This window comes from Stenella coeruleoalba (genome assembly GCF_951394435.1).
Source record: "Stenella coeruleoalba genome assembly, chromosome: 14".
Taxonomy (NCBI): domain Eukaryota; kingdom Metazoa; phylum Chordata; class Mammalia; order Artiodactyla; family Delphinidae; genus Stenella; species Stenella coeruleoalba.
In genome coordinates, this window is record NC_137160.1 from 26,506,878 (window position 1) to 26,567,825 (window position 60,948).

At 40.2% G+C, this 60,948-nt stretch overlaps 2 protein-coding genes across 2 annotated transcripts; both read left to right on the forward strand.

Annotated features, from left to right (window-relative positions):
• The first annotated feature begins 2,575 nt into the window (after nt 1–2,575).
• Nucleotides 2,576–17,541, forward strand: IER3IP1 (immediate early response 3 interacting protein 1). The gene is made up of 3 exons (XM_079942693.1): nt 2,576–2,740; nt 13,824–13,925; nt 14,799–17,541. Exons 1-3 carry the CDS (start codon nt 2,650–2,652, stop codon nt 14,852–14,854), a joined length of 249 nt encoding a protein of 82 aa, XP_079798819.1. The 5' UTR covers nt 2,576–2,649; the 3' UTR covers nt 14,855–17,541.
• A 2,625-nt stretch (nt 17,542–20,166) lies between these two features.
• On the forward strand, nt 20,167–60,725 carry HDHD2 (haloacid dehalogenase like hydrolase domain containing 2). The gene is made up of 7 exons (XM_079942244.1): nt 20,167–20,309; nt 32,493–32,603; nt 35,068–35,276; nt 40,499–40,583; nt 51,056–51,272; nt 52,671–52,734; nt 57,428–60,725. Exons 2-7 carry the CDS (start codon nt 32,503–32,505, stop codon nt 57,529–57,531), a joined length of 780 nt encoding a protein of 259 aa, XP_079798370.1. The 5' UTR covers nt 20,167–20,309; nt 32,493–32,502; the 3' UTR covers nt 57,532–60,725.
• The last annotated feature ends 223 nt before the right edge of the window (nt 60,726–60,948 follow it).

A 60,948-nucleotide genomic window follows, 5' to 3' on the forward strand; every position in this document is an offset into this window, starting at 1 on the left:
CTTTTTAAGGATATAATCTGCTGCTACTAGCTTAGGCTACAAGTCTGGATTTTTGAAAAGTAATGAATCAGATAACATGGTAGAAGTACTTGTACACTATTTATATTTTAAGCTGCTTTTGCTAGATCTAGAGATTTTGGGGGCTGAAGGAGCCCTAGAGATCATAATTGCCTAATTTTATAGATGATGTAACAGAGGCCCACAGAGGTTAACCTGATTCTTTTGACAATAAAAGAATCAGATCATGTGAGCTGTAACCCAGTGGCTGGTGACAGAAAGGGGTGACTATGGGATGCTTTTCTCTCACCTCCGCTCCATCCATCCCCATAATCTCCAGTCATCCCTCTTTATCCCCTCTTCAGTAAGCATAAATCTAGTAAAAACTGTAAGTCACTGCTCAACCAAAGCTTCCAAACAAGGCCCCCAGGTACCCCCTCCTGCCACCCAGCCCAGTGTAGAAATCCTGGAATTGTCACTGTCCACTTACAAGAACAGCCTTCCTTCTCTGTCTTTAGTATCTAGGGTTTTGTGCGCCTTGAAAAGCCGGAGGATTTGTTGGCATCCTGTTGTTTCTTTTATTCCCTTTACTTTGTCTTCCTGTGTTTCTCCCTACCTGATTTGCACTTAGGGCCAATTTTGGAGATAGTGTTTATGTATATCTGTGGGAAGCGATACGTCTCTTCTTCCCTGTAGGCACTAACTAGTTGGCCTATTTAAGCTTAATTTCTTCTTGGGAGTTTAACTAATTATTCTTTTTTTTTGGCTAGTGTCTCTTCCAGCAGCTGCAACACACAGGCTTCCAAAGTCCTTTCTGGGTCTAATGTGCGGCTTTTCCCCTTTTTTTAGGGGAAACTGAGAAGTTCAGGAGATGATTACTTTGTATATTCGCTCTCAAAAAATATCTAAAATTTAACATGATTGGACTCAGCCTCTTAGTGCTGCTGTCAAAGATAAATAAAGCTGGACATCAGTTAGAGTGGTAAGACAGATTTTAATCAGTAATATACTCTTGCAATTTCGATTTGTACAGAAGTGACTGGGCATTTTAAAGGGAGAATGAGGGAGTAGAAAGGGAGGTGAGCAGGGGCTCAGTAGAGTTGGGAAAGCAGAAAAATTACCAAGGGGTGGTCAGTGTAAATGCTGTGTCTATTAGCTGCAATTATCAAATTTAGGATTCTTCCTTCATACAGAGACTGGGAGACAGAGGCCCTATCCTTCCTGGTGATTACATTTTAAAGGAATGGCTTTCAGGTCCTTGAGAAAGACACCCGTGAACTGTAAGAGCTACATATATATCTCAAAGGGACAGAGGAAAGATTCACAATTGTAAATATATTTTAATAAATGCTCTAAGAAAGGATGGTTGGGGCCTATTTTCAGGAGTTGGGTAGAACAAACAGTACATTCTTTGGGGAGCCTTGAGCTTTTTAGGCAGGCACTTTAAGGGGGTCTAGGGTCATCCTAGGGATGACTTGAGCTGTTAGAAACTATGTTAAATTCTTTTAACATGGGGGTAGGGGAGTGGATGAAATCATTTGTGTTGAGAATCTGTAGTTTTTACAAGACAAGTTTGAAGTATGGTCGAGATGAGGGCTCAGAGGGCCTGCTAGAGTTTGATCAAGGAGAGAATGTTTCTCACTGAGTAATTTTAAGACATGTTGTATGGTCAGGCCACTCAAGATGGCTGTTCTCTTGCTCTCTGTACATCCCCTACTTGACCAGTACCTGCTTCACCTATACCCTGCTTACATGACTGACCTTGATCTTCCTACATACTTGCCCCTTCCCCAGCTAGTGACTGTGCTTCACTGCCCCCCTATAACTGGTAATCTTCATGCTCCCCCACCCCGACCCCAAGAGCAAAAACTGCCACCATGTCCTGCCTGCCATGGGGTGTCGCTCCAGGACCTTGCTTCCGACATGTAGATCCTCCCCCCATACACACCCGCCATCCATTAAATCATGTCTCTGTTGCTGACTCCGGGCTCTTCCTTTGGTCTTGAACCTGGACAACTACAGCCTTACAGGACTGTGGGGTACAGCCCAACACATGTTATTTTAGTTTAATTTTTAAAAAAACTTTATTTGCCAAAGCCTTCCTTTTTTCCATCTGTAAAATAGGAATTACTTATTAACATCTCATACAGCTCTTAGGAGCATCTAATGCATCGCTGTCCAATAGAAGTATTGGACAAGACTCACATGCTATTATCAATAACCTCATAGACACAGTTTTTTAAAAGTATATAGAAATAAACAGTAAAAATTAATGTTAGCAATTATTTTATTTACCTAATATATTCAAAATATTTCAACTTGTAATCAACATTTTAAAATTATTGGGAGATTTTACGTTCTTGTTTTCGTCCTATGTATTTTACATTTACAACACCTCAGTTCGGGCCAGCCACAATTCAAGGGTTCGGTACTTCTGGCTGCTGCATTGGACAGCGCAGCTCTACAGGCCTTGCTGATGTGAGCGTGGGGCGGGTCTTAGTCAGAAGGAGGCGGGTCTTAGTCAGATGCGAGCGGAGCTTCTCAGAACGCGTTTTGGGCCTCGTCGGCTGCCGTAAGAAGTGCCGGCCGTGGCGGCGCCACGTTCCCTGTCGCGGAGGGAAGCGGATCGGTTGGGCCTCGGGGCGGTTGGCCATGGCCTTTACGCTGTACTCGCTGCTGCAGGCGGCCCTGCTGTGCGTCAATGCCATCGCCGTGCTGCACGAGGAGCGATTCCTCAAGAACAGTGAGTGGGGCCGCGGGGGCGGGCCGAGGGGGCGGCAGCGAGCTCCGGGGGCGCGGACCCGAGTCGGGCCGCGTGAGTGGACCATTTGGGCCGGGACAGACGGGCGGCCGAGGGCTCGCCTCTTGGGTGGGGAAGCCGAGCCACTTTTGTCTCACCAGTGGAGTGAAGATTGTTCAGTGGGGTGAAGATTGTTCAACAGACGCCCATTGTGTGTCGGACCCTGCGTTTCGGGATGGGGGGAGGCGGGGATGAGCCAGGAAACGCCCCTGCCTGCGTCCAGTTTAGGTTAGGAATTTAGTACCCTTCTCTGTGACCGCTTTTAATTGTCAAAAACCTGGGGTGTGAGTTTTCAGTGAACGAGGGAGGGGCGTGGCTCATTTTGGAGCGTAGGTAGTCAGAAGAATGAACTGATGGAAGGCCGTAGGGGTTCCTGGGCTTTGGGGATAAGAGGAAAGGGGACGTGTTGGGGTTATCACGACATACAGTCATCCATGTTCCAAGAAAAGTTTATTCAGCACAGTTTATTGGGTGCCTAGGATGTGCCCGGCTAGAATCTGAGAATACAGAGAAGACAGAAGTTACGCCTACCGGGATCTCACAATCCAGCGACCTCTATGCCACCTGGGCAGACTGCTTTTTTCTGCATGAGGCACAATTACGGCAGGATACTGCGTGATGTGCATCACTTGTCACAGCGTACCAAATATGTCTGTGTAGATCACTGAAACTCAAACCCATGAGCAAGATTTATTGGTTTCATTTTTTCCTTCAGGAGAGATTTATTGAGCACATATTATGTGCCAGCTGAAACTGAGGTTAAAACAGTTGCCCTGCCCTCCTAATGAAAGTTAATCTAAATAAAAACTGAACAAGTACCAATAACAAGTATGCAGAATGTTACCAAACAGAAGTGCTGGGAGATACTAGCTTGTGAATCTTTGAGAGTTTGGAGGAAGTGTGTCTAACCCGAAATCAGATAAGTCAGTAAACATTAACTAGGTGAAGGGTCGGGAGGTGATGAGTAAGAGCTGGTGTGAAAATTGGTGTGGAAAGTTCGTAAGCAGGGCAGTAACATGACTTGATTTGTGTTATTTGCTGGTTACTGTGTGGAGAACAAACAGATCAGAAGTGTAGAAGAGTGGATGTGGAAAGCACCATTCCAAATAGGGCAAGTAGAGATGGTGGGTATAATATAAGTTGAATGGGTATAATAACAATAATGATACCTAACACTTAACACTTACCATGTGCCAGGATCTGTATCTAGTGCTTTCTACATATTAACTTGTGTGACCCTCACAACAACCCTATGAGACAAATACTGTTTTCATTCCTGCTTTACAGATGGGGACCAGAAACACAAAAGAGTTGGTAGCTTTCCAAAGATCACACAGCTAGAGAGCAGCAGAGTTAGGGTTCAGTTCAGGCAGTCTGACTCACGTTCATCTCTTCACCACTGTGCTATCCAGAAAAGTAGAAGGAATCACATTGTGGGTTGAATTGTATGCCCCTAAAAGATATATTAAAGTCCTAACCCTTGTTTCCTTTTTTGGAAATAACGTCTTTGCAGGTGAAATTAAGTTAAGATGAGGTCACACTGGAAAAGGATAGACCCTACGTGCAATGAGGTGTCCCTATGGGGAGAGAGAGATACAGAGACACACAGACACAGGGGGAAGAAGGCCATGTGACAACAGAGGCAGAGATGAGTGGTGCATCTGCAATCCAGAGAATGCCAAGGATTGCCAATAACTACCAGAAGCTAGGAGAGAGGCATAGACATTATCCCAAGAGCCCCGAAAAGGAACCAACTCTGCCAACCGCTTGGTTTTGGACTTCTGGCCTCCAGAACTGTGAAAAAATAAACTTTCATTGTGTTAAGCCACATAGTTTGTGGCACTTTGATATAATAGCCCTAGGAAACTAGTACAAATCAGAAGATATTTTAAACGTAGAAAAGATAGAATTTACTGTTTGGACATTGGGAATGAGGAGAGAGGAAAAAGTCAAAGATCTCTCTTGGTTTTCTGGTTTAAGCAACTGAGTGAAGGGTAGTAGCTTTACTGAGTTGGCACTGGTGGAAAATTGTGGGGGGTGGTGCAGGTAACAAGGTGAAGAGATAAAGAAGTTTCGCACATGCTGAGATTGAGATTTCTGTGAGATACGCCAAGTGGAAATATAGAATAGTCAGTTGGACTTAAGTCCATAGACCAGAAGCAAGAGCCAGAGTGGAGACTGAGATTTGAGTCTGTCAACCACAGATGATAAATTAAGCCATGTGAAGAGATGAAATTGTTCAGGGAAGGAATAGACTACAAAGGAGAATTTTGACCAGGACAGTCCTAAAATCTCTTCCAGTGTTTAATGTTCTGGTAATGATAGAAGAGCTGACAGGAGAAATTGATGAGTGAGCAAAACAGAGAGATAGGGAAATCTAGACAGTGGGATTTCACAGAGGCCAAGGAGTGTTTGAAGCAGGAGAGAGAATACAACAGTGGAATGTTCTGAGAAGCCAAGCAAGATAAGGACTGAAAAGTGTCCTGAGGATTCAGGGTAGTAGAGGTCATTGGTGATTCTGTAAGAGCAGTTACAACAGTGGGTAAAATCCACATTGGAATGGGGTGGAGCGAGTGGAAAGTCATAGAATGGAGACAGCACAATTATCCAAATGTATCACTGAGTTGGAGGAAATGAAATGGTAGGTGGAAGGGGATGCAGATATATGTTTTTTGTTTTTTTGGTTTTTTTTGCGGTACGTGGGCCTCTCACTGTTGTGGCCTCTCCCCCTGCGGAGCACAGGCTCCGGACGTGCAGGCTCAGCGGCCATGGCTCACGGGCCCAGCTGCTCCGCGGCACGTGGGATCCTCCCTGACTGGGGCACGAACCCGTGTCTCCTGCATCGGCAGGCAGACTCTCAACCACTGCGCCACCAGGGAAGCCCCAAAGATATGTTTTATGATTGTTTTGTTTTTTAGGTCTCAGCAGCGACAATGAGAACTGGTCAGGTCTCTTCAATAAGTCAATGCCATGAAATAAGTGGGGAGGAAGTGACCACTGAGGCAAATATACAAAATATAAAAAAGACAAAAAGAGAGAGATGTAGGGAGATATTCATATGCAGCATGTGGACCTTGATTGAATTCTAGTTCAAACATATCAGCTGTAAAAAATATTTTGGGGGGCTTCCCTGGTGGCGCAGTGGTTGAGAATCTGCCTGCCAATGCAGGGGACCCGGGTTCGAGCCCTGGTCTGGGAAGATCCCACATGTCGCGGAGCAACTAGCCCCGTGAGCCACAATTACTGAGCCTGAGTGTCTGGAGCCTGTGCTCCACAACAAGAGAGGCCGAGACAGTGAGAGGCCCGTGCACCGCGATGAGTGGCCCCCACTTGCCCCAACTAGAGAAAGCCCTCGCGTAGAAACGAAGAGCCAACACAGCCATAAATAAATAAATTAATTAATTAAAAAAAATATTTTGGTAACATTTGAAGAAATTTGAGTATGGAGTAGATACTAGATGATATTAAGGAATCACTGTACATCTTGTTAGTGTGATAAAAATGCATACTGAAATATTTCAGTACCAGTAATTTATTTTTAAAGTAATCAAGCAGAAAGAAAGATGAAGCATGTAGGCAAAAAATCAATAATTATTAAATCTGAGTGATAAGTATGTTTTAAAACTTTCATAATTAAAGGTTAGAAAAGGAATTGCTAAGGGAAAAGATCTAGTAATGCGAGAAAAATAAAAGGTACCGGAGAGAAAAGAGGTAATTGATAACTCAAGGATTCTGAGAAGGTGGATAGGGATGGGTCCAAAGGCACAGATGGAGGAGATGGCATTAAGTGGGAGGTGGGATACTTTCTTCATTGAAAAAGGAGGAAGGATTAGCTGGAGAAGGAGGAGGTTCCCAAATTTGGTGGCAGGAAGTTTTTCTTCATTCCTTATAACAAATAGGCCAGCCACCGTGAGCTAGGTGGAAAAGATGTAGCAGTGAGCATAACACAGTATCTTTGTTCTCATATCTTAGAGTCTAATTATACAGATACTTGAGTCTAAGATAAATGCTTTGAAGGAAGAGAACTGGGTGAGACCATGGGAATATAACCTCCTGGTTGAATCAGAACAGCATCACTTCTTAAGGAAATAGCATTTAAAGCTAAGTCCTGGAATAGGAATAGGAATTAGCCTATTTTTAGGTACCTTTAAGGCTTCAAAGTAGAGATATCATGTAGGCATTTGCATATACAGGTCTGGTGCCCAGAAGGGAGGAGGTCTGGGAAGGATTTACACGTGGGGATTTTTGGTGTTGGCTGGTAATTTGAAACCATTGGAATGAAGTCTATTTCTCAGAGGGAGAAGAGGTTCAAGGATTGAGTCCTGAGATTACTCATTCCTGTCAGGGTTCTTGGTTGCAAGCAATAGAAGCTGACTCTGCCTGATTAAACAGAAAGAAATTTACTAAAAGGTTGTTGGACAATAGAACAATGGAGCAGAGTGGAGAATCCAAATACAGACACATATTTATATGGACACTTAATTTATGATAAAGTTAACAGTAGAGTGTGATAGAAAGGATGGTCCTTCAATAAATGATTCTAGGTTAACTGGATATTCAAAAAGAAATAAGTGAATCTTGACCGTCTGTCTCTGGCTAAACACATAAGCCAATTGCAAGAGCATTGTAGATCTAAATGAGAAAGGTAAAACAAAGCTAGAAGGAAACAAACTTTTTCTGAAAGGGCCATATTATAAAAATAGTAGGCTTGGGCTTCCCTGGTGGCGCAGTGGTTGAGAGTCTGCCTGCCATTGCAGGGGACACGGGTTCGTGCCCCGGTCTGGGAAGATCCCACATGGCACGGAGCGGCTGGGCCCGTGAGCCATGGCCACTGAGCCTGCACATCCGGAGCCTGTGCTCCGCAACGGGAGAGGCCACAACAGTGAGAGGCCCGCATACCGAAAAATAAAAAAGTAGGCTTTTGCAGGCCAGGTGACAGAACTGAGGCTATTAAGCGGGTATCTATATAACCATTTATAAATGTGAGACATCATTCTTTTCTCTCCCAGCTTTGAGATCTAATTGACAAATAACATTGTCTAAGTTTAAGATGTACATGTGATGATTTGATACACGTATATATTGCAAAATGCTTACCACAGTAAGGCTGGTTAGCATATCCTTCACCTCACATAATTATCATTTTGTTGTTAATGTTGTTGTGGTGAGAACATTTAAGATTTACTCTCAGAGCAACTTACAAGTAAACAGTGTTGGATCACCATGCTGTACAGTAGATCCCCAGAGCTTATTCATCTAATAACTGAAAATTAGTGCCTTTTGACCAACATCTCCCCATTTCCCCTACCACTCCACTCCTGGCAACCACCATACTACTCTCACTTTCTATGAGTTTGATGGTTTTAGATCCCACGTATAAGTGAGATAAATACGGTACTTGTCTTCCTCTGAGTTATTTCACTTAGCATAATGTCCTCAAGGTCCATCTGTGTTGTCACATATGGCAGGTTTTCCTTGTTTATGGCTGAATAATATTTCATTATATATGTACACAACATTTTCTTTATCCATTCATCTGTCACTGGACACTTAGATTGTTTCCATGTCTTGGATATTGTGAATAGTGCTGAAGTGAACATGGGAGTGCAAATATCTCCTCGAGATAATGACTTCATCTCTTTTGGAAAAGTACCCAGAAATGGGATTGCTGGATCATATAGCAGTTCTATTATATTTTAAATTTTTTGAGGAACCTCCATACTGCTTTCCATAGTGGCTGTACTAATTTACATTCCTGTCAACAGTGCACAAAGGTTCCCTTTTTTCACATCCTTGCCAGCATTTATTGTCTCTTGTCTTTTTGGTAATAGTCATTCTAACAAGTGTGACGTGATATTTCATTGTGGCTTTGATTTACATTTTTCTGATGAATAGTGATGTTGAGCACCTTTTCGTGTACTTGTTGGCCATTTTTATTTCTTCTTTGGAAAAATACCTAATCAAGTTCTCTGCCCAGTTTTAATCAAATTATTTGGAAATGCAATTATTAATGGAAAGCACCTCCACAATGGTAGTGTGAGAACCTCCACTGGACCCTCTTTCCAATAAAACAACTATAACTAGTGAAAATTATTTTAAAAACGAACATTTGAAGTCTCTGGGAACTGTCATAAGAGTGTACAACAAATGAAGAAACTTTTTTTTTTCCCCCAAGAAAATCTATTAAAGCTCAGTAAGAGCAGTGAGAATCTCTGGCATTTGGGCCACAACCAGCTCTTCCTTCTCTCCAACACACACACACACACACGAAGCAAATGATAAAGATTACAGTGAAAATTAATGGAATACAGAGTAGAAAAACAATAGAATTAACAAAACTAAAAGCTAGTTCTTTCAGAAGATCAACAGAATCGGCAAACATTTAGCTAGACCAAGAAAAAAGGAAAGGAGACTCAAATTACTAAAATAATGCCTGTGATGACCTTGATTTACTTCATTTCTTTGACTGGCTAACTCTTCAGCCTATCCTTTAAGGCCTACTTCTGGCATTTGCCTTTCCCAGAAACCATCTCTGACCCATTTTGTGGGTAATATACCACTGCAGTTTCTTTTCTGTCTCCTCCAGTAGACTGACAACAAGGGTCCTTTCATCTTTACAATTCATTCCATCAGTCAATGAATGTTTTCTAAATAACTTTATGTTCCCATTGTCATATTCTTGTGATTCTTGACCTGAGAGCTATTATATTTATACACATAGGTTAGCCATTATCTTGGCAGTAGTGCAGAGAACGTGTTGTTTCTTTTAGTGCTCCACAATGATGCTTTATGTACAAGAAAAAAATCATATAGTGGATTTATCTATTTATTTATCTATTTATTTATTTTTGGCTGCGTTGGGTCTTTGTTGCTCTGCGTGGGCTTTCTCTAGTTGCGGCGAGCGGGGGCTTCTCATTGTGGTGGCTTCTCTTGTTGTAAAGCATGGGCTCTAGGTGTGGTGTGGGCTTCAGTAGTTGTGGCATGCAGGCTCAGTACTTATGGCTCGCGGGCTTAGTAGTTGTGGCTCACGGGCTCTAGAGCGCAGGCTCAGTAGTCGTGGCACACGGGCTTAGTTGCTCCGCGGCATGTGGGATCTTCCCAGACCAGGGCTCGAACCCGTGTCCCCTGCATTGGCAGGTGGATTTGTAACCACTGCACCACCAGGGAAGTCCCACTCCTTTTTTATGTCCCCTTTTTTTATGGCATCTTGTTCTCTGGGGTTTATAGCTACAGTAGTTGTTCTCTCTCTAAGGATGTTTGTTTTTTTAAAAAATGAACTCCTACTTCTTGCATTGTCTCTTCCTCAAAGTCTTCTTTTCTGGTTTTGTTCTGTCTTTCCACGTTAAGAATTGTTCCCTCTTGACTGTCAGTTCATTCTAAAGAGTAAAGCACTGAGAGGCTCTTAGGAAGCTCTGTGTATGTGGTTGGGATTTGCTCACCAGTGGGCCTCTCTGTAAGTTCGCTGTCTCATTAAAGCCCTGAGTATGTCAGTATCTGAAGTCTTCTTGGGCAGCTGGTCAATTTCCAGAGTAATTTTACAACTTCCTGTCTGCAGAATATAAGTGTTCTTATTTCCAGGCTTATGTGAGACACAAGCAAGGAAAGTGGGCAGGAGTTTGACACTTGGTTTGCAGACTTTAATTCAATCCACCCTCCCTAGATGTCCCCAGGTCCAGAGCTTCCATGCTTCAGTCTCTGCTGAGAGTAAACCTCCTGTCTTCTGAGGGTGTAAGAGAGGGAAATTCTTCCTATCAGTTCAGTTTAGGGAAGGGGATGGGATGGGAGGGGAAGGAGGAGCGGCGCTAACTGCTCTTGTGGAGACTTTTCAATTAGTCCTCCAGTGTCTCAGCTTTGTTGCCCTCACTGGCATTTTGAAGTTTCTTTCAAGTTTCCAGGGTTCTCAGCACGATTCACCTCAGTTTTTTATTGTGTGCTCCCTGGATGTTTAGGTTTCACCCTTCTCTGTTAAGTCAGTTATTCTTCCCTTTATTTTTTATTTATTTATTTATTTATTTTTGTGGTACACGGGCCTCTCACTGTTGTGGCCTCTCCCATTGCAGAGCACAGGCTCCGGACACGCAGGCCCAGCGGCCATGGCTCACGGGCCCAGCCGCTCCGCGGCATGTGGGATCTTCCCGGACCGGGGCACATACCCGCATCCCCTGCATCGGCAGGCGGACTCCCAACCACTGCACCACCAGGGAAGCCCTAATGTCATTTTTAGTAGGGTTTCAGGAGAAAGCTAAGATAAAAGTGTGTATCCATTGATGGGGTTCAGGACGTGCTACCCCCAAATAAGGCACCGTGGCATGTTGAATATCTTAAGCTGAAGGAGTTAGAGAAAACACCAGAATCAGAGAGGTCACTCCGCCTTCCTCCCTCCCTGGCCCTTCTTTCTTGAAAGCAGGAGATAAATCTCCCGTGTGAAAGGTATCCTTCCTGTACCAGGAGGAAAGGAGACACTCTTATCACCAGAGACAGGGAATTTAGGGCCAGGAAGACTGTATAAACAGACATTATTGCATTTCCTACCTATAGGCCAAACCCCTTTGTTTTGTTAATTCTTCACAAATTTGTTCTTTTGTCTAAAAGGTAGAAAAACTTCCTGCTTTTTCCTGTTTGAAAAACTTCAGTTTTTCAGATCTTCATTTTCTTGTGAAGACTCCCGGGTACATGTAAAAACTTAATAAAATTTGTGTGCTTTTCTCCTGTGAATCTGTCTTTGTCAGTTTAATTTTCAGACATAGCCAGGGACCCTAAGAGGGTCAAGGAAAACTTTCTCCTTCGTTACAGTAACCAATATGTTTAACCAAAACCAGGCTGCTTTCTTATTGTGCAGAGTTGTTAAGTAGGTTTATATGAGTAAGACTAAACTGGTTTGGAAAATGATACGCCAGGTGGTGGTGGTCATTTTGTGTTTTATGTCCTTCTAGAGACACTATTATGAAATAGTTTTTACCACATTATAAGTAGTTAAAGGCTGGTACTACACCTTTGAACTTAGATTACAAAAAGAGGACTGCCATGTAGTGGAGAATGCTGATTGAGCTCCCTGGAAGAGTGAGACAGGTATGTGGGAGAAAGAACTTACAGTAGAACTTGTGATATGGTAAAAGTCAGCGTTGGAGAAACAGCGTAAGTGTATTTGCTTGTCGGAGACAGAAGTAGATGCAGAAGTAGGAAGCAAGATGCAGGTGTATCTTCTGAGATTGTTTTTATCTTGGAGAGATGTGTACATTTAATATTGGAGGATTTCTTCCTCCCTCCCGCAAAGCTACAATTGAATGATTGGTTACACTTCGTGTGCCTTTAAAATAAAGAAACATGTTTCTTTGGAAGTTTTATCTGCGATTCTAGGATTTACCTTATCTTTCTTTATTCCAAAATTAACTTGGTCTGCTATAAATTCAGTTTAATTCCACAAACATTTACTAAGTACTTGCTCTGGGTGGGGGAGAGGGGAAAGGTAAAGACAGACTAAATTAAGTTCCTGTCTTCCAGGAATTTATAATGTAACTTACAATCAGTAGTTACTGTTTGGGGAGCAAAGAGTAAGGTTTATTTTGACATAGGAGGGAATTAGAAAAGTCCCTGACATTGAAGTCAGATAAACCTAGATTCAGAAGCTGCCTTTAACATGTATAGCAATTAGTGGGTAATTGAGTAACCACTAGTTACTCGGAGAGTTGTAGTATGATACAAGGCTAGCATGTCAATTTAAGGAGTTTCTAACTTCACTCAGTAGGCAATGGGAATCATCACACATTGTGAGCTAGAAAGATCTGACACTTTAAGGGAGAAAGAAGTCGAGAGGAAATTGCAGAGGCATCTGTTGAGAGTCTGGCAAGAGATAGTAGAGGCTGTGGTATTAACCACTGTGATAGAAGTTGTGCTGCGGGAGCTCAAAAAAGAGTGACAGCCCTGTGGATGGGGAAGGCTGTAAGCACAAGTGAGCTAGGCCTTGAAGGGTGAGTGGGAGTGAAAACACATCAGCTCTGCTGTGAACTTGAATTTTACATTAGTTTTATACCACAACATATCTCAGTGTTGATGTGACCAAAAAATTTAAAAAAAACAAGCAACCGTTATTTAACCTTTATTTCAACCAAGTAAAAGTTGATTAAACAAAGTGAAATCTTGTTACCTGATACATGGTTCTTTCATGTATAAAATAAAAACTTGTTCTGTCTTCAAGTTTAAGGGTTAACATGTCAGGAATTAATTAAGCCCTGTAGTTATATGAGAGTAAAAAAATACAGTCATGTGAGATATGAAAAGTGGACCTGAAATGAGGACAAGAGAAGGACGTTGCAGAAATGAGGACATGTAAGCCTCTAGAAGAATGCGTAAGGCAATAAAAAAAGAATTAGCAGATAAAGGTAAAGAAATAATGATTTATATTATCAGGAAAATGATAGAAGGTAAAAGACTCATTTACTGAAAATAAGTGGGGATAGGGTTAGATAATAGGCTAAATTCCTTACCTCAAAATTGAGAAATGAAGAGGAATGATCAAGTTAAAAAGATGTGCCTCTGTTGTCGGGTTAGAGCATGCTATGAAGGCGTAACCAAGCTGCGACCACGTTTACATTAACATTTCCCCAGGTGAACAGATAGTGAAGATCAGCTGCAACACTTTTATACTGATAATTACTTCGGGTTTTATGAATTCTGAATTGAGCTAATTATTCAACTTGACAATATGCTTTGGTTTTCAATTCTGACCTGAAAAATATTGTTTGTTAGTTTAGAAAAAGAGAAAGAAAACAATCAGGGTGTCACAACAGTCATCTTTACTGAATACAGTGCCATGGAAGAATTTATTAGACTGGTTTATTTTATAAAATCAAAATCGAAATTAAATGAGTTTGTGCTGCTTATCAAAAGTAAAAAATATACTCAAGTTTTTAAGTCATATAATTTATGTCTAACAAGGCTCAAAATCATCTTTAGAAGGTGACTAATGAGGGAGCAAGGTGAGTGCATAATAAATTTTATCACAGCTAATCATCTTTATATTATGCAGTTGGCTGGGCAACAGACCAGGGAATTGGTGGATTTGGAGAAGAGCCAGGAATTAAATCTCAGCTAATGAACCTTATTCGATCTGTGAGAACTGTGATGAGAGGTAAGAAGAAAAACTAGTGGAACGCTCTTAATTTTGTGGTTTGATTTAAGTAGCAAAACTTCCAAGTGTGAATGCCATTTTTGTAGTGGGAACTTTTTTCTATAATATTTAACTTGGCTTTACTGCTTAAAAGTTACTAGTTTCTTTCCTAGCTTGCCTCTTATTTTTATCTAAGCCACTTGATGTAATGGAATGCTCAGTGATGTAATATTTGTATGCTACCTGTATGTCACCTCTCAGAGTTGAAAGACAACGGTGTTCTTACCTTTTAGAAATTCTTTTGCTTCTAAGTAGAGAAGTCATCTGAGTCCTGTAAGACTTTCAAGAGAAAAATACAGGTCCCATTATCTGCTATTTTTATTAGAAAATATTTTAGAGCAACTGAAGAATTCAAAACCTTTTATTTAAAACCATTAAAATTAGGGTCTCTCTCTCTCTGTCTCTGTTAGCTGATTTCATCACAGCTTTGGGTAGAATGATAAGTTTCATTCTTAATTTAGTGATGAAGCAACAGAATCTTCTTTGCACTGTATCTCTACTGTCAGTTGTCACTGGCAGCCATGTGGGTCTACTTCTGCCTGGGTCCAGTATGCTTTTGTGTTCCCAGAGCTGCACCAGCACTATCCACAGATGACTTTATATTGATCTTGTACCAGTGTGACCCTTATCCCCAGTCACACAAGCCCACTTTACAATAAGTTTTGGATTTTATGATCTAATGCATGTTTGAATGTTACTTTGTTATAAGGATTTGCAATGTGATTCTGATGACATACTGTATTTCCATCCTTCCTGGATGCTAGTAAAACTATGTCTTCATTTTTTTCTGATTTTTTTTAGTAATAAAAAACTTTTGTTTTTTTTTCTTTGCAGTGCCATTGATAATAGTAAACTCAATTGCGATTATATTACTTTTACTATTTGGGTGAAGATCAATGGGGGAAATGGAGACTCAGGAGAAGAGCTGCCAGCAGAAGTTATTACTTCAGTCTTTATTGGAACATACGTATCTTAGCTGGCTGACCTTGGACTTGACAAAAATGTAAACCTGCCAATAAAACCAGAGTCCCTATTTATCTGATTTTTTTAAATGTTGCACTTATAGTTTTATTGCAAAAAGATCAGATCATCAGAGGCCAGATTGAAATACATTTGATTGCTGACTGCTGATAAAAGTTCATGCTATGGTAAAGATTGTTAAAAGGGTGCAGGACTGTCACTTCTGTGTTTTTAGAGGTTTCTTTCTTTGACTTCTCAGGGATGAATTTTTTTTTCAAAGTTCCTTGTGACTTAGCTATGATGTAAGAATGATTATCCTCCTAGATAAAATTTAAAGGATTTTTAAAATATAAAATGTTAGATAGGAAATTTGGATTATTTTATTTTGAACTCTTTGGTTAAATATTTTGTCTGTATACTGTCTCAGCTATGAAAAATTCAAATTCATAGTAACTATTGAAGAGCAATACTCTGATTTCTGGGAGAATTCTAACTTTGTAAGTCAGTTAGTCACATGATGATTGTGTTTTTAAGTTTTAAGTTCTTTTCATGCGTTTGTATTTTATTAATTGGCCTGAATGATGAGACCAGGTCAGTATCTACATATTTCCATAGGTAAAAAAAAAATCTGTATAGAAAAGTCTATGCCCTTTTTAACAATGACTTATTTTTTTAAATCAGCATAAATAGCAGCCTGCAGGAGCAATCCTAAACAATCACCACTAAACCATACTACGTAAGAAGACTATTGTGAAGCATTTACCTCCCCAAATTAGCACGTTTCCGTTTCTCGGAGTAGCACATTAAGGGGTGTGATTTGTAATTCTTCATTCTGTCAGTCAGTAGAGCATTCATGGTGGATAAATTGTCTTTTGTTTTTTTATGTCTTAGACCATCCCATATTTGCTTATCCCATAATACTGTTTTACGCAGAAAGATTAAAACAATGTAAATGATTTTTCTGGGAAGTATTAGTTATAATATTTTAAAGGGGGTGGAATGGAATCTTTGTCTATAGGAGAACATTTGTAAATAAAGTTCAATTTCCAAGTCAAACACTTGTTTTTGTTCTTCAGTATATAACCTGTCTGTTAATTAATTTCATTTTGTGTGCAACACATATATGTTCTTTGCTGTAAAATCATTGAGCACAGATTTAATGAAAGTAAACATTCACATTCCTTTTTTTTTTTCTTCAATGAATTAACAGAATTGCTGACATATATCAGGAAGACTCGCGAGCAATTTTGATTCTATGACTTAAGTTACTTCTAAAACTTTGGAGCAGGTATTGGATTCCTATTGGCCACGCCTGAGCTGGAGATGGAAGAGCGGAAGATCTCTGAGCAGGGGGGCCTTGCAGCTGAACCAAAGAAATGTACCAGGGATCCTAAGTTGATTACTTGGCTCATGGGAGTAACTAATGTATTTGGCACTTAAAGGCAATGTTCTTTTGGCCTTAGAAGGATCTGATGCACAAGTTCAAGTTTAAGCTGCTGAACAGATTGAAAAGTAGCAGTTAGTTGAGGGCACTCCTGTTTCTCCACAGGCAGTGAGCCATATAGAATTTTAAAAAGAAAGAAAAGAGAGACCTTGGCCTGATACCATTTTCATTAAGACATTACAACACACCTTTATATTCATTAATTGTCGGAATACTGTCCAAGTTCACACTCCAATTGAGAGCAGTCATATTAGGGCAGGAACAGAGTTTTCTGTAGCAAAGTGGTTCTGAGGAAAGTGCAGCATGGACATCAAAATATTTCATCTCTAAAGGACTCTTACACAGTTCTAGCTTTACTGTGCCTGAAGACAGGTCCGTAAGCTTTCACAGGTTAACCCTGGTTTATCCAGAGAAGTTGCAATTCAGTAACGATAGCATCTTGTTTTAGTAGATAGTAACTTAAGTGCCTGCCTGCCTGCCAACATCTTTCCCCTTAGCCATTATCAGGATTAACAATTTGTGATTATTCTGGACTCCAAATATCTGTGGTGTTAATGGTCCTGTGTATTCTGACCCTGTGTCTATATGCCTATGACCTGTGGTGAAGGCTCTTGGCTGTAGTGTGTACATACTCAAATTCATACCCTAGTCCTTAATCAAGTACAGTGGTTTTCAAACTTTGATTGTTAACAGAACTGGATTTTCAAAAGAATAGTAACATAGAAGTGTAATCATCCGATATCTAAAATAGATGGGAGCAGGTCCATATATCAGTTGAAGCGGGAATGGGACCCATAGGCCCACTGTTCAGCCTCCACCTCACTCTTAACAAGCTTCCTAAGGCACTTCCACGAAACCCTAAGCTTTCAAAAACATGGTTATGAAGTATCTTTTTTTAAAAAAATCCTTGCTTTAGGTAGAGTAGGCACGGTGATCTGTGCTCTATAGATATTTGCAATCACTTGTGTGTATATGTGTGTGTACTCATGAAATGACCTGAGACAAAGCAATACATCTGAGTAAAATAGGCAGGATATTGCTAGTATGCTAGCCAGAACCTTTTATCATATGACTTAAATAAACTTCTTAAGACCTCAGTTGTTTTTGGTTCCTTCCTCTGTAAAATTAGTCAATGACTGTTTTAGAACAGAAGTCTGCTCCAGATTATACATATATATATATATATATATATATATATATATATATATAATTTCCAGGTCACTGACCTTTGATCCTAGATCAAAGAGATGTTCTTCTGAAGTAAAATGTTTTTGGTGAAATAAATTACTTTCTTACTGACAGCTTCAAAGTTATTACCAATAATAAAATTTTGATACCAACCAAAATGGAAATCTTTTTTGCTAAAATTTTCCTTGGCCCCTGATTGGTCATTAGATGTCAGATATAGTGAAAACATCTGTGCAAGGACCTGGGACACACAGTGGGCAGTGTCCACCGATACTAATGATCAAGGTAAGTTATGGAATTCTACTCTTTTTGTTTTAGTTCTGATACTGTTTTCTTTACACCTCCGCTCCTCCTCTGGGTTCTTTTATTTATTTATTTACTTATTTATTTATTTATCCTCTGGGTTCTTTAACCCATCTTTTTCTTTCTAAAGTTCTCCTTCTGAGGTCCCATCCCATCTTTACTCATTTTGCCCTTTGGCAGGCAAAGCCATTTGAGTCTTTTGGTAAGGAGGAAGCCATTAGTCATGTTCCATCATTCCACATCACAGTGAATGACACCATACTACCCAATTGCCCAAACCTGGAACCTAATAATTATCTTGATGCCTTCTTCTCCCTTACCCTTAATCTAATTTACCACCAATTTCTCTTACCTCCTAAAGATTTCTTAAATTTGTTTTGTTTGCTTTGTTTCCACACTTTTTAGTTTAAGCATCTCTCTGTGGCCCTCCAATAGATTCTTATCTGGTCTCACACAGAGATTTAGTTACTCACATTTTGGCATCTCTCCCATCTGTTCTCCATATTGCAGCCAGAGTAAACATTTAGAAAAATGCATGTCTTAATATTACCCACCTTGGGTGGTGTTTTAATCTGGTCAAAGACAGCTCCTAATTCTGAAGGGGAAACTAGGATCAGTTTCGGTTTCCTTCAACCAAGTAGGCCCTCAAACAGAAAACTTAGACTTAGTAAATATAAGACGAAAACAACCTCCAGACCCAGTGAGGAGGAAAAGCAAAGGGTCCCTAGTCCAGGGACCAGGAAGTGTTATAGCTTACAACATGGCTGACTGCAGCAGCGGGCAGAGGGGATGTTGGTAAATGAGTCCCCAGTCAAGGGCAGATCAGCAGTTTTGTCAAGGGGTTCCATAGGTGTAAACTAGAGCCTGTATTCTATTATGTCAGACTGCTCCTGAAAGCTTTTCATTTCGTCATTTTCATATAGAGTGCATAGGATGACCGTCTCTGCACTCAAGGGGTTTAATTTATTTGGATCAAAGGGAGACAAGTGGAGACTCCCAACATGAGTGTGGGAAGGGAGCAGTGAGGGAGGTGGTTCTATGTATCCCAAGATATTGCTCCCCTAGGGATAACAGGCAAGACCTGTGGTAGCTGTCCGTCAGGGTAGGAAACTTGACAGCGTAAAGTTTTGGAATAGCTGATGCAAGAAAAGACGGACACTGCTGCCAGTGGTAGTGGTTAATAAAAGACAGCAATAAGTGCCAGATGCTGTTCAAGTAGGAAAGCAGGAAATGACTTCAGAGATTGGGTGTTTCAAGGGAAGTATCAAGGAGATGACTTCTGAGATAGCCCTCGAGAATGGGTGAGACGTGTAAGGGAGAACAAACCTGACTCCATATTGGATCTGTTCCTTTAATCTTTAATCTGTGTGCTCTGTTGTCTGTTCTTAGTTATGGTGACTCTGCACCTTTGTAAAGGAATGTTGCCCATAGCCTGAAATACAGCCCATTCTCAAGGCTCTGCCTCCCAGGCTCATCCTTTAAAGCAGGGGTCCTGGTCCTTGGCCTGTCAGGGAGCGGGCTGCACAGCAGGAGGTGAGCGGTGGGCGAACGAGCGAAGCTTCATGTGCCTCTCCCCATCGCGTGCACCAGTCCCCCGCCACCCTGTCGGTGGAAAAACTGTCTTCCACGAAACTGGGTCCCTGGTGCCAAAAAGGTTGGAGACCAGTGCTTTAAAGGTGTCATACTTTTCATTCCTGTAAAGATAAAAAGTTGCAGAACAGAGGATAACATCTGTCTTCTTGAAGGTTGACAGGAACATGGTGACCTGACTTAAGTGGACAGCTAAAAGAACAAAGGATTATCACATCCCCTCTGGGGTCTGGCTGGCACCAAGAAGTCTGCAACAACCAGCCACACCACCCTCCTTTCAGTGTAAAATAAGCCTTCAATTACAACTCAGGCGGGTCTTTGGGACACCAGTCTGCCACCTTCTCAGTCTGCTGGCTTTCCAAATAAAGTCACCGTTCCTTGCCCCAATACCTCTTTTTGCCCTGTTGTGAGGACTGGAAAACAGAAGTGGTGGAGTGCGCAAGGGTGGCGGCAAAGAAAAGTAATAATACTCGGTCTGACAACACTGCAGTGGAATGAGAAACTGCTACTGAGCAAAGGCAAAAGTTTTTGTTTTTCCTGCTGCAACCAGGCCCAGTAGGCCCCGCCCTTGAGGGAGCAGGTCTCGATAATAACTTACCGTTCTGTTACACGGTGAGGAAGGAGCAGTACTAGACCCCGTAATTGGTCTTCGAAACCGGAAAGTAGCCCTGGACGGATGGGGCGGAGACATGTGCGGAGAGGCGGGACTTCCGGCACGGCTCTGGGGCCAGTTTCCGGCGTTCTCAGGCAGCCGCCCCGGCGCCTTTTTCCCCGCCAAGGATACTGCGGAGCGGAGCTTCTCTGCTGGCTTCTCTGCTAGCAGGGCGTTTGCCTTTGCCGAGGACGGCGTGCGGAGCCCGGTGAGGAGCCGCACTGGGACAGGCGAGCGCCCGCCTGTCTGGAGGCTACATTACTTTGTGAGCTGGCTGGGGACACACCGGTTGGGTTTCTAGGCCACCACCCTCCTGGGGCCCGGACCAACCGGGCGCTCGCTCTGTGAGGATTGCCCACCCCTCGCGGCCTTCGGCGCGGCGCCACCACGCGTGCGCGGCGCGGGGCGAGCCGCACTTCCGCCAGGTCTCGCGTGCGCGGGGCGGATGGTGGCTGTGGGGTGTTAGTCCTTCCCCCTAACGTGCCCCTGAGCTGTATTTCGAAGCCAGCGTCCCTTCGGGTCAGTCTGGCGTTTGCCAGGTGCTGGAACTTGGATGGGGAAGGGTGCGTGACCAGTCTTGAGGCCCTTTCCCACTCGGGAGAAGGAGGGGATTGCAGTTGAGTTAGTGCTGAAAGAGCCTTGTTCGTGGAATCCTTCCAGTTATGGAGGCCGGGATTCATGAGTTTAGCTAATTAAAAACTCTTTATTCAGCGATCAGTAGTAGTACAGGGGGAAAGGCAACAGCCCTTTGACTCACAGGGCTCCACGGATGGAACAGAGTGAGGAGTGTACTAATGGAGCACGCTGGGGGGTCCTGGCCCAGCCTTGGGAGAAAAGGAGTTGGACTCAGGAAAAACAGGAAGTGATATTTGTCTGAGACCCAGGGACTGAAGGAATTGGTCAGGGAAGGGAGGATGTAAGCGACAGGGGTGGTAGAATTCAGGGAGCAAAAAGGTTTCGGACAAAAGTGCAGCGATGAGGGAGGTAACGTATAGGACTGGTGGGCGACTGCAGTGCCATTGAACTTTGGTGCAGGAGTAGACACAAACGAGTTGGAGAGGTAAACCAGGGCTCTGGACACCAGTCTACATTGTTCATATTTTATCCTGGGCGCAGTGGGGAGTGACTGCATAATAACATTTGTTGAGTGAGTGCATGCAGTGTGGTTCCCGACTTTTTCACTGGAAGCATATGGGGAAGAAAAAAGAATTTGTACTCTCCAGGGGGTGAGTATAAATATGTCCAGCGACATATTGAGAAGAGCCCCAGCCTCCCAGGAGAAAATTTATATTGAAATCTGTTTTAAATATTTATGTACGTTCTTAATGATAGGCCACAGTATACCTTATTTTGGTATAAAATGTTTTCCCATATCCTCAGATTATACTAATGCTTTAGGACTGTATCATATTTATCCTGTGATTTTTGTAGCCCTAGACACATCCATCATGTCCCCCCTGCCAGCACACACACACCCACCCCCAATACGCATATATGACCTACAACCCAGCCTTTCTATTTGTGGAACACTGTTCACAATATATGTATTACTTCCTTTAATCTTCCAATCAACCATTAGAGGTGTTATTCTTTCTACTTTAGAAATGAAGAAACTCAGGCTGAGATGTTAAGAAAATTGCCCACGTGCACACAGCTAGTGAGTACAAATCCAGGCATGTACAACTCCTTAGTTCTTGTACTTAACCACTGCACTGTTGCATTTCAAAAAATGGATTTGGAGCTAGAAATAGGGAGAAGAGTCGAAGCAGAGAGGACATTTAGGAAGTTGTTGAAATAGGCTAGATGAGAGATGATGATTTCAAAACTAAGATAGTTTTAGTAACAGTGAAGAGAAGTGAGTGGATTCAGGACTGTACAGGAGGTAGCACTGACATGATTTGATTTGACCCTTGACTGGTTGGGAAGAAGACTTGGGAGAGTGGTGGGTACATCTACATTGATGGTGCTGCCATTCGCTCAATAAGGATTGCAGGATGAAGAGCAGCTTAGAGGGTAACAAGGACTTGGATTGAGATGCCCCTGGAATATTCAAGGGGAGATGTCCTCTGAAGTATCTTGAAGAGTTCCTTTTGGGATGAGAGAGAATTTACTTTTCTTCTTTGCATTGAATATGTACCAATATCAATTGTTTATGACTTTCTAAAGTATATCCCACATAACTTGTTCAAGCCATGCGAGATGGTGGGACGTGGACTCAATATAAACAAACATGGACCAGCTTTGAAGCCTTTTCAGTTTTCTGGGGTGGTACTAATAGTTTACAATTACAGTTTATCAAGTACTGACTTGTAGTTCCGGTAACAAGTATTGTAAAGATTTAGACAAGAAAAGAGATCATGGCAGAAGTGGTAGAGGCCTGTAGTGGGGCTAACTGAAGAAGTATATTTTGAGCTTTGAGTGGTACACCTCAGTTATGTTCTTATAGGCCTCAATCACTCTCAGATAAGCTCTATAAGAGCATTTTAGAGTTTAAAAGGTATGTTCTATGGAACTGATGAAAGTGCTTTGGTAACATTAAGTCTATGTGGACCCTTCAATAAAGATGAGAATTATCAATATTTTTATGACCGTTTAGTGGTTCTGGTTGGACAGTTTTTTCTTTTTTTGAACAATACAATTCTTTTGTTGTTTTTCTAGTCTTGTTTATATTTTATTCTTTAATCACCTTTGGAGTTAACGTTTTTCTGGCCGGGCCGCACGGCTTTCGGGATCTTAGTTCCCGGACCAGGGATCGAACCCAGGCCCCAGCAGTGAAAGCACCGAGTCCCAACAACTGGACCACTAGGGAATTCCGAACGGAGTTAACATTTTTTTATTGAATATTAGGTGCCTCTCATAAAACTTGGGTTTTGAGAGAAGAAATTTTAGGTTCTTCTGTATGTAAAAAGAGAATGCTTTGTCTACATTTTGCATAGCCTTACCTTTTGTGGTGCAGTGTATTTTAAATTAAAGAATCCTTTGTCACACATCCAAATAGAGTCGCTAGCAACAGTCTAGTCTTTTGAATAACAAACTGTTTCCCCTCTCAGGCAGGTAATAGTGATGCTATTGTTGATGTAATCCTCCATTTCAAGGTCATAGTAAAGATCAGAAATCGAATAACATATGAGGACTGTTATAAAAGAAAAGATTTTGCAGTGGAATCTTGATTAACCAGAGCTCTTAATATCTTTTTTTTTTGCCTCTGCACTCTCCCCCCATCCCCCGGCAGATTCATTATAAAAGGCAAACAGAACCAGGGATTTATTTTAAAATCAAAATACTTGATGAGGGTTATACTGATGCATAATGATTGGACTAATTTAGTTTTTTATAAAATTAAATATATGAGAAATGACTGACTAAAACATAACAAGACTAATTTTTATTGTGAAATATGTAATCCACACAAGAGTATGCAAAACATATGTAAGTTTTAAATAATTATAATAAAAAACACCTGTGCACCCACTGTCTAGGTCAAGAAGACCTTAGAGGCATCCTTGTGCTCCTCCTGGCTTGTATCTCCTCCCCATCGCCTGGAGGAATCACTATCCTCACTCTTGTGTTAATCATTCCCTTTCTTCTCTTTCCAGTTTTATCACCTATGTGTGCTATAATATGGAACCATATGGTATGTAGTCTTTTGTGACTTGATTCTTTCACTCTGTAGAAGAACATTACCTAGGATGATGTAACTGTAGATCATTCATTTCCACTGCCTTTCACATGTTGTGTATGAGTATACCACAATTTATTTGTCCATTCTTCTGCTGATAGACATTTGTATTGTTTCCAGTTCTGGCTTCTACAAACAGTGCTGCTTTAGACATTTTCGTTTGTATTTAATGGTAGAGTATGAAAGACTCTCTCAAGGATATAATACCTGGGAGTGGAACTGCTGGGTTATAGAGCCTAGTGATTCCAAACCAGTTTCCAAAATGATTGTACTGTTTTATTGTCTCACTAGCAGTATAAGGGAGTTGCCTTTTTTTTTAACATCTTTATTGGAGTATAATTGCTTTATAATGTTGTATTAGTTTCTGCTGTATAACAAAGTGAATCAGCTATACGTATACATATATCCCCACATCCCCTCCCTCTTGCGTCTCCTTCCCACCCTCCCTATCCCACCCCTCTAGGTGGTCACAAAACAGAGAGCTGATCTCCCTGTGCTATGTGGCTGCTTCCCACTAGCTATCTATTTCATATTTTGTAGTGTATATATGTCCATGCCACTCTCTCACTTCGTCCCAGCTTCCCTTTCCCCGTATCCTCAAGTCCATTCTCTACGTCTGTGTCTTTATTCCTGTCCTGTCCGTAGGTTCTTCAGAACCTTTTTTTTTTTTAATTTTTATTTATTTATTTTTGGCTGCATTGGGTCTTCGTTGCTGCATGGGGGCTTTCTCTAGTTGTGGTGAGCGGGGGCTACTCTTCATTGCGGTGCTCGGGCTTCTTATTGCGGTGGCTTCTCATTGCAGAGCACAGGCTCTAGGTGCGCGGGCTGAGTAGTTGTGGTGCACGGGCTTAGTTCCTCCACGGCATGTGGGATCTTCCCGGACCAGGGCTTGAACCCATGTCCCCTGCAGTAGCAGGTGGATTCTTAACCAGTGCGCCACCAGGGAAGCCCCAGAACCATTTTTTCTTTTTTAGATTCCATATATATGTGTTAGCATATGGTATTTATTTTTCTCTTTCTGACTTACTTCACTCTGTATGACAGACTCTGGGTCCATCCACCTCACTACAAATAACTCAATTTCGTTTCTGTTTATGGCTGAGTAATATTCCATTGTATATATGTGCCACATCCTCTTTATCCGTTCATCTGTCGATGGACACTTAGGCTGCTTCCTGGCTATTGTAAATAGAGCTGCAATGAATATTGTGGTACATGACTCTTTTTGAATTATGGTTTTCTCAGGGTATATGACCAGTAGTGGGATTGCTGGGTCATATGGCAGTTCTATTTTTAGTTTTTTAAGGAACCTCCATACTGTTCTCCATAGTGGCTGTACCAATTTACATTCCCACCAGCAGTGCAAGAGGATTCCCTTTTCTCCCCACCCTCTCCAGCATTTATTGTTTGTAGATTTTTTGATGATGGCCATTCTGACCGGTGTGAGGTGATACCTCATTGTAGTTTTGATTTGCATTTCTCTAATGATTAATGATGTTGAGCAATCTTTTCATGTGTTTGTTGGCAATCTGTATATCTTCTTTGGAGAAATGTCTATTTAGGTCTTCTGCCCATTTTTGGATTGGGTTGTTTGTTTTTTTGATATTGAGCTTCAGGAGCTGCTTATATATTTTGGAGATTAAACCTTTGTCAGTTGCTTCATTTGCAAAAATATTCTCCCATTCTGAGGTTTGTCTTTTCGTCTTGTTTATGGTTTCCTTTGCTGTGCAGAAGCTTTTAAGTTTCATTAGGTCCAATTTGTTAGTTTTTATTTCCATTTCTCTAGGAGGTGGATCAAAAAGGATCTTGCTGTGATTGATGTCATGGAGTGTTCTGCCTATGTTTTCCTCTAAGAGTTTTATAGTGTCTGGCCTTACATTTAGGTCTCTAATCCATTTTGAGTTTATTTTTGTGTATGGTGTTAGGGAATGTTCTAATTTCATTCTTTTCCATGTAGCTGTCGAGCTTTCCCAGCACCACTTATTCAAGAGGCTAGGGAGTTGCTTTTGAAAACCTTTGATATTTTCTGACTTTTAAATTCTGCCAGTCTTTTTTGTTGTAGTGATCTCATTCTGCTTTAAATTTGCATATCCTTGATTTCCAGTGAGTTTTGAACATCTTCATTTGTTTATGTGCTCTTTTGTAAAGGATATGTTGATGGTTATTCATTTGTTTCAGATTTGTTCCTTTTTAAAGGATATATTGAGCTCCTGTGCCATTTTTCTATTAGGTTGTTTGTCTTTTTCTTAATATTTACAGTTTATATTTCCTGGATTCTGATCCTTTCTCACATGTGTTGCAGATTTGTTTTTCACTCTGTATATTTCTACTCTTTCTCTCTTTACAGTACTTTTGAAATATCTGTCTTTTCCTTTATTCCTTTATGCTTTTTATATCATAAGAAAGCCATTCCTACCCTCAAATCATGAAGATACTCTCCTATCTAAAAGTTTTGCCTTAAACGTGTGGTTGTTTAATCTTCCTGGGGAAAAAATGTGTATGAGGTATGATATGGGAATCCAATTCCATTTTTTTCTCCTATGGATAGTCAGTTGTTCTAACACCATTTTTCTTTCTTCACTGATCTCAAACACTATCTCTGTCATATATCAAGTTTCCACACACTGGTTGGGGTAGGGGGTGGGGGGGTCCTTTTTTGGGTTCCCTATTCTGTTCTATTGACTTTGTCTCTTTATGTGCTAATACCGTAACATCTTAGTTAATTACAAGACCTGATTAATTGTCTGGATATTAGGGAAAGCAAGGCTCCCATTTTCTTTCTCTTCAATCTTGGCTGAAGTGTCTTGGCTATTTGCACTGGTGTGTAAGTTTTAGAATCAGCTTATCAAGTTCCACAAAACCCTTTTTGGGATATTGATTGGAATTGCTTTGAATCTGTTGATCATTAAAAGGGAAAACTGATAGCTTTGTAGTATTGGGTCCATTAATAGATCTATCTATATATTTGTCTTCTATGTGTCTTTCATTATAGTTTTATAATTTTCCATAAAAGTGTTGACTTCTTTTGTTAGACTTTCCTGGTAACTGTATGCTACTATAAGTGATATCTTTTTTAAAATTAGTTTTCTAATTATTTGTTTGTGACATAGTGATTTTTTTAATTGCTATACTTTTTTACTTTGTTAATCTGTTTTAGATTCTTGAATTTTTTGTATATACAGTCAAATCATCTATGAATAACGATAGTTTTGTGTCTTCTTTCCAATCCTTATACCTTCTTTTTCTTGCCTTACTGCACTAGCTAAGGTATCATTTGCAATGTTAAATAGAAGTGGTGAAAGTAACATCCTTGTGTTATTCCCTATCTCAGTGCTTTCAGTATATTACGGAAAAGTGATATCATAGTATAAAGTATAAGTTACACACTGATAAATATCAGTATATTACTGATAAATCTAATGTTGGCTATATATAGGCTTTTTGTAGATACTCTTTTATCAACTTAAAGAAGTTCCATGGCTCAATATAGTAATGATCTCAATCCCCCAATATTGCTCTATAGATGCAGTGCAGTTCTAGTCAGAATCCCAGAAGGGGGGTTTTGGTGTTTGTTTTGATGGAAAATAACAGTCATCAGCATGGATGAATCTCAGAAATACAACGTTGAGCAGAACATGAAAGTTGCAAGATTATGACTTCATTCTTATAAAGTTAAAAGACATTAAAGCTGTGTGACAGGTAAAAATATAAAGAAAAGCAAGAAAATGATTATCACAGAGTTCATTATGTTAATTACTTCTGGGAGGTGGGACAGGAATGTAATTGAAGGGGCTCATATAGGACCCTCAGCAGTATTGGCAGTGTTCTAATCTTAAACTAGGGACTGGCTAAACACACGTTTCATTTTTTATATTACTATTATTATTAGGTATGAAAACGTCTTTCTTTTGCCTTCAACCCATTTTTAAGAGAGATCTTTATAAAATTTGTTTTCCTCCAAGAGTTGAAAATTTGTAAAAATATTGCGATGAAAACCATATACCTTTCACCAAAATTCACTAATTGTTAATATTTTGCTATATTTGTTTTATGTTTCTCTCATGCATTGCACTTATTTGTCATGTCTTTTCACATTCCTTTAATTTAAAACAGTTCCCCAGCCCCTTCTTTGTCTTTTATGACATTGATATTTTTGAAAAGTTCAAGCTAGTTGTTTTATACAATTTGGAATTGTCTCATGTTTTCCTCATGATTGATTTGTGTTAAACATTTTTGGCAGAAATTCTACAAAGGCAGGACGACTACAATGGTCTTCTCAGGAAGCACATAACGTCAGTTTCTCGCATTATTAATGGTGTTACTTTGATCATTTGGTTAAGGGGGTACCTGGCTGTTTTCTCCACTGTAAGAGTATCTTTTCTCCTTTGTAGTTAGTGGAGAATCTTAATTTGTGGGTGATTATTTGAGCCTGAGTGATTAAACAGTTGACCCTTGAATAGTGTGGGTTTGAACTGCATGGGTCCACTTATACTTGGATATTTTTCAGTAGTAGATACTATGGTGCTACACAGTTGCTGGTTGGTTGAATCCAAGGATGCAGATGAACCCTGGATGTGGAGTGTGGACTCTAAGTTATGCGTGAATTAACCCCTGCATTGTTCAAGGGTCAACTGTACTGTTCCCCAACAATTTTTCATCAAATGGTTTTATCATGTGTTATGCATTTCTGTTATTTTTTCTTTTTGGTGCCCCAGATTTTGCTAGTTGGAACCCCTGGTTCATGTGTCCTTTTGTCCACCTGTGATCTGGTAAACCAATATGTTGGCTCACCTTGTATTTTGGCTGACCCAGTCCAGGTTTTGTTTAGTGCACTTTAGCTGTGCTCATAGCTATTGGAGTCTTGTTGCTTCTTGTTCGTTTTGGTTTTATCATGTGTTATGCATTTCTGTTATTTTTTCTTTTTGGTGCCCCAGATTTGGCTAGTTGGAACCCCTGGTTCATGTGTCCTTTTGTCCACCTGTGATCTGGTAAACCAATATGTTGGCTCACCTTGTATTTTGGCTGACCCAGTCCAGGTTTTGTTTAGTGCACTTTAGCTGTGCTCATAGCTATTGGAGTCTTGTTGCTTCTTGTTCGAAATATATGTGTATTTAAATTGCAAATTCATAATGACACCTCTGATTCCAAACCAACACAGGGTTCTTCCTGTCCTCCCATTCCATGTTTATAGCTCTTTTCTTCCATTTAAGAACCCTAATTTTTTTAAACATCAGCAATATAATTATACTGATTTGCTCAGTCCTGTAACATGCACAGAATTATTTTGGAACTCATACCATTACCAACAACAAACCTACTAAGTAAAGTTCAAGATTTCCTTGCACTTCTTTTGTCCTTTGCATATATCCTATGGCAGGGCTAGAGTCAGCACTCTGCAGAAGTTGTCTTAGATTAGTTTGTGTTTGTATTCCATTTTAGGGCTGGTTTTGTTTAAGTTTGAATATATAAACCATTAACATGGTTCAAAGTCAAAACTAAGCTTGGGCAAGTTAGTAACTTCTCAGTGTCTCAATTTCCTCCTATGTAGGATTGCTGAGAAGTTTCAATGATGTAATAAAGACTACAGAGTGTTTAGCACAGTGCAGAACACCTACAGCATCCAGTAAATATGAGCTGTTCTTATTTCCCTTCTTTCTTTATGAATTCCTCCCAGTCGCTTCTCTTGCTTTTTACTTTTCCTGGTCTGTGACCCCAGGCTATGCATGGGGTGGGGTAGGTGGGCAGGTGGAGGAAGGTACTTGTTACACAGTGATGAGTGGGAAGGAAGAGGGCACATCCTTTATGTTCCTACTATGTGCTTATCACTGCCAGGCATTCTCCTTAACTCAGCGAACCCTCACATCCCTGCAGGGTCTTTACAAGTATTCTTCCTCTTATACAGACGAAGAAATGGAGGCTTAGGATGATAAATGCTGTTGCCCAAGGTTACTCAGCTAATCCTGGACCCTGGACCTACCTCACCCTCACCACCTGGCTCTGCTTCCCCCACCTTCTGCATCTCCTTCACTTAGGACCCAAGTTCTAGCTCACTGAAGGGAAACCCCGCTCAGATTTGGGGAGCACATATAAGGAACAGAGCAGGCCTGGATCCAGCCGGAGCACCGTCTCTATGCCTTCCTCCCTCTGTATCCCTCCCCAGTCTGGACCATGCTGACAGCTGGCCCTGTGGGAAAATGCAGTTCTCTCCAATATGCCCAGTGGCAAGTCCTCTATGCATGCTAATCAGCAGCTAGCACTTGCCAGCAATTGGCTACAGTTCTGGGTTTAGTCTGGGTTTATTTTTTATATTTATACCTTGTGTGCAGAGATAGCTGACTTGGAGTAGGAGCGGGGTCTGGAAAATGAGAGAAGCAAAGGAGCTAAAAGCTAGAAGCTGAGAGGGAATTCAGGGGTCATCTTTGCTATCCCTCTGCCTCCTGACAGGACTACACCTACGGGAGAGCAACGTTTAAAAGGGTAACACTGGGCAGTCTGGAGTACTACTGGCAGCTTTGGGAGATGGACCCAGCAGGGACTAGCAGGCCGATGTTGAAGAAGAGAAAATCGGGGCGGCGGGTGGGGAGGGGTGTAGTGGTATGTGATACACTGATTCTTTCATCCCAGATTGCCCAACTGTAGGCAGTGAAGTTTGAGGATTCGGGATTTCCCTGGTGGTCCAGTGGTTAAGACTTCGCCTTCTAATGCAGGGATGCAGGTTCAATCCCTGGTTGGGAAGTTAAGATGTCTCGCGGCCAAAAAAACAAACAAACAAAAAAAGATTGAGGCCTCATCTTGCCTCCCTGCCCCACATATTGAAGATAAACTTAAAACCAGAGAAGGCACTAGACCAAGGTCACACAGTGAATTTGAGGCAGAACCAGGACCAACACTTGGGCCTGGTGACTGCCAGTCCTGAGCTCTCACAATGACATCTCAGAGGGAGCTAGCTAGGAGAGAGAGGTCTTCCCCTCCATCTACCATGTGTCCCATGGATGTCATAAACCACCTGAGAACTCTTCTGGTAGAATTCTCCACAAATTCTTGTTCATTGACTACTTATATCTCCCCTGGTTCTTTCCCCCTTTTCTTTCTGCTTCTCACTTTAAAGAAGATGGCTCTTCCATCTCTGCTGTCACATCAGGGCTTGACATAGTAAGTGCTCAGTACACATTTGCCCTATGAAGATACAATGAATGGGGCAACTTGGCAACATCCTGTAAGGGTGAAGATTAGCACATGCCCTCAGACTGAGGAAGACCCCAGAGAAATGTTCACACACACGGCCACCAGGAGACATGCAGAAGGATGTTTATAGAGGTGCTCTTCACTATAATAAAATGTGCAAAACTACCTAAGTCTTCATGATCAGGAGAACAGGAAAATTAAATTGTGTTTTCACACAATGGAATACCACACAGCAGTGAAAAATGAATGACCTATATCTACATGTGTTAACATGGCTACATCTCACTAACAGTGTGGAGTGGTAAAGCAAGTCATGAAGTGTCTGTAGAAGAACAGTAATACAAAGCTTTCAGCACATCAAAATCAGGAAAGTAGTAACCTTGGGGAGGGGGAGAAGTGGAATCAGATCAGAGAGGGTACACAGAGGGCTCCAAATCCTTCAATGATGTTTTATTTTTGAAGCTGAATGATGGGTAAAGGGGGTTGTATTATCCTTGATACCTTTTGTATGTCTGAAATATTTTATTCTAAAAATTTTTTTAAATGGAAAAAAGAATAAGTTAAAAAAAACTAAAAATGAAGTCCCATCCTATTCTCTTTAGCTTCCACACTATTCTTACCCACTCCCGTATTATCTTTAAACCACAGATATACCTTATACTCCACTGTATATATGATATAGCTCATGATAAACATATTTTAAAGGGAAAATATGCAAAAGGAAAGTCAGACATTGTAAGGTAAGGAAAACATCTCCTGACTAAAGTTGCTGTGTAACTTGAAATTTCCTCCTCACTGACCAGTATAAATACTGGTAGCTCTTTGGCCATATATGCTGCTTCAGGATATAACAATGGAGATGGGCGATTAGAAGATTTCATTGTATATAACCAAAGAGGAAGAAGATTTTGCCAGTGATTTAGGGCTTCCTTCCATCTACCCATTCTTCAGAGTACATTTTCTCATATTTAAAAATAAATGCATGGGGCTTCCCTGGTGGCGCAGTGGTTGAGAGTCTGCCTGCCGATGCAGGGGCCACGGGTTCGTGTCCCGGTCCGGGAGGATCCCACATGCCGCGGAGCGGCTGGGCCCGTGAGCCATGACCGCTGAGCCTGCGCGTCCGGAACCTGTGTTCCGCAACGGTAGAGGCCACAACAGTGAGAGGCCCGTGTACTGCAAAAAAAAAAAATAATAATAAATAAATAAATAAATAAATCTGGTTGTCTATAATAAAAAATAAATGCATGAATTGTTCCACGAAGAGTTATTTTAAGAAACCTGAAGTAAATAGTAACCTTCTTTTTTGAACATTTTCCTTCCTATGGTTTTAAGACTGAAAAAGCCCCTATTATAAAAGTTTTATGGATCAAATTTGGATTTTTGATTTTTAAAAAACTTTTTTCTAAAAGGGAGGCAGCTTAACACTAAGTATCTGTCTAGGTATGAATGATATTTTGAAGACTTACCAGTTTTTAATAGTCCATTGTTTCCTAAACTGTATTTTTAGTTTCATTTGCTCTCTCTTAGGGAATGAAGGATGGCAGCACGCCGTGCATTAAAAGCTGTTTTGGTGGATCTCAGTGGCACACTTCACATTGAAGATACAGCTGTGCCAGGCGCACAGGAAGCTCTTCAAAGGCAAGCTATCCTCCATGTTCAGCTGACAAATATGTTTGTAGGTGCCGTTTTACCAAGGCAGATCATTAGCTGAATGGATGGCCTTAAGGTGGCATTTCACCAGTTTACCATATATACAGGAACTGCCTTCGGCTTAGCTAGAAGATGTATGCATTGTAATAATCTTCCAGACATTGTTCTCTAAGCCTTTTGTTAGGTTTGGCCTTTTGATTTAGTCTTTTTGTTCTTTATGTGTATCTTTTTCTAAGTCGGTAGTGTAAATTTGGGAATGAAAACTCGAGACTCTGAAATGTGGAATAAGTAGTATTGGAAAAATCACAAATGAATCCTGGAATCACAAAACGAAACACACACATATACAAAGCCATAGTTCCGCTCACTCTTCTTCAGCTAAGATCTAACACTGAGTGTGCAGCTGCTCAAATAAAATTTAATTAAGGAACTTGAAACTTTAGAATTATTTCCATTAACTAAACTTAATACTTTTGAAGGTTAGAGGTTGTCTTACATTTCTGATGCGTCACCACAAGTCTAGATACAAAATACATAATGAAAGCTTGGTAAAGTGAACTGAATGTGAATGTTTGTTCCTCAAAAAGGTACTCCTCAGTACAACAGAACTAGTAATGTTATTAAGCATCTCATCTTCAAATAATTTAGAGGAGTTTTCAAAATCAACAATAGCATGTGGTGCTTTATCATTTTCAAACCTTACAATGTTCACATAGTATGCTGTTGTTCAGGAAATCTAGTGACTAGTATCACAGTGCCAGGTATTACAGCAAGAGATCAACACTGACTTGGCACTCTCTCAAGGAGCTTACTCTCCATTTGGGGCTTCAGTGAGTGTGAAGAGATTTTAGATCTGGTAGGTGTCATTTGGAAGCTGTTGACTTAGCCAGCAGTCATGACATTCATTTTACAGGTGGACAACAATATGTTTAAAGCCTGAAGTAAATCAGTTGGAGATGGGGACTTTCTCTTGACTCCTTGCCATGGTCTCTCTCAGACTTTCTAGGGAAAAGGATGTCTGTCGGTCAGTCTCCTCTCCTGTTGGATAAGAGCTTTTACTGCTTCAAAGATGAGCTTTCTGCTCTGGATGGAAAGAAAAATCTTATTTCTGGTGAACAATGAATGACATGTCTAAGTACCTCTGTAAACTATGAGCCGGCCATTCTGGAGGGGCAGGAGCCTACAGATTGTTCTCTCACTGACACTGGCAGGTTTCCATCCCAGAGAGATTGCTATACTGTCACTGCCAGTTTTCGTTTCTATAGAAACAAACAGACTAAGGGAAGTTGAGGGACTAGCAAAAAGAAAAGGTTTTTAAAATGCTCGTTGAAAATGATATGATCATTTCAGTACTTAGACTTGTTCATTTTTAAGGTAATAGTTACGTTGAAGTATTCAATTTCTTTTGAGAGATAAACTACCAAATTTAATGTGTTTTTCAGAAAAGCTACCATATAGATATTATAGAGATAATCATGATTATAATGAACTATTTAATCATATAAATCTATGAATGCTCTGAGTGAATTCTTAAAAATCTCTTTTCTGTTTTATTTGCTTGCTTATTTTAAATTATGGATAGTGCTTTATGCCTTGTGTCTACTTGGGGCAGGTATAAGATAAAAAGCAACAGGGTATTAATATAAAAATTTTAATTGTAGGTAAATTATTTTTAGGTTAAAGCACTTTAGGACCAAGAAAATAATTTTTGTTTTGAAAGAAAGCTGGATTATCATGAATTCTTTCTCTGATACCTGATTGCCAGTTTAGGTTCCAAAAGCAGATTATGGAATCAAAAGTAGTTCAAAGGGAAAACACATTCCAGTCTGTAAAGATGGAACGTTTCTTTCTCCAAGTAGTTTCTGTTTGTAAACTTAGTAGCACATTAGGGCTTAGCCAGTGTCTAATTGGCTAAGAGGAAGGAAGAACTCTTGAGGTGTCCTCTGTTCTTTTAGTATAGGGGGTCAGACCCTGTCTAGGACATAGGCTGGAGTTCTTGTCACAGCCCTACTGCTGCCCAGCTGTGTACAGCTGAGCCCAGTCATTAATCCTCTAGGCCTGAGTTTTCTCATCTTCAGAAGGTTACACTAGTAGATAATCTCTAAGATAACTTTCACCTCTCATATTCTCTGAGTATGGTGGTTACTAAGTGTTGAGTTTTTTTGTTTTATTTTTGTTTTTTACTTCTTTACTAAAACCCTGTAGTAAAATTCAGTTAAAGTATAGAAGGCCCTTGAAGGGGTAGACTTTACAGCCTTTGGAGATGAAGCAGTCCATAGGGTGTGGATAATCTGTAAGCAATTTTGAATAGATTATAAAACCTACTGGCCATAAAACACTTACTCAGTGACTTACCCTTAATTTTCTGACCTTTGGCAAGTGCTACCAAATTAGGTTTTATGGAGCTAGAATGTAAAAGTTGCCTATTGACACCTGAATTTTACTTTGCCAGGTTACGTGCTACTTCTGTAATGGTTAGGTTTGTGACCAATACAACCAAAGAGAGCAAGAAAGACCTCTTGGAAAGATTGAAGAAATTGCAGTTTGATATCTCTGAAGATGAAATATTCACTTCTCTGACTGCAGCCAGAAACTTGGTAGAGCAGAAACAAGTCCGACCCATGCTGCTGGTTGATGATCGGGCCCTACCTGATTTTAAAGGTAAGAGAAATTTGGAAAGATTTAAAAATTGGTTCTTCATATCTGCTTATAAATCATTCTTAAAACTGGATGTTTAGAAGTATTTAGTCAGATTTCCTCTGTCATCAGTAGTTTGAATCTAAATTGGTGTTTCTCAAATCTGTTTTGACTGCACTCCAAAATAAGTGAAACACATTACATAGAAATCCAGGATGTATGTATGTGTATTTGTATATGTTAAACAGTACTCTTACTTGTGAGATGTACTCTATTTTCCATTTGGTTTACTTAACTGTGTGACTTTGATACTGCTTAGAGTCCTCCAGATTAGTTTCACAGTCTACTAATGGATCATGGCCCAGAGTTTGAAAAAACACAGGTTAAGATTTCTTTGAGTATTATAATCGTCATTCCTGGAGCCATGGTATTAGTTTGATTATATGAGATAAACCAAGGTCAACTTGTTTAAAAATAGATTTCATTCTGTATGGTTTGAAGTTTTTGCAATGACCATGAAATATTTTCAATCAAGAGAAAATAAAACTTTTCTCTTTGGAAAAATTAACAAACTGGAAAAATATCCTTGTGTTATGAAGCTTTGCCACACTGCTTTTTGTAGGTGATACTCAGAGTGAAATACACAATATAGAAAAAGTGGGTATAAATACATCATTACAAAACCATGTGATAGCTTTACAAATAATGATTAGAGAACTTCAGCATGGATATATAGTTAGGCAGAACCTCAAAACTTACACTATCAGGAAATATAACTGTATATCAATCAGAATTTGCAAAAAACAGAAACCAACTTTGGGTGAATTAAACAGAAAGTAAATTTATTAAAAGATCTGACTAGGGCTTCCCTGGTGGCGCAGTGGTTGAGAGTCCACCTGCCGATGCAGGGGACACGGGTTCGTGTCCCGGTCCGGGAATATCCCACATGCCGCAGAGCGGCTGGGCCTGTGAGCCATGGCCGCTGAGCCTGCACGTCCGGAGCCTGTGCTCTGCAACAGGAGAGGCCACAACAATGAGAGGCCCACGTACCAAAAAAAAAAAGATCTGACTGCTGACAGGATATAAAATGGCACAACTCCTGCAGAGAGGAATTTGGCAGTAGCTCTCAAAATTGCATGTGAAGCAGTACTGCCTCTTGTAGGAATCTACCTCCAAGATGCAGTAACAGAAATGTGCAAGGACATATGAATAAGGTAGGTTGTTCATTATGGCCTTAATTTGTAATAACAAAAGATTGGAAACAGCCCAAATGTTCATTGGAAGAGACTGATTAAAACTACGAAATGTCCACAAAATGGAATGCTTTGTAGCTGAAAGATAAGTAATGGCGAATTCTGTATCCTGATAAGAGTGATCTTCATAGGATATATTAAGTGAAAAAATTATATGGTATAGAAAACCTTACACGCTTTTATCTGTGTGAGAAAATGAGAGGAAAATGGATATAAATGTATTTGTCTTATATTTGTGGAAGGAAGCTGAAGGATGATAAAAGAAAAACTAGTAAAAATGGTTATCTAAAGGGGGAGGGTGGGAAGAGGAGAGGTGATTTCTCTAAAAGTACGTTATTATCTAGTTTTGACTTTGGAACCATGTGAATATTTTACATATTTAAAAGACAGTTAAAAACAAACCAATCCCTGAAAGCCAAAAACAGATTGAAACAAATGAACTCTATATAAAGTTGGTGACATAACCACTCAGAGAAAAGAATTACTTCAGATGACTTTAAAATTCAGTATTTTGACAGTTCATTCATGGTGGGATCAATTCTAAGGATGAAAGAACTGCAAAGAAATCTAAAACTGCATTCAGTAGTATTAGTGTTATTAGTAGTGTTGATATTATTTTGTAATTATAGATGTATTATACGATAAAGTAGTAGTTACGCTAGTATTGTTAGTACTCCAGATTTTAAGTGTAAGTGAAAAGAGATAGAAATATAAAAATCAGATGAGGTATGTATTAATTTTGAATTAAAATATTATCAACTCCCTTGTTCTCTCAAAAAGTACATATTATCTAGATCTCCTACTAAAAAGGCATAGAAGCAGTGAAGCACAGTGGTCAGACTGGTGTCTACTATGGTTTCCCACTTTAGTTCCTTGGAGAAATGGGTGATTCCATTTCTCCAAGGAACTGGAGAAATGGGCAGGCGTTGTATGAGTCTGGGATAACTAATTGTTAGCAAGGAAACTATCGAAAACTAATAAGGTCATGCCTAAAGGACACTGAAGCCAATTTGAAGCGATAGTTTGAGCATCAAAAAGAATACTGATTGCAATAGATTACAATGCATCATACGTATAAAAAGTTCAAAATGATATTCATCCCACAAAACTCATTGGTCACTATGGAAAATTGTTAGGGAAGTAACTCATTCTGAAAATGGATAAACGAAACAAGCATTTATCCTGCCTTTCCTATTTTAACTATATTTTATAGTAACTAAACATTTGATGAGGGTAAGAATTATAGCTAGTAAATGCAAAAGGAATGACAGAATTAGAAAATCACCATTTGGCAAACCCTAGTGACAAAGTGAGAGAGTGGCATGGACATATATACACTACCAAACGTAAAATAGATAGCCAGTGGGAAGCAGCCGCATAGCACAGGGAGATCAGCTTGGTGCTTTGTGACCACCTAGAGGGGTGGGATAGGGAGGGTGGGAGGGAGGGAGACGCAAGAGGGAAGAGATATGGGGATATACGTATGTGTGTAACTGATTCACTTTGTTATAAAGCAGAAACTAACACACCATTGTAAAGCAATTATACTCCAATAAAGATGTTAAAAAAAAAACAAAAACAAACCCTAGTGAAATAGGCAACAATATCAATAGATTTTAAACACATTAGGTGAAGAGTTGATGGGGAACTTCAAAATGGAGGAATTGGGCTGACACCACTTGAACCTATTGATCAGTCTTAACATCACTGGAAGTAGAACACGCAGAACTCTTGTGCTTCGTGATGTGATATAATTGGAAATTCATGGCATTGCCTATAAGTACTCTTGCCTAGTAATTGAATGTGAACTTATGAAGCCTCTAGATTCAATTACTGGTTTATAGGAAATAATAAGAGTAAAGGAATAAATTAAATAATATCACAAGCAATCAGCCAAATCCAGAAAGTGGGACCTTTTCCGAGATTAATGATCTAGTTGCTCCAGTAAGTGGAGAGGAATGTTGCTATAGAATGAGAGGTAAAGGATAACAATCAAATACAATATATGGACCTTGTTGGGTGCCAATTACATATCAGATGTGAAAAGACATTTTGAGACATTTGGGGAGATTCAAATGTGGACTAGGTATTGAGTGATATTAAAGAATTATTTTAACTTTGTTGGTGTAACAATGTTAAGGTGGGTTTTTTTTTTAGGTCTTTATCAGTTAACGATATGTACTGAAATATGAAAGGGTGAGATGATACTGGAATATACTTAAAAGACTTTAAAATATGTAGAGAATGGTAAATAAGATTGGCAAAACGCTGATGACTGCTAAAGCTGGGTGATGGGTACATCAGGGCTCATTATGAGCTAGTCTTTCTACTTTTTAATATTTTTTAAATGTCCATGACAAAAAGAAAAAAGCCTGTAGCCCACAGAACTAACTGCCCAGGGGAGCTGGAGGTTCGCCTCCGGGGCTGTGCGCTGAGGAGCGGCGTGCGACATCTCATGCAGAGCCGATCCGGTGCCCTCAGTGTCCCTGCTGAACACTGACCTCTGCAGCTTGCCTATTCACCCCAGTAGCACTGGAGATTGGAAGTTCCAGCTAGCACTGCTGCCTCAGAATTTCCAGTGAGGTTCTCCCTACTACTTTATCTTCCTAGCTCCCAGTTTAAAGCCCGGGGTGGGGGGGGGGGTGCTTTTGATTGGCAGAACCTCTGTCTCAGGCCAGTACCCATAGCTGCAGAGGCTGGAAAATAAGTATCTGGTGTTTTCACCCTCTCAGGAGAGGGTGAGCTCTGCTCCTCACTAAGCCTTATGAGCTAGTGGATTCCCTAATTATGAAAATGGTATTCAGAAACTGGGCTACGAAAAACAATGACAAATACATTCTACAATCAGTGTATTTATATTTCTGAGTTAGCTGAAGTACTGCAAAACAATTTTTTATTCAGATTTTTTACTTTATTTGAAGAAAGTTTCTAGTTGTGCAGTAGTGAGCTGGAGTTGACATATATAAGCACAATCTCTGGTCTGGAAGAAATCTTTATTTGATGTAAGACTAAACTTGCAACATGTTTGTATACATGAAAATACCCAAAGTAGATAGGTTTTTGAAGGGAATGGAAATATCTTGGCTAATATTGAATATCTTAGCCAGTGGTAGATGGAGATAATAAAAAGAACACATAAAACTCCAACTCTTAACTGTAGCCATTGATTTTATTTTCTTCCTTTAACAAACTTTAACCAATTACTGGATACTCATGGCTGCTGGTAAGGAGGAAATTGGATATCTTGGGTATCTGCTTTTTCTACTTCCCCTCACATTTTGGTAGAATCGATAATGAGAATGCTTAAAGGCAGGCAATAAGAGAGGCAAATAGGAATCGGCATATGGATAATGCACAGACACTTCAATCAGAGTTTTAATAACTGTGATGGTGGAAGTACTTGTTTGGTTCTTGTATCTAAAGTCTTGTCATCAGGTACCAAGGCCTTAAAACATGCTTTAATTATAGAATAATATTTGTGAAACTAGAAGTGGATTAGGTATTATTGTAGAAAACTATAGACCCTACAGTGCATTCCATATTTATCATGATGGTGTTAGCCTCAGCTGTATCACCTAGAGAGTCTATAATTTCCCTTGCCTGTTAGGTTTTCAGTCCCTCATCAGTTGCTATTGATCTGATAGCTCATAGAGAACTGTGGCTCTTCTTGTTGATTTTAATCAGTAAAGCTTTTTGAAGTTAGAAATTGTTGCTTGTTTGAGAACATCAGGTTACAAGTTTCAGTTTAGATCTTCTAGTTACTCAGTAGCTGTAAGACCATGCAAAAGGAATATACAGAAATGCTAGGAGACCTTTTTTTTTTTTTTTAAGTTATAGCTGATACTTCCAAAGTACACTGGGCAGGATAATCTCTTAAACTTCAGATTATTGCTACAGCAAAAATATGTACTTGATTGACTAAAACTACCTTATCATAAAATGTGACATTACTGTTAATTGCATTTTTCAATAATTTTTTCTTTCCATTCCCAGGAATACAAACAAGTGATCCTAATGCTGTGGTCATAGGATTGGCACCAGACCATTTTCATTATCAAACTCTGAATCAAGCATTCCGGTAAGTCTTTAGCTGTTTATTTTTCATGTGATCATATACTCCCTTCTTCTCTTCTTAAGTCTTTGTTGTGTAAGGTTATACATAATTTACTTTCTGGCCACCTAGATTGTAGGTGTACAGATATCTTAAAGATCACTTCAAGATCAACATTAAATATTTATTACTGTCTTCCTTAGTTTTTTAAAAATAATCAATATGTTAAAACGTGATGATCACTGGGGTTTTTCTGGTTCATAGGATCAATATTCTGGGGCAGAAATTCATAATCAAATTGTAAATCTAAAGCTAGGAGTTTTATCTTTTATTATCACTCCTGTGATTCTTCACTGACTATGATCTCTGAAGGAAAATAAGATCCAGGCTAATTCACCCAAAACAGTAAATGTGATTCTTCCTCCAGAGAGAATCCAGGCTATCGAAAAAAGTTGGCACGTTTGACCACACTTTCAAAGAAATTATTCGACGAGTGATAATGGTAGTCTGATCTGTGATTGTGGCAGTAGGGATGAAGAAAATGAGATTCTGGTATTGTCAACATGACTTGATGGACAGTTGGGTCAAGGGGGTGAAGAACAGTGAGTCAGCATCTAGATATCTAACCTAAGTGCCTGTGATAGAGAACACTCCCTGTGTGGGTTCAGGAGGTGATGAGTTTAGGGTGGGGCTCTTTGAACTGTGGGCTATATAAGTGGAGGGGTTCCAATAGCTGTTGGTAGAAATTGAGGAACCACAACTAACATGTAAAATGTTATAAATCTTCAATTGTGTGTGCATTTTACCTGTATAAACTTTTTACTGCTACTTCCAAAAGTCAGACTGCATACTGGTTCTCATACTTCCTAAACTAAATTGGATCAGAATTTATTCGCAAGTCTACTCTAGAGTGAGATTGTGATTTTTTTCCCCTTGGATTTTTCATTTTTTATAGATTTTTCATTTTTCATCTTGCCTTTTGCTTCTTGTTGAACATTAAACAGTGTAATTTGCCTTTAAATTTATGATAAGTTAAGTAGTCCTACATACTGCATAGATGTACATTGAACTAACTTTAAAAAGAATTTCTTTAATATCTTGGTAAATTTTTGGAATTTAACATCATTTTCTTACCAGTATGAAGATATTCAAGAATCATTCTAACTTATACTTGATGTAGAATTCACTTCTTGATGTATATGTTCTAGAATCAAAATGTTAAAACTCACTACAAGGTTCACACATCTGGGCACATTATTTGATCTTGAAGATGGCTACCCTGTGTACAATCTATGTGGCCAGAAATAGCCCTTTGGGAACAGTCACCTTTTTTCCATTTGCACATTAATTTTAGATCCTCGGTTATGAAAACTATGGCTACTGAATGTACTTTTATTTGTGACTCTCTTAGTTACTGTGACAGTCAAGCTTTTGTTTAAATAAAAACAAATTCACTTTTTATAATTGCTCAGTAGACATTATTTCCCAGAGATCCACTGTTGTGCCAGATTGCTTGAGTATTAAAATTTCTTCACCTACTTCAGTTTTCTACTCTAGCTTCTTGGGGGACAGGGGGCAAAGGGATTATCTCACCAGCTCCTTAAGGTTTATAACTATAACCAAAACCAGTTTTCATTTGAAATAGAGAACCTGCTATTATATCTTACTTCCAGATTTACCCCCTGCTACATTTTATTCATTTCTGAACCACAGAATTCAAGGAGAAGGTATTGATTGATTTTAGCTGGTAATTTGGGAAGGACCTAATATTTAATAGGAAGTTGGGAGGTCTCTGTCTTAGATAAATACTAGACTCAGGGTAATAAAAATGTGTGTTGATGTAATACTGACTTTGTAATTGTTTGCATGCTGTCTAATTAGCACACTTCCCTAACCATATTGATTTTTTTAAACACTACATTTTAAAGCATTACAGTGCACCTATAAGTCAACTCTAATTTCACAAATGCCCTTAACAGCTGGGTGGAAAGTTAACAAAAGGATTTTAGGTCTTGCCCTTCTTTGCATATTGATGTCTCCACAGAAACTATGCCTTCCAACCAATGACTACAGCTGTTTGGGTTGTGACATCTCAAATGCACCGCCAATTAGTTAAATTACTATTCAGGTTCTTAATGAGGATAAACATTGGATTTTAAACCCGGTTGCATATCTGCCTTGAATACCAGCTTTAGGGGCATATTGCCTTCAGGCAGATACATGAACCTTCCACATTACACTCCTCTTATTTACTGTATTTTGAGTGGGTAGCCCCCCTGACATGCATAGTATGCTCTGTCTACAAAAATGTCTTAAATGTCCGAATAAAATTGAAAACACTGAATTTTAAAGAATTGATTTTGGGGAAGGATGTGAACCACTTATAGGGGATAGATGTGATTTGGGCTTGGGTTCTATGAAACGTTCAAATCCTGAGAACCATGGATGGCTTTTTACCTTTTACCTAATACTAAAAGGTACAAAGTGTAATATAATGAATACCCATATGCCTGTCAATTGGTTTAAGAAACACAAGTTATCAACACGTTTGATAACCCCTGTGTATCCCTCCTCAGTTTTGTCAGCCAAGACCCAAAAGTAATCAGGATTGTGAATTTCTGTTTATCATTGTCTTGCATTTCTTTATACTTGTAACACATACGTAGGTATTTCTAGACTATATGTAGTATTATCTTGCATGTTTTATACTTTATGTGTGCATCAGTTTGCTTTCTTCCCTAGAAGTAATGTATGATTCATCAATATGAATGCCTATAACTCCATTCATTTTCACAGTTGTAGTACTAGCTTGTAGCAAGGTCTTTTTTCATCTTCTGACCTGTTAGGGAAAAAAAAGCATGAGCATTTCAGTAAGGGACCAATTTTAATTAAATTCTATTCAGAGAAAGCCTACCTGGGCAAGCAGATCACTTAATCTAAATGAACTTGGTATTAACAAGACTAAAAAATATCTAACCTCAAAATTAATACATCCTCCCAGAATAGACGCAAAGGTAGAGAATGGACTTGAGGACGGGGCCGTAGGGTAGGGTAAGCTGGAACGAAGTGAAAGAGTAGCATTGACATGACCAAATGTAAAATAGATAGCTAGTGGGAAGCAGCTGCATAGCACAAGAAGATCAGCTCGGAGCTTTGTGACCGCCTAGAGGGGTGGGATAGGGAGGGTGGGAGGGAGGCGCAAGAAGGAGGAGGTACGGGGATATATGTATACGTATAGCTGATTCACTTTGTTGTACAACAGAAACTAACACACCATTGTAAAGCAATTACACTCCAATAAAGATGTTAAAAAAATTAATATGTCCTCATTGTGGAAATTTTCAAATGCTCAAAAAAGAAACATGAATAAACAAAATTACCTGTGATTCTCCACCTAAGAGAACAACAGTTAACATTTTAGCATATAGCTAGTTTATTTGTTTCCACGCACATATATATTTAGACAAAAATGAGAGTGTATACATACTACACGATAATTGCCTTTTAAAAAGCCGACAATATATTGTGCATGTTTTTCTGTATTTTTAAATATTCTTCTAAAACATATTTGATTCCCAGAGCATATTCCACTTTAAAAAATGCAGTAAATTGTGTAGCCATGTATTTCTGATTGTTAGTTATTTCCAGGTTTCATGAGTTAGTTTTTTATAAAAAACTTCTGAATGTGTTTGTTAAGCAATATTTATATTTCCGTAACATGTTTTCTCAGAAGTACAGTTGCTGGATCAAAGGAATTTTGGGAAAAAACTTCATGGAAATTGCTTAACTTAATAGTTCACAGAAAAGAAAATTTTTCTACATTAAGAGCAGCTGCCCTCCAGCTTCTTGAGGAGCTTATTAAAATGTTGTTACAATTGAAGATAAGTGACATCATATAACTTTCACATTTAAATGCGGAGATGAAGACTGCTTAAGAATAATGTTTTGAAGCTTTGCTAATGACTTCTTTCCTATAATTGTTACAAGGTACGAGAATCCTCCAAAAGTCTTAGAGGTGCACAGAAATTAGTTTCTCGTGTGTTTGGGGAAGAGATTCTTATCCCCGTAAATGGTTTCTGTTGAATATTGGATTGCTTTCTTTTCCCCTTCTCATTAAGAAAAGAATAAAAAGTTTAATTACTAATGTATTCAATTCCTTACAAAGGGAAGAAGGGAAGGGGAGGGGAAAAATCAACAATAATGGCCTCAGTTACTGCATTTGTATAGCAGCTCCTGAATCTTTTCTAAGAGTCCTGGGCATAAGGAATTCTAGAACAGTGTGGCAGTAGGGCTTAAATTAGAAATATTTCTGTGAGCTGTTTCCATTTTGAAAGGGCTGACTGCTATGCAATCTTTTTAATTAAGGTCCAGACTATAAAAATAAAACACTCTGGAGATGAGAAATTGTTGAAGACTTAAGAACTTGAGTTATTTAAAGCGCTCCATTAGTATATGCAGAACTTTATATGCCAATTTGAAGATCACAGAATACAGAATTGAGTTTAATATTAGTCACTACTCATTATTTAATTAACTGGGGAGATTCTTTTATGATCAAGGCAACTCTTGCTACTCTAAATAAAAGCTTTAGGTGAATAAACCACATAAATATATTGTTACTGATCTTTTAAAATTGATGTATAACATAAAATAAGGTGTACAGATTGTCAGTGTACAACTCAATAAAAATTGACACATAGATATACCTGTGTAACCCCCACTCTGATCACGAGACAGAACATTTCCAGCGCCCTAGAAGGCTCTCTGTCCCAGTCAATACCACCCCTTCCTCAAGGTAACCACTACTCTGACTTCTATCAATATTGCCAGTTTTTGATCTTCATATGAATGAAATCACACAGTTGTAGCATTTTGTTTTGGGTCTGTTTTTGAGATTTATCCAAATTGTTGCATGTAGCAGTACTTTGTTTTTGTTTATTTTTGTTGTTGTGTAGTAGTCTATTGTATGTATATTCCACAATTTATTCAATTGTTAATGGACATTTGGATTTTCCAGTTTGGGCTGTTAAGAATAAAGCTGCTATGAACATTCTTCTACATGTCTTTTGGGGACATATCCACTCATTTCTCTTGGGTCTGTATCTGGAAGTGAAATTACTGGATAATAGGATAAGTACTTGCTTAGCTTTAGTAAATATTGCCAAACAATTTTCCACAGTGATTATGTGGAGTCATATGTTATGACCCACCAGCTATGAACAAGAGTTCCAGTTGCTCCACATTCTCACCAGTCTCTCGCTAGTCTATATCACTGTAGCTATTCTTTCTGGTGTGTATAGTGGTATCTTACCGTGTTTCAATTCGTATTTCCCTGGTGAGTAATATTGAAGCCTTTTCATATACTTATTGGCTATTGGATAACTTCTTTTGTGATCTGCACATTCAAGTCTTTTATTGCGTCTGATTGGGTTATAGTTTTCTTAGTGATTTGTTGGGGTTGTGTATGTGTTATGTACACATGTGTCTTTGGTTGGATATATGTACTGCAGATGTCCTATCCCTGCCTGTGGTTTGCCAGTTCATTCTTTTAACAGTATGAGAACATGAAGTTTTTAATTTTGATGGAGTCCAATTTGTCAATATTTTCTTCTGTTATGCCTAAGAAATTTTTGCCCACCTCAGGGTCATGAAGATACTCTCCTGTGTTTTCTTCTGCAAGCTTTATTGTTCTACCTTTAGCAATTAGGTCTAAGGTCTGTTTTGAATTAACTTTTGTGAATTGTGTGAAGTAAATTTCATTTTTTCTTTACAGATATCCAGTTGCTTCTGCAACATTTATTGCGTAGATCAATTCTTTCAAAAGCCTCACAGAATTGCAGTGATGTTTTAGTGCTTTGACATAAATCAAGTGACTATATATGTGTGGCTCTGTTTCTAGATTTTTTATCTATACTTGTGCACTTCCACAGTGTCTTGAGTACTGTAGCTCTATAATAAATCTTAAAATCTGGTAGTATACATTCTTCAACTTAATCTTTTTTAAGATTCTACATCGTTTCCATATAAATTTTGGAATCAACTTGTCAATTTCCACAAAAAAAACTCACTAGGAGTTTGATTGCTACTTTATTAAATCTGTGGATTTGGGTAGAATTTACTGAACAGTAATGTGTCTTCCAGTCTATGAAGATGGAATATATCTCCATTTATTTAGATTTTAGTCTTACATTCTTCAGCAGTGTTTTGCTGTTTTTAGAGTGTAGGTCTTAGAAATTTTGTTGAATTAATCCTTGTATTTCATGTTGTTTGATGTGATTATCAGTGGTATTTTGTTAAATTTCACTTTTAATTGCTTGTTGCTAATACATAGAAGTATAATTGAGATTTTGTATGTTAACCTTGTATTCATGACCTTCTTACATTCACTTGGTAATTCTAATAATTTATTTATAGAATCTTTTGAATTGGATTTTCTACATGGACAGTTGTCAACCACAAATAATGACAGTTTTACTTCACACCTACCAATCTTTGTATTTTCATTTCTTTTTCTTGCTTTATTACACTCTCTGGGAACTACAATACCAGATAGAAGTGGTGATAGTAGGTAGCCTACTATTAATGAGAAAATTGCTGTGTCAGTATGATATTGGAGATATTCTGGGGGTTTCAGTTAAGTGTTGATGGGATTTTCTCTTGATATATTTCATGATTTGCTATTGTTTTAATTTGAACTTTTGGTAGTTGGTGTTTGTCAGGTTGATTCGTATTAGTTTTAAATGTATTGAATGTCAAGATTTTGGCATCACCTCGTTCATTTGTTCTCAACTGGGGACATTTTTCCTCCCCAGGGGACATTCAGCAATGTCTGGAGACATTTTTGGATGTCACAACTGGGGGAAGAAGAGTGCTACTGGCATCTAGTGGGTAGAGGCCATGGATACGGCTAAACATCCCACAGGTATAGGACAGATCCCCCCACATAAAGCATTTTTCAGTTAAAAAATGACAGAAGTGTTGAGAGTGAAAAGACCTGATCTGATTCAGTTTCTTCATTTGATAAGAAACCGGGGCCCACAAATGTGAAGTGATTTGTTGTTACCTATTTTAAGTAGCACAGACACTACACTTCCTATATTTATGAATAAAAATAATTGTCATTACTGTCAGATAGATAGCATGAAAAAGTTTGCATATATCATCTCTATTCCCCAAGAAGGTAAGCGTTATTCCGCATTTTATGGATCAGGACACTAAGGCATACGGTGCTTCATGCATTAATTAACTTACCCGATAAATATTTAGTGAAAGGTACCAGGGTTTGTTTTTGGTTTTGTTTTGGATTTTTTTTTTTTGGAAGTAAGAAATACAGTGATGAGTAAAACTAATGGGCATAGTGGAGATTGTAAGCTAGTGAGGAAGACAAACCAAACACAGTTGAGTAAGGATTATAAACTATAGGAAGTGATATAAAGGAAAAAGGGGATGAGATAGAGATGAAATGTGAGGAGGAAGTCCACTTTGCAGGGAGATTGGGAATGGCTCTTTGATGTGCTGACATTCAAGCTGAGACCTGACAAGTGAGCAGAAGATAGCTGTGTGCAAAGTATGGGGCTCTGTTTCAGGAGGAGGGAACACCAGGTGTGGGGGCTGAAGCAGGAAAGACTGTGTACATTTTTGGTACATAGTCAGTGACGGGGAAGGTGACTTGAGATTGGAGATGCTGACAGTGGCCAGGTAAGGCCAGGCCTTACAAGCTTCGGTAAGGACTTTGGGTTTTATACTCTTTGCAATGAGAGGTTCTTGAAAGGTTTTAAGCAGGGGAGGGACACGATCCCATCTGTACTTTTAAAACTCCCCGTATTGCATGTACGATGGGTTGGAATAACAGGGGAAGAGTAGAAAGCAGAAAGATGAGTTAAGACTATTGCAGAGGTTCGCCAGAAGGAGTAAGACCATTTTGAGAAAGTTTTGTTTTTGTTTTGGACTTGGAAGTGACTGGATTTACTAATAATAGGGATGTGGAAGGGTGAGGGAAAGTGAGAAATCAAGGATGATTACTAGTTTCTGACTTGAGCAATGGGGCCAATTTACTGAGTTGGGAAAGATTGGGGGAGGGTGGGAAGAAAAGGACTCAATCGTTCGATATCAGGCATATTAGGTTTCTTACTTAAGCTGCCGTGTAATTTCATTTCCACATTCTCCATCTTCAGCAGAAATGGTGAAAAGTTGATCATTTTTTCTAAAAAAGTGAGTTTATTTGGAAGAGTGCTGGATTGGTTTTCTGGAGTTCTGGGTTCCCGCTCTCCTTGGTCTTGGCCAGCATCACAAGGTGATCTTCTCTTCTGTAAAATGGGCGTGTTGGACTTGGTATTCTTTATGGTCCCTTTCAGTAACGTACTGTGACTCTGAATTTAAGTCATCCCCTTAGCTTTTCTCTCACTGCTCTGCCTAACATTTTTATAATGTGGTCCAGCTCCCTGGCTAGGACTTTTTATAGTTTTTTTCCTTTGCCTACATGGAATTTATAGCCATGGATTTTTGCATCAGGCCTTCTTTATGCCTTTTTTTCTTGTATCGTGCACCTCAGTGGGCTTATAGTTAAATAGAGACAGAAGATTCTCAGATTTCTTCCCGATACATTACTTCCGGTAACAAAACAACCAACTTTTTTTTGCCCTGTCTAGGAAGTGTGAAAACAGTCCCAAGTATTGGGGTGTCTATTTTCTTACATTTTGAAAATGTTTATACAAAAATCTTCTAATCTGCGTCCTTGAAAATATTTACCTTTCAGTCTATCCTGAACATGCCTTGGCTCTTCAAAGAGTCAGTAAAGCTTATGCTGAACGTAGAAGAATGACAGAAGCAAGAACCACTTCCCTGAGAGATGCCTGTCTTCTCCAAGCTCCTGAAGAACCAGTTCCCATTTAGAGAAATGTAGAGGAACCCACAGTTTCAGCCCTTCCAGAGAAAGCACGGGAATTAAGTACACACGTCAATCGAGCTGATAAGTCTCATCCCCAGTTAATATATAATAAAATATTAACAAAGCTAAGTCAGATGAGTTTTTAGTTTAGCTGTGTAAGTGGAGAGCAATTTCGAGGTCTGTTGCGTAAAGAATTCCAGTTCCATGGTAGAGTAGCAAGTAAATGGGATTGGGGACAGAGTGACAAGAGGGGAGATAGATAAACCACCCGTTATTATCTCGTTGCTATCAGCTGTGGTTCTTTAAGGCCAACATAGTGGCCTTATCAGGTTTCCTAACAGTTGGATTTTAAGATCTACTTTAAGAAATAAATTTGTATTACTATTAGTGAATAAATTTGAAGGATCCGTCCTGTGCTGTGAGCAATTCGTAGTAACTAACAATAAGGCCCTGTAATAGTCCGGTATTGGTTTTTATTTAATAAAATATTTAATCATAAATGTCTGAATCCTGCATCTCCCACAGGAAGGCATTTCCATGCCCACTGACAAGAATAATTTAGCAGTTTCGTAGTTGAGTGCTTAATTACTCATAATTGTGAAGGGTGAGATGTGATGAATTCTTCCTCGATGGACATACTAGATATTTAACTAAGTAGATGACTTAAATTAAGCTAAGTGAGATCATTTATTACATTGGTTAAAAGCAGTTTAAGAAGAATATCATGTCCTGCATTCGATTAGATGATATGTGTGTGACTCTCTCTGCTGTGTGACTTACAGGCTGCACTGTTGGGATGGTTGGCAGATGTTTTTGGATGGGGGTTGGTGGGGTTTTTTTTAGATTTGTTATGTTTTGCCTGAGTAAGTAATGAGGATCCTTGACTATATGTAGAGTTTAGTTCTCTAACAAGAAAACTCTTTATGCCCTTTCGGTTGGTATGAGAGTATTTGTCCTACATCAGGAAGAAGGAAAGGACTTGACAGTATAGGCTCACCCTTAAGCCTTACTGCTGTGTCCTTCACGGAAGACAGCCTGATTTGCAAAGTAACGCCCGAAGCAGTCAAAAGGTAAAATGAAGAGGGAAAGATACAAGCAGAAAGTATTTGTAGAATGGTCTATGAAATTTCTGAATTCGAAAGAATCATATTTTGGAGCAGAGGAAAGAGGAAACCAGGTATTTAGGAGCTAGCTGAACATGTCACTGCAGCATCAGTTGAGTCGTGTTGTAAAAGGCTCAGGAGCCTCCTGCTTACCATTAGGGAGGTTGAAACAACTTGTCTCATTAAGTTAAGCTTCTTCCCTCAAGTGTCTTATTTAGCTTTACTTCCCTTAATTCTCTTTCCATGGTGATTTGGGTAAAATGTCTGAAACCACTAAAGGTAAAAGGTTGAAGCAATCACAAATTTAATCTATCACCTTTCTTTAGTGTATCTGAGTGTAATTCTCAGCAGTTCCTAGCGAATTCATTAGAAGACAGCAAGTCATTAAAAGTTAATAAGAAACTATTCGTTTCTGTGAGTGTGAATAAAACCACTTTGTAAGTCTGACATTCTTTTCCAGTCATAGAAACCTTGCTTTTAGCCAATTTCCATTTTCTCTGTCTCTCTAGGTTGCTCCTGGATGGGGCACCTCTGATAGCAATCCACAAAGCCAGGTATTACAAGAGGCAAGATGGCTTAGCCCTGGGGCCCGGACCATTTGTGACTGCTTTAGAGCATGCCACAGATACCAAAGCCACAGTCGTGGGGAAACCAGAGAAAACGTTCTTTTTGGAGGCATTGCGGAGCACTGGCTGTGCACCTGAGGAGGCCATCATGATTGGAGATGTAAGTAGAAGAGCCCAGGAAATGCCCTGGGCTTACCTGTCATGCTGGGAGGAGCCAACTTCAAAGCACTGCTTTGAGACACAAGCAGGCTCTTATTGGTGATATCAGATGGTAGTAAGAGGCTACCCATAAAACAGGCTTTCCAGTAGTTGTTTACTGGTATTCTAAAGAACTGAAATATTGATTATTTCTGACATTCTTCATAGTGTGATGAGATATATACAATTCAAAAGACCATCAACTGCAAGGCAATTAAATGCTTTATGTGTCTTTTTGAAGAAAACTTCTACATAGATTTAGACTTTTTTGACTATTCCTTAATGCAAAGAACACCTATACCCAAAGAATTCTCCCATTATTGATTTTTTTGCTAGTATATGCTTTATGGAAGAACAGCCCAGTCTGTGTGCCACAAATAGCTAAAGATATCGATTGCCTCAGGCCTAGGAGTGGCAGGGCTGAAGCTGGACAATCGGGGGCCCTACCCAGTGGGCCCTCCCTTTCCTTGTTCACTTTTTCCCTCCTCCCTTCCTCCTGTCCCTCTCCCCCATCTCCCCTGCTTCAACAAGGCAAGTTTAGATGCACAGAAAAGGTTTTAAGTTAGACCTTAAATGAAGATTTTGACATTTTAAGACTCATTTCCAAGGGCTGTTGTTGAATAATATGAATGATTTTTAAGGAAAAAACTTTTCTTTGGGTGTGATCTGAATGAATCCTGCTTATACACATGAGATGGTAGGATTGATTTTATTGATGATGTTTCTTCCAGTTTTTGGATTTTTATTACCTTGCATTTGTCATCACAATTAGCCAAGTATATTTACCCCTATCTTGATTAAGAATTGGAAAACAGAAGCTTCCCTTTGAAACTGATCTGTTATTCCTAAGTGTGAAGTGAATATCAGACAGTCTCAGAATCTGTTTAAGTACACTGATCTGATTTGATTCCCCGTTAGGGATGATTGGATGGAAAGTAAGGATAATGTTACGTGGACAGCACAAGAGCTGTCTTCTGAACTAGTTCATTCACTGTCCTGCAGTTGGATCATTTACCTTAAAAGCTGCCAAATGATAGAATACTTTTTTTCCATGATCTGTTTTAAAAGGAAATAGATGTACATGTGGCAAAACATGAAGCACTGTAACTGCTTTTTATGTTTGGTTACTAGGATTACTACTCTGTTTTTTACCTCTACCTCTATTACGCTTCCCTTTTCCAGTGGTATGCTCCTTCAGACATGGGTTTATCCTTTTTTACACCTCCTTCTCTTTCATTTTAAGGAAAAAAACATGGGATTACAGTTGGCCATCCTGTCCTAATAAATCAGATCAATTGGTCAGTTTTGTTGGCAGGCTCACTGATGACACTGGACTAAATGCTTCGTTATGCTTTTCTAGGATTGCAGGGATGATGTTGGTGGGGCTCAGAATGTCGGCATGCTGGGCATCTTAGTCAAAACTGGTATGTATCTTCAGTATAATATTCTGTTTCTCTAAAACAATGGTAGAATACACAACTGCTTAAAGAACAGTCTTTGAAGAAATGGCAAAGCCCACTGAGCACTTTAATTCTCTTTCTGCCACAAAGCAAAAATAAAATGGGCTTAGGATTGCAGGGAAAAAAGACAATGTGAAAGGGCCCATGCTGTGCAAAGCTAGGAGGATCAGATCAGAGTTCAGAGGTATTTTAACAGTTACACAGAGATAACCATACACAATTGACCATTAGCATTTGTATGATTTTCTGGATATGCAAATCACCAAAGTTGACCAAAAGACCATTGATAGTGGGGCTCTGTAAAAATATGTTTTCTTTTTGCACCAGCTATAAGATGTTTATCTTTTTAGCGACTGGCTAGCTAAGTGATATGATACTTTGTGTTAATGTTTACTTTTTTTAAAAAAACACACAAAAAACTTTTGTCTTTTCACTTACTGTTTTAGTAACAATTTCCTGTACCAAAATTAGGTAAACCGGGTGTGGTCCCTCAAATAAATTTAAGGAAAGGGAAAGAACCTAATGGAGGAGACTCAGCTAATACGGTATCATGGCAACAGTGGACCAGTTAGGTGTCCTGGGTCTTGGTCTCAGCTCTACACTGACTGTGAGACTCTGGGCAAGGCCCTTCACCTCTTTGGGCCATTTGCGGATGATGGGGCTGGACTGGACCCTTCTAGCTCTCACAGTATATGAGTATTACACTGTGCAGTTTTCCTGTGTGGAGTGTGATTAATGAAGTCCTTTCAAGGTAAGGAAAGAATAGTCATGAGAGTTGTGTGGGCTTGTGTGCTGTTGCACTAGGAACTTTGATGAGCCTTTTCAGATAAAATGAAAAGGTCTCCCCCGCACCTGCCCCCAGCTGGAACCTGCTGAGCTTAAAACTAATAGCACGTGTTTGAGGATGACAGCCAAGAGTCTGGTCCAAGAATTGTCATCGGGCTCTTATCAGTTAAATAGCAGATAGGTGGTTCCATAGATGGCTCTGTGAGTTCATATGCCTGGCTTCATACAGGCTGTTCAGAAAAGGGAAGATTTAAACACTAAGTCACAGACGAGCTGCCACTGGGAAATTTTTTAGATAAGAGTATATTTACTCATGACTGTGATGTTCAAGAAAATGTGGTTGCATAAAAGCTATTTTGAATTTAAAAACAGAAACAAGAAAACATAGATGTTGCTACAATTGAATAAGAAGTATTTTCCAGGCCCTGTGTGAACAAAGAATGGGAACAGTCTTCTCATGCTGGGTGTCTGGAGTGAACCAGTGGAGCCTTGCAGATACTGACTCCAGTCACTCTAGAATTAATAGTATTGTGTTTTCACATTTCTAATTCAAAATGATCACCGTCTTCCCAGAAACATGCCCTTTGATGGAAGCAAAAAAGAGGATATATCAGGGAGTCAGGAAAAATAGCCACACTCCTCATCCTCCCCTGTATCTGAATTTTCAGACGCTTGGCATTCCTCATCATTTTATGATCTGCTCATTGAGGAAACCCTCAGCTAACTATTTTCCTCTCGGGTATTGTTCCCATGAACATTTCCTTTCTTTAGGTCACATAACTAAGGATTTGCACCAAGTATGAAAACTGGTCCTATGCCAGGGTCTTGTAGGCCCAGCTTCCCTAGCTGGTCTCCATTGGCTCTGCCTTCTTTTCTGACTGGCAGTTGGTTGTTGTCAGCCTGTCACAGAGGCATCCAGTTAGTCTTAGAGAAGCCAGCAGCTCCACACAATCAAATCTAAAATGTCTAACTTAGAAACGTAGCTAAGTCCAGCTCATGAAAACAGGCCCATTTGTACTGTTCATCTTTGGTCAGAAAAAAGTCCCAAGTAAGCCCACTGTTCTGAAAGCATACAGAGCAGCTGGCTCCACTCATAAATTTGAACTCAGTGCAGTGAACAATTGCTGGGTTTCCCAGTGTTTGAAAATTACCACAGAGATTTTAAATTATTCAGTGATAGTCTTGAGCAGTTTTGTTTCTCAGTAGTAGCACATAATAGATGCTCAATGTACATTTGCTCCATGATTGTGTTAGTAAAGACTTTTTTTTTTTTTTTTTTTTTTGCGGTACGGGGGCCTCTCACTGTTGTGGCCTCTCCCGTTGCGGAGCACAGGCTCCGGACGCGCAGGCTCAGCGGCCATGGCTCACGGGCCCAGCCGCTCTGCGGCATGTGGGATCTTCCCGGACCGGGGCACGAACCCGTATCCCCTGCGTCGGCAGGCGGACTCTCAACCACTGCGCCACCAGGGAGGCCCCAATAAAGACTTTTGACTAGCCATAACTAGAATCTGTTTCTGTTTAGCATGTAAAACAATCACCTAGAAAAGATGGGATCACCCTTTGTCCACTGTTGTCAACATGGCTTCCTGCATTCTCCCTCCATTCACCATTTATTCGTCCAGGAGAGTATAGACTGGCACACTGAGTCAGGCCTGAGCGATGGGGGCCTGCTTCATTCACTCAGCCAACGTTGTTGAGCATCTGCTATATGCCAGACACAGTGCAGGTTGCTAGAACTATCACCCATTCATGAGCCACTGTGTCAATCTGTACTTTGTAGAAACCCCACTTGCAGAGCCAGACTAAGCAAAAGCCTTCTGGAAGCTCATGGCTAAGAAACCTGACTTTCACGCATTTGCCTTTAGACCACTGGCTCCAAGAAGTGGGTGGTATAGCAAAAGTTAGTCATTAACTTACCTATGAGAACAAGCAGAAAGCTTGCAGAGGAGTTTATACTCAATGGGATTTAAGCTAGAAAAAACTAGCAGTAGAGTTTGCTGTGTGGGCCATGCTGTGGACAGGTGCCTTGAGGACGCTAAGGTAAGTTAGCTTTGTACGTTAGGTGCTGGCTCCTTTCCTGTAGGAATTCACAGTCAGCAAGACAGGACAGGAAGCATCTTCACTACCACATTGTCAAGTTGGGGAAGGGGGGTTTTCAGGCTTGGTGTCTGCTGAACAAAGCCTCTTAAAGAGTAGTTACAGAAAACAGAAGGGATTTTAGAAAGTGGTGGGTCTGTTGTTGGGGAACCCAGATTTAGACAGAGAATACTGAAAAATGCAGAAGAATAAATAGCAGAGATCACAGAAAAGGGGATGAGGGAGCGAGGAGAAAGGGCAAGTGCAGAGGCAGCGCTGAGACTACAGGGCAGTCGGCCTCGTTCCCCCAAGGCCCCGTCTAATACAGTGTTCATCCCTCCCTTCCTTCCTTGCTTCCTTCTTTCCTTTCTTTCTTCCTAAAATGCTGTGGAATGCTCACCATGTGCTAGTCATTATGTCAGGTGCTGGGAATACATTGGGGAACATAACAGACATAGTCCCTGCTCTTAGAGAACTTATAGTTTTAGATGTGAGGCACACATTAAACAAATAAATATATAATTACGAATTGTTATAAATATTGTGGAGACAAAGAACAGGGGAGAGAGAGAGAGAGAATAACAGGGAGGGGATCTCATTTGGATGGGAAGGTGGGACTGACCCGAAGCCTGAAGGAGGTTGTCGTTGAGAAGAATGTTCCAGGCAAAGGGAGTGGCAGGTGTGTCCAGCACAGGACTGCAGCTGGTGAGAGAAGCACGTGCTAAGGTGAGGGGTACTGGGCCTGGTGACTGAGGGGCCTGGTAGGCAACAACAGAGATACAGGGTTCTTTCTGAAGGGCATTGGAACACATTAAGGGTGTTTAAACAGGGGCCATGCATGGTCTGACTTACATTTGTAAGAGTCTGTGACCGTGCTGCACTGTTCAGTTGTGGGCCTTGAATTGCAGGGTCCAGGGAAAGTTCGGCAGCAGGCCCACCCGTCAGTGCCCTGCCGGGCAGCCTGTCCTGCCGGCCTGCCTGTGAGCACTGTGAGCACCCATCTCTCCTCCCCTCCCACCCCCGGGCGCCCTCATTTGCTCGCTCACAGGGCTCCTGTTCGGCAGCAGCTCATGCTGTTTCCAGTCACCCTCTGAAGCTGACAAGGCCTCTGCCCTGTGGGGTCTGGGCTTTCATTTAAAAGCACTGATTTATTCACCATCCCTATCTGTAGGGCTGCTGGGGGAAGAAAATGATTTCAGCAGCTGAGGAGATTCGAAGGCACCCTTAGCTCTCAGGTGACCCAGTACCTGTGACTGTCCATCATGAAAGACCAGAGGGCCTGGGAAATGCTGAATATGACCTTGCTTTGAATTGCCTCATGGCATTCCTGAAGCCTGGATAAAAGGTGCTTTGGGAGCTGTGGAGACCTTGATTCTCTCATCATTATAAGGGTGGTCTCTGGTGTCCCGGGTGCTCATGGGGCGTGATTAATCTGGTGTTCTACCAGTAGCCTTTGTTCACTGGCTTTACTTTCTTTTTTTTTTTTTTTTGTAGTTTATTATTGTTATTTTTTTATATCTTTATTGGAGTATAATTGCTTTACAATGGTGTGTTAGTTTCTGCTTTATAACAAAGTGAATCAGTTATACATATACATATGTTCCCATATCTCTTCCCTCTTGCATCTCCCTCCCTCCCACCTTCCCTATCCCACCCCTCTAGGTGGTCACACAGCACCAAGCTGATCTCCCTGTGCTATGCGGCTGCTTCCCATTAGCTATCTACCTTACATTTGGTAGTGTATATGTGTCCATGCCTCTCTCTAGCTTTGTCACTGGCTTTACTTTCATTTCAGGGAAATATCGAGCAGCAGACGAAGAAAAAATTAATCCACCTCCTTACTTAACTTGTGACAGCTTCCCTCATGCCGTGGACCACATTCTGCAGCATCTACTGTGAACCATTATGTGAATCAGAAGCAACTTGAAACGCAGCTTTTCATTGTCTGGAAAGAATCCCTCAACAACTTAATGCCAGTGCCACTTAATGACAGACAGAGACCACTCAGCCCTGGTCACCATTTAACCCTCTTTTGTTGGGCAGTAATTAGAAAGAAAGGTATTGAACTGCAGCCAGACACCAAGCCTGGCTAATCCCTTTTGTTTTTTTTCCGTAAAAGAAGATGAGATCCAAAGAAAGGGAAAGCTGAGATTTTGTGCCATTCCTTTTAAAATATTCATCAGGTTAGCAGCGCTGGGGAAGAGTCTCCTGCAGGGAGCCTGTTCTCTGTTGTCTCCTCGCTGGTAAATTGGAGGGGTTCAGACTCTGAATAAAGTTGAATGGTGTTTTTTAAGTTATAAAGTATTGCATTAAAGTGCATTAGGCTGTAGTTTTAATATTGAGTTCAACTGTGAAATCCATCAGAAGTGCCAAGTAGGGTACAGGGCAGAAGAAGCAGAATAAAATGTCCTTTAGCCCAAGTGAAGGAGTGAATTTGCTTTAACAGATGTTGAAAACTAGATTAGCTACTGTATTATTCCCAGCACGGGTGACTTCTTTTTCTCTTCGTTAGCCAGAGATGAGTAATTTAAATTTAGAACCTGGTTTTAATTTAAAATAATATTTCCATTAATAACCTATTCATTGCAGATACCTATTATACTGTGTAACAGTTGTTTTGGAAATTTTATGTAAAATTAAAACTATCAGTATTTTACAGATGTTTTAATTAGACATTGTTATTAACAGGAACAGTGCAGAAACTAAAATCAAGCCTTTAATGTCTTATAGACCATGCATTTTTGAGGCTAGTGTCCACCCGGGTCCTATTAACTGTACATTTGCAAGATTTCATTATTTTTGCCTCTGACACTATGGGAAAAATCTTTCAGAAGCTATTGGGACAGATTCAAGCTTTTATGTACTTGGTTACTAGGGCTGTAAAATGAAATCTCGTCTTGCAGCATGGATTCTTCTTCTCATGTTAAACCCACCAAAATGAAGGGGACTAAATAGGTAATGATTTTCTTAGTGCATTTGCATACTGTGCTGATCCTGGGCCTTTGCAATTGTTTTACTGGGCTCTTGGGCACTGGATTATTAGCTTGTAATTGTCCATTATCGTGGTGCTCACCTTACTGAAGCGCACAGCAGTGTTAATGAGCTCTGGGTTTTGATGCTTGTTTAGAGATCAGCTTGGTCTTGGATGGGAGGGAGTAAAGCTAAATAAATGGCCGCTTCCTCTCCTTCTGGTCGTTTGGTGAACACTTTTCTTGTTTTTGCAGATGCCCCAACCTAGTCCTTACGATCCTAGAGTGCAGAAGACAGATGTGCTAGGGCACCACCCCAGATCAGGAGGAGGAGTGCAGTGACTGGGGCACAGAGCAGGGAGCCCGGCCAGCACTTCCCTTCGGTGACCTGGGGCAACTCCCCTAGCCACTCCTGCATCCTTTGCCTTCTCTGTAAAGTGGAGATACACCACCACGTAGGTTTGTTGTGAGGGTTAAATGCACAACCCGTATATCAAGGACTTTAAATAGAATCGGACGAATGTTAAGTGTTGCATGTTTGCGGTGATGACACAGATGTAGCAGGAGTATCTGCATTTAACAATCCGGAAAAGGTTGGTAGAATTCATCTCTACCGTCAGTTCAGTGGGGAAAGTCTTCCTGAGAATTAAAAAAGAGAGACATTTAAATTCCTTCAGGCCGGAGCCACACAGAAAAGCCCAGCGTGCAGGCAAGAGGGGCTGCTGGGCGTGTTCACCAGTGGCCTGTTCCCCAGCACCTGGGTCACTGATTCCTTGGCCCAGGCGTTATCAAGGGTTTGCTAGCTGCTGTGTGCGAAGTGCCTGCTAGGAAATAAACATTGAAGAGAAGGATTTTGCCTGGAGGGCCCTTACTAGGTGAGGAGCTAAGGAGAATACCTAAGGCAGTGTGCAGACTCTGTGTCTCCCTTCTCTGTGACGTCCTGACCACAGGATGGAGTGAAGTGTTCCCTCCTTCGTGCCATGGAGCAGTTGTTAGATTGTACTTAGGTCTTCAAACGTCTCTTCTCCCCACCAGACAGGACTCTGTGCTACAACACAGATGGGCACTCAGGCCGTCACCAGACAACTCAAAATTAGCTGTAAATATTATAGGAATTGAACGCTAGAGGGTATAGCTATGGGTAGGGAGGAGAAAATGTTTCATTTTAGACTTGCTGCTCATAGGGGAGGCCCGTTAGGCACTTAAATAATGGCTCTGATGCTCTGGAGACACGTTAGAGCTAAAGCCAAGCTGTAGACATCACTGATGGGCAAGTGGCAGGAGGGGGTAATCCCGCTGCGTGTAACGAGCCAGCCAAGAGAAACGGCTGCTCTACTTTCCTCCATTCTCGCTTGGCCCTCTAGGCCATTAAAATCTTGGCTATTTTATTTACATAATAAACATTATATAGGACTTTCTAACTGACCTGTCCACGGTATGAAGTTCGTGAGGATAAATAGAAATCTTGGTTTAGGTCGAGGTTACTGTAAACATCCCCAGCTCAGCTGGTTGGTTTGCCTTGGGCTTCATGGAGGAGACTGAATAACCGAAGTACGTAAAGGACTTTATTTTCCAGCCATTACATTTCAGGGGCTGTCTTGTGGTGCTGACCCCAAGGATAGTGTTGGTGCCAGAAAAGGGACCAAGTGACATCTTAGGACTTGAAAGGGCATTAGAGAATGCCCATTGTCAGGAGGCGGTTATTGGGCATCTCCTGTGAGCTGGGCGTGGAAGAGGGCGAAGGACCAGTCTGGTGGGGAGACAAGGTTGTTGCACCCACTTCACTCTCACACGTCCAGAATCAGCTAGTTCTGCAGTGGCTCTACCTACCCACCACTCTACCCGAGAGGAGCGGATTGTAATGCCTGGAAAGGAGAAGGGGGCTGGCCCACCTCCCTGGTGACGGTTCCATCAAACACCTGCGGTTGTGGGTATCAGAAACTGCCCTGGAGTGACTGTCATCACCTCACTCTTAACCCCACACTGAAAAATTACAGGAGTGAGTTGGACAGGAAAGTCAAAACACAACCGCACTATGTTCAGTTGGTTTTGGATCGGTGGTGGTTCATGTTATATGAAACTGAAGTCCTTGGGCACCTATAATAAAGAATTTTTAAAACTGCACTAATCTATTTCATTAAAACACTTGCCTTGGGCAGCAGAGTACTTCGTCCTGTTAGCAGTTGTTTGCATAGAGCCATGTTTGCGTTATTGAGTTTCTTTGACATAAGTCAAAAAGGCCTTTCCCGCGTAAATGCACAGGGCCTTTGCTGAGCTGACTTTGTGTTACACCAGCCATCAAGACCTACTACCCAAAGCATGCTGCTGTCCTTGAGAGGCGAGGTGC

Excerpts from the sequence above, each read along its gene's own strand:
- IER3IP1 (XM_079942693.1), top strand. The coding sequence starts at position 2,650 with ATGGCCTTTACGCTGTACTCGCTGCTGCAGGCGGCCCTGCTGTGCGTC. Across the intron at positions 2,741-13,823 it reads GGAGCGATTCCTCAAGAACA|TTGGCTGGGCAACAGACCAG; the intron begins GTGAGTGGGGCC and ends TATATTATGCAG. Across the intron at positions 13,926-14,798 it reads TGTGAGAACTGTGATGAGAG|TGCCATTGATAATAGTAAAC; the intron begins GTAAGAAGAAAA and ends TTTTCTTTGCAG.
- HDHD2 (XM_079942244.1), top strand. The coding sequence starts at position 32,503 with ATGGCAGCACGCCGTGCATTAAAAGCTGTTTTGGTGGATCTCAGTGGC. Across the intron at positions 35,277-40,498 it reads GGCCCTACCTGATTTTAAAG|GAATACAAACAAGTGATCCT; the intron begins GTAAGAGAAATT and ends TTCCATTCCCAG. Across the intron at positions 40,584-51,055 it reads ACTCTGAATCAAGCATTCCG|GTTGCTCCTGGATGGGGCAC; the intron begins GTAAGTCTTTAG and ends CTGTCTCTCTAG.